The sequence below is a fragment of the Panicum virgatum genome, chromosome 9N (assembly GCF_016808335.1).
Source record: "Panicum virgatum strain AP13 chromosome 9N, P.virgatum_v5, whole genome shotgun sequence".
Classification (NCBI taxonomy): Eukaryota; Viridiplantae; Streptophyta; class Magnoliopsida; order Poales; family Poaceae; genus Panicum; species Panicum virgatum.
Genome location: NC_053153.1, coordinates 19699848 through 19771936, shown reverse-complemented (window position 1 = coordinate 19771936; position 72089 = coordinate 19699848). Strand labels below are relative to the sequence as shown.

At 44.8% G+C, this 72089-nt stretch overlaps 1 protein-coding gene across 1 annotated transcript; it reads right to left on the bottom strand.

Annotated features, from left to right (window-relative positions):
• Nucleotides 1–55396: 55396 nt before the first annotated feature.
• LOC120688826 lies at nucleotides 55397–55816 on the bottom strand. The gene has a single exon (XM_039971193.1). The coding sequence runs from the start codon at nucleotides 55814–55816 to the stop codon at nucleotides 55397–55399; it is 420 nt and encodes a 139-aa protein (XP_039827127.1).
• Between the last annotated feature and the right edge of the window lie 16273 nt (nucleotides 55817–72089).

The window sequence follows — 72089 nt, the reverse complement described above, 5'->3', positions numbered from 1 at the left end:
TTGCTCAGAGAGGTCGTCGATGCTTAGTTTGGATCCTCTACTTATGGAGGCCTTTGGAGTCGGTGTGGCAGCACGTTCACCAACGGACTTGTAGAAGGTCTAATTTGTTGTTGTTCGGAGCTGTACTCACAGTAACTATTAATTATTATTTTGCGGGCTCACTTCATATGTAGGCAGACAATTTTTTGAATTTGTAAAATGGTTTGAGGCTAAACTACTAAGTAATGCCACACTTGTTAGCATATATATGCATTCAAAAGTTTACATAAAAACAAAATATATGTACTTCATATGATGAAACTAGAAGAATAATAGAAAACAAGTTTTTCCTCTTGATTTAGTTGGCACATGATTGCCCAAAAAAGATATTTATTTAGCACATGCTTCTTAGCCTAATCGATATTGGCACTAGGATGCATTTCATCCGCTTGTCCTAAGAAATTGTTTCCCATATAACGATCAACCAATCTGGTATACAAGGAAATATGAGCACCTTATACTTTGCTTGTAACCACCCTTAGACTTAGAGGGTCACTATATCACCATATATCAATAATGCACTTAATTAGTGAGTATGGTGCTTGTTGATCTAAAACAAGAAAACAATGGGTTTCAAAGCTTCTGTGTACAAGTTTAAAAATGCAAGATGAGAAATTGCTATACAGTGATTCGAGCAATAGTAACAACTAATAGTTCTAAATCTTTTTTCTTGGTGTCTATAAAATAGAACTTTAAGCTACAGATATCTGCATCAACTACATAATATTCCTCGCATCATAAATAGTGTCGTGTCATTCAACTTCTCATCCACATCGGCACACAGATTCATATATATACGACGATATACACATTTATATAATCACCAATTACAATGCTCGGTTACAAGCGGCTGGCTACTGGCAATGAAAGCAAAGGAATGGCATCATTCATTGCCTTGATGCATGTTGTACGGCTGCAAATGTTTCAGTTATTATTCCTTATGATGATATGTACATGGGCGGATCTAGGGGGTGGAGCCCCCCCCCCCCCCAAAGCACAAATGTTGAAGAGAGAGTGCGAGAACATAAAATCGACTTCAGTGGAAATAATATGCATATATAAATCTGTTAGTTCATGAAATTATATATATATATATATATATATATATATATATATATATATATATATATATATATATATATATATATATATATATATATATATATATATATATATATATATATATATAGTGCGTAGATATGGTGGGGCAAGCTTTCATAAGGATAAAGGGTGCCTGACACCATTGTGCTATCACTCACAAGCTCCAATCAGCTTCACAGCTCTTAAACCTCATGCCCCTGGCTGCAGTGCAGCCAACAGGGGCTCAATAGTGTCCAGCTGTAGCGTCCATCGCATAGCACCAAGACACCTGCATCCTCCCGCACCCACAAGTGCAGCATGAACTCAAGGTTGTCCGCAACAACGAGGCCAAGCTTTCTGTCGTCCAACCGCAGGATCTGGACGTCCATCCAGATCACCTAAGGTGGATGCGGGATCATGGTGATCTGAAGCTCCTGCTCTCAAGTCTCAAGGTCGAATGCAAGGATATGGCATCCGGAGACCGAATGGTACATAGTGTTCCCAATGATGATGCAGGGTTTGGGCACCGCGTATGCCCACAACGGCAGGTTGTCGAAGGAGATGAGCTGGTGCTAGCTCCCAGCCTCCGATGAGTAGACGCCGACAAGCGTCCGTTCAGGAGCACCACCAGGAACGGGCTAGAGCGGCAGTCCTCGAGCCGGGTGCAGGGGGCAAAACACCCCCCCTCCCTGAGCTGGTTCATTAATGGAGGAGGAGGAGGCTTAAATATTTTTCATCATTTAGGTAGCCCCCCCTCCCCCCCCCCCCAGTTGATCTCTTAGATCAATACTTGTACAAATGAGTGCTACCTAAATCTTGAAGAGAGAGTGCGAGAAAAATGACTCGACTATAATGAATATAAGATGCATCTATAAATAATCTATGAGCTCATGAAATTATGTATATGCTTCAGGGATAAAAAAGAAGTGAGATATATAGTGCGTACCTGCGTTGGGGAAAAGAAGCTTTCATAAGCATATAAGGTGCCCGACATCAATGTGCTACCATAGAACAACTTCTTGAGCTCCATTGTGTTCAAATGAAACATAAAGCCTCCCAGCCTTGTCCACAGAAAGATGACCTTACCATACTCACAAGCCCCAATCAGCTTCATAACATTTAGACCTCCCATCCTGCTCTATTTAGCTAATTGATGTATCATCCACTAAATTTGAAGGGAATCAATGCCTTCTACCAAGATATCACCTTCGATTTAGGGCTCTAACCTAACACGAGGTAAAAAGAAAAGAATCATAGAAATTTTGACGCATTATCATAACATGGGTAGCTTTCATAACACTACTACAGGACTGGTCTCCTTATAATATATCTTGTTAGTGTTACTATTCTTGATGTTACTATGGTATAACCTATTGGAACACAACACATGTGTTCTTTTATATCTAAAACAAGTATTACAATGATTTCATTATGTAATTTTTTTTAACTCTAGTAACACTTCATATCAGGGGCGGATCCAGTGTGGGGGCTCCACCTCCCCCCCTCCACAGAGAGAGAGAGACACACACACAAACACATACTCCCTCCATACCTGAATTAGTTGTCGTTTAGAACAGGATTGTGCTTACCAAGGAGTAATTAATTAGGCAGTATTTTTCCTCCTTTGCCCCTATTAAATACGGCTGCGGGTCTTACCTTTACAGCAATCCTTTGTTGCTCGAGTGGTTAGTCCTCCGCGTCCCGAGGCTGGGCGTCGACTGCTCGAGTCCCCCTAGGCACACGCTTTTTTTTCAATGGCATTTTTCTTGCATGGCGGGGTGCGCGCCTGCGTTTTTTTTTTTTTGCTGTGTCGTGCGCGGGAATGCGTTTCGTAGCTGCGCGTGTTGCATTTCAGTTTTTCGCTCGCGCTCACGGCATTTCAGTTTTAGCTCGCGTGAGGACCGACATTTGGGCTACACCATGCCAAGGTTTAGGAATGGCGCTTCCAACCTTCATGTCGCCGGAATCCATGGCGCTTCCGACCTCCAAGGTGCCAGACTCCGTGGTGCTTCCGACCTTCATGTCGCCGGAATCCAGGGCGCCGAATTCCATGGCACGAGCAAGCAAGGAAGCGAAGCAAGTTCTGCAGCATGAAAACGAGAAAGCAAGGAAGCGAGAAAGCAAGGAAGCTAAGCAAGCAAGGATGGACTGCCTGTGCGTGGGAGATGAAGGGAGGCAAGTGTGCTGTGGGAGTTGAATGGAGGCGGGCAGCAAGGGAGCGAGAGAAACGAGGCGATGAGAGCCGGCCGGCGGCGGTGAGGAGCGAAGCGAGAAATGAGGCGACGAGAATTATTGCCGTGTCGTGCGGAACGGGCGCCGAGGCCAGGGGCAATCGCGTCCATCTGCGACCCCGTGGGCGAGTGACGACAATCTTTACGAAAACGGGCCTAGAGCCCAAAACGACAACTAATATGAGTACGGAGGGAGTACACACGCATGTCCCTCCAACTTTGGATCCCCTCCCGCTTCATATGAAATAATACAATAGAAATCGATCAGGTGAGAAGCAAATAAATAAAATACATATAATAAGGTGTCTGATATGCTTGCATCTTTTGAGCAGATCGATGCACCATGCACTGAATTTGAAGAGAATCAATGCCTTCTGCCAAGTTATTGCATAACGTATGTAAGTTTGCATAACCACCGATTACATACGAACCCAGACACAAGCATCTAGTTGCTGGCAGTGAAAAGCAATAGCATTGATTTTATGTGTGTTATATACTCCTTCCTTTCCAAAATATAGGTCGTTTTAATTTTATAGCTTCATATATTTACTATACACCTAGACATACATTATATAGAGGTATATATATATAGCAAATACTATGAATTAAAAAAAAAACTAAAATGACCTACATTTTGGAATGGAGGGAGTAGATAGCTACAGATGTTTCAGTTATTATTGGTTATGATATTTACTTGAATGTTGAGAGACCCTAGGAGCTCTCAGCTAGTCATTTATTAACTTAAAGGGGAGACTATAGTAGATAAAAGTATGACAAATTATATTTGGTAATGTAAAGTTACGAGAACAAGAGTAGCTTTCATAATCATAATTTGATGACCAAACTCATATATAGTTTCCTTCATATGAAATAATACAATTGAAATTGATTGGGTGCAACAAATAAATAAAAACACATACAATAAGAAAAAAAATTGATAGGCTTGCGTCCTTTGACTGATGCATCATTCACTGAACTGGAAGAGAATCAATGTCTTCTGCGAAGATATCACCTTCAATTTGAGGCCCTGGCCTGACATGAGGTAAAAGAAAAGAAACAAAAATATAGTTACATACTCCCAATTAGCTAGTATTCAGCTAGTATTTTCATGTAACCCTATCCCCCAGACTATATAAGGGCGGGTAGGGACCCCGGACCCCTCTAAACAATCTACAGCTAAGAAAATCCAAACGAACGCACAAGATGTAGAGTATTACACATACAGCGGCCCGAACCTGTCTACAATTTTGTGTTCCTTGTACATTCAAGTTCCTGATCTCGACGATATCTCACCTATAATCAACAATCTCAGGGGGTATCACTCAATGGCTTGGCGGCTAAACACCGACAGGGAGGTCCACTAGACATCCCAAACAACACCAAGCAGTGGGACTATCAACGAATGGATGGGAGGCAGGTGTCGATGTGATGGGAGGCGAGCGTCGATGGGACGGGGGCTGGGAAACTCTCCGCGCTGATGTGTCACTATCATAGATGGTGAGGATAGGCCGAGCGACAAATGGTTGGGGCGGCCTAGGCAGCACTCCGTGCGGCGACATCGACTCGAGGCTAGCAGGGCAGCGCTTTGGGCACACTGAGGATGGGTCTCCCTCTTTGCTCTAGCTAGAGGTGTGCCCATCCTCTACAAGACGTGTTTGTTGTCAGGAGGGAGGAGTTGCGGCGTGTGGTCGAGGAGGATGGAGGATCCGTGGTGGGTCGGCATGGTGGATGGCGGCACCACGGAGGAGCCACAACAATCACGAAGTGGGTCGCGGGAATCGCTAGGGAAGGAGGAGTTGAGAATGGAGGATCCGTAGCTGGGCGACATGGTGGCAGCTGCATCGTGGTGGGTGGCGGCACCGTGAGTGGACGCTGGATTCGTGAGGTGGAGCGGCGATAGGGCGGATCGGTGGTGCTGTGTGAGGCCTGTTAGGGCCGGTGCTGGTGGAGGAACCGGTCGGGCTGTGGGGTGTGGGAGGCGCGGATTGCATCGTGAGATGATCGAATGGCTGAGGTTTGTTGTTAGCAGAGCGACCATGAGGGAAGGATGCTAATGTCGCACCATGATTTTTCTCCCTGTTGTTCTTTTCATTATTAGAGAAAATATAATTCTAGTTTCTAGAAGGATACACCATCAGGTGATGGTTTCATTTATTTGGCTTCCAAAATGATATCATTTTTAGTTGATGGCTCTGTTTCGACCATCTGATTCTTATGGCTGTTCATGAGGAGAAGTTAGGGTGAACTGCATGAGGAAGACAAGTGATGGCACGAGGGCAAGTTAGGGCAGTGTAGGGGGGCTCAGTTTGTGAACAATGATGACTCAGCTCAGTTGTGGTGGCTTGGCTATTGCTATTCAGGTTTGAAGGCTTAAAAAACAATTGACTCGGTCAAAACCTTGCCATATAGGCAAAACCTTGGTGATGGCTAAGGGCCAGTTCCTGGCCTTGACATTGACTTTCAAGAAGCAGCACCAAACTAATGTGATATAATTTCTTCTTTGGACTCTATACCCACACTACACCAAGGAGATATGTACCTAGACACCAATACGGAAGAAACAATTCTATAGAAGGGAAATTAAGAACATGTTGTTACCATGTGCCAACTTCCACACTCTCGCACTCTTCTTTACAAAATATCTAACTCAAGGATTTTCTCTCATCCTTATCCAACCACCCAAATAATCTAACTCTAGAGAATTCTTATCTTTCTATAAAAACATGACAACCTTCTCAAGCATGCAATGTTCTTTTCAACACTTATTATGCGCATTAGTCATTAAGAAGTCTGAACATCTCACTTGGATGATGGAATTAGCCTATTAGCAAACAAAAATGTCTCCAAAGAAGATTGAAGAATTAAGTGTTTTTATGCATTTCTTGCCTATATGGTGTTTTTGTTTTTTGGCATTTGAATGGATAAATAAATAATGAAGTAATTGAGGGCTACCTAAATGTTGAAGAGAGTGCAATAACATTAAATCAACTCTAGTGGATATAAGATGCATCTATTAATCTACTAGTTTATGAAACATAAGTATACAGTGCGTACCTGCGGTGGGTCCAAGAAGCTTTCATAAGGACAAAGAGTGTCTTGACACCATTGTGCTATGAGTAAAGTCCATCAGCGGTCCCTAAACTTGTACTGTTGTGTCATCCCGGTCCCTGAACTTGCAAATCGACCGTTTAGATCCTCAAACTTATTCATCTGGGTTACCTCGATCCTCAAACTTGTTCGCTTGTGTCATCCCGGTCCCTAAATTTGATTTTGAGTCTCATCTAGTTTCAAACAATACGATCTAAAAACTCTATATAAAAAATAATTCATATTTTTTATATAAACTCGAATGAAGACAAACTTTATATCAAAATTGTAGCTCCTGACGCGATCCATAACTTTGTAGTTGAAATTTTTCTGAATTAGAACTGTTTAGGGTCCCAAAATATTTCTATAAGTCTATGGATTTTGAAATTTAAAATTTAAAATTAAATTTGGGGACACCAAACGACTTCAAATAAAAAACTTTTCAACTATAAAGTTGTAGATCGTGTTGAAGGCTATACTTTTGACATAAAGTTATAAATCAACTATTTTTTAATATAGGGTTTTTAGATCACTCTGTTTTGACCCAAATGAGACTCAAAATCAAATTCAGGGAGCGGGATGACACAACTGAACAAGTTTGAGGACCTAAACGGGTAATTTCTAAGTTTAGGGACCGGGATGACACATCTGAACAAATATGGGGATTTAAACGGTCGATTTGCAAGTTTAGTGACCGGGATGATACAGTGGAACAAGTTTAGGGACCGGTGACAGACTTTACTCTTGTGCTATCATAGGACAACTTCTTGAGCTCCATTGTGTCCAGATGAACCCTAAAGTCTCCCAACATTGTTTGTACCCTAAAGTCTCCCAACATTGTTTGTAGAAAGGATATTACCATACTCACAAGCTTCAATCAGCTTCACACCTCCTCCGCCACCGCAACTCGGTACGAGGTCCCCACCAATGCCGCAATTGTGTCTTCCCATGGTGTGTGTGCATTCTCATCCGCTACCACCTCTGCAGCTGGAGCCAAGGGTCCCACCAACCCCGCTGCGGGATCCGAGGACGAGGCTCCCGGCGTGTGCTATATCATGTAAGCCTTGTGTCCTACCCCTTTTGCGTATCTTTGGGCAGTCCCGTTAGTTTCTACCTTGTTTTTCTGTACAACAATTGTTCTACTGTTGTGTGGTATAAAGTTTGGTTAGTTATTGGCCCTGTTTGATGGGAGCATTTTCTTGTCTAATTTGTGCCTGTGATTTGATTCGGTGGCGTGGGATGGGTCGTTCCACTGATGGTACTCAGTCATGAATGCTGAATGAACTCAGTCACTTTATTTAAGTAGTTGTTATCATTGAGAGTATGTTGTTACATTGAACCACATGCTTTTTTAGTATGGATGCAGATCATCTCGTGTTATACTAATGCAGTTGAAAATCGGCTTGTGTTTTTTGCACCTCCTGATCTTAGTCTGACATTGGCGATAGTTTGTTTTGCGCTATGCAGTTTGTTTACCTTGATTTCTCTTTCCTATATTTATTAGTTTGATGTCCGCCAAGACTGTTGATGGTGCATGAGTGGACATAGGGGGATTAATTGAGTTGGGTGAAGGCAAGGGCAGTATAGTCAATTTGTGAGGGTTTCATTAGGGTATATTGTCCCACAGCTAATTACTACTTGTAGCCAAGTCAGTTTTTGTAGTGTCCATTCACTTTTGAAGAGTGGTCCTACAGCCAAATTTCTCTTGTGAATTCGTTTTGTATATGATGAACTTATAAGTGAACGATTATACATCTGATTTCAATTTTTACTTAAATTTTGTACCTCTAAAAGAAGCTATGAGGAAGACACCGACATTTGATCCAGTCCCAAAGGATCGCTTGATTGAAGTGGTTAATGCTATGTGCACAACCTTCACATCAGAGTTTGGGAAGGACTGGACGAGGTCAGGTTATCTCACTGCCTTCTTTGAAAAGAAGCTGGAATGGAATGTAAAGGGGGCATTTGTTGATGGCAATGTTGGTATCATACCTGGGTTGAATGTAATTGCATTTCTTAACCTGGAAATCACCACCAACAGCACTGCAAGCAGCACCAACCCTACTATTCCTGAGAAGTATTGTAGGGAAACGGGTAGGCTACGCTAGCATCACTACCGCATAAACCCAAGATACTTGCGAGTAGAAGATCATAGATCGTTACCACTAAACGCGCAGCGCAGCGGAAGAAGTCGCGCGTCGATGTAGAGGAAGTAGTCGATCACGTCCCACGAACCGAGCTCCTCGTACTTGATCCCAGCAGCCGATCAGCGCAGCAGTCGCAGCAGCGCCTCCACGGAGTCCACACGTACGGGGATGAAACGCCGGGCGTCGGTGTGCTAGCACCGCACGCACGGCAAGGGCGGCGGCCGAGAGAGAGGGAGGGGCGGCGGCTAGGGAGGTGGCGCGGCTCAGGTCATCGCCCCCCTAGCCCCTCCCTCATATATATAGGGCGTACTAATGGGCTTCTATCTCATAGGCCCATTAGTAACCCTAATCCCTCTTGGATCAATATCCACTTGGGCCTTTAAACCGTATTGTGATGATGGGCTCTTGGGCATATCACCAACAATCTTCCACTTGCACTAGAGACAATCATACATGCAAGCTTTCCAACATTCCAAACCCCTAAAGTGTGTGACCCATTAGGTTCATGTGTAGGTGGTCGTGATCGGAAATCATTTCCGAATCACAAGTCAATAGCGGCACCTAGCAGGGCATAGTGACTCACAAATACACATAAAGATCATATCGGCCGAACCATAGATATACTCATACACCGATCCCTTTGCCACACGATACCAGTCAAGCTCAAAGCGAGATGCGTGCCACCTTTGTGATAGCTCGACCATTCTCTCGATCTAATAGTGGATTCTATTCATAACTAACCTTTAGTCATCATGATTAACTCTTTAATCACTTTGGCATGGCCATGCACTTTCAAATCCAACTATCTCGAGGGGCCCAGAGATATCTCTCTCGTTATCTAGGAGGGGCAAATTCCATCTTGATCCGCTCACATCCCATTCCATGTTTCATGACATACCTGTAAGCTGCTTTTGTAACTACCCAGTCACGGAGTAGCGTTTAGTAGCCCCAAGATGCACCACTACACACAGTGAGAAACAATGGCGATCTCAGGTCTAAGGATTCAGTAGGTATAACACTCAAGAACAACTGATGGCACATACAAAATAACAATCCCAACATTGTCTTGGAGTGGGTCAATCCAACACCATGTTCACCAACATGTGTCCACATCATTAATCCGATATCTCCATATCCATGATCCGTGAAACATGATCATCAATTAATGCATGTGCTAGTCTCAACGTCGTTGTTGTCCCACACAACGACATAAACTAGGGATAATTTAGAATCATATCATTTTCAACAAAGAGTTTCACGAACAAGTCACATACTTGATAATCAATGTAAAATAATCATCCATGGAACAAATAACAATTATTTATCATTACATAAACATACTCATGACACAAAATCTCCCACGCACACTAGAATCACTGATGTAAGTATCTAATACCCATAGATCTCATGTGCGCCTCATGCTTTGGTTGTGGGAGAGGCTTCGTCAACGGATCACCAACGTTTGAATCCGTGTGCACCTTGCAAACCTTCACATCACCTCTCTCAACAAAGTTACGGATGAGGTGATACTTTCGCAGTATATGTCTGGACTTTTTAGTTGTTCTAGGCTCCTTTGCTAGTGCAACGGCACCACTATTATCACAATAGAGGTCCACTGGACTGGACGCACTAAGAACAACACCCAAGTCAGAAACAAACTTTCTGATCCAAACAACTTCTTTTGCAGCTTCGGAAGCTGCAATATACTCGGCCTCTGTCGTCGAATCAGCCACCGTATCTTGCTTGGAACTCTTCCAGCTCACTGCCCCACCATTGAGGCAGAAAACAAAACCGGATTGCGATTTGGAGTCATCTTTGTCTGTTTGAAAACTAGCATCGGTGTAACCCTTTACAAGGAGCTCATCTTCGCCTCCAAATATTAGGAACATATCCTTAGTTCTTCTCAAGTACTTAAGGATACTCTTTACAATTGTCTAGTGAGGTTCACCGAAATCTGACTGATACCTGCTCGTAACACTTAGAGCAAAGGAAACATCTGGGCGCGTGCAAAGCATAGCATACATGATCGACCCTATGGCTGAAGCATAAGGAATCGTACTCATCCTCTTTTGCTCATCAGGTGTCGTAGCACACTAACTCTTGCTTAGAGTAATGCCATGTGACATTGGCAAGAAACCTTTCTTGGAATCTTGCATATTGAACCGATTCAATATCTTGTCAATGTACGTGTCTTGGCTCAATCCAATTAGCCTTTTTGATCTATCTCTATAGATCCTTATACCCAAAATATAAGCCGACTCTCCTAAATCCTTCATCGAAAAACTCTTTTTCAATGAGTTTTTAACGGCTTCAAGCATTGGAATATTATTTCCGATCAGTAATATGTCATCCACATATAGGACCAGAAACACAAGTGCGCTCCCACTAGCCTTTTTGTAAACACAAGGCTCATCTTTATTCTTGATGAAGCCAAACCCTTTGAGTACTTCATCAAAACGAATATTCCAACTCCGAGATGCTTGCTTCAATCCATAGATGGACCTCTGAAGCTTACATATTTTCCCAGCATTTTTAGGATCGACAAAACCTTCAGGCTGTGTCATATACACATCCTCACTTAGATGTCCATTAAGGAAAGCGGTTTTGACATCCATTTGCCATATCTCATAGTCATAATATGCGGCAATTGCTAGGAGAATCCGAACAGACTTTAGCATTACGACGGGCGAAAAGGTTTCCTCATAGTCAACACCTTGAATTTGTCGGAAACCTTTCGCCACCAATCGTGCCTTATAGATGTGAACATTTCCATCCATGTCTAATTTTTTCTTAAAAATCCACTTACAGTCGACAGGTCTCACACTGTCAATTTGATCGACCAAGTTCCAAACTTGATTATCATGCATGGATTTTAACTCGGATTCCATGGCTTCAAGCCATTTGTCGGAGTCGGGTCCCATCATTGCTTCTTTGTAGGTCAAGGGCTCATCATTTTCCATCAATAATACATGGCGCTCCTCCGTAATAAGGAGGTTGAGCTTGTCAGTTGCGCGACGTGCCCTTATAGACCTTCGTGGGGCTGATGCCTCAACTACGGGTTGTGCAACATCTTGCACATCCCGTGGATCTTCAGTGGGTGCTGAAATAGTTTTGGGTGTTTCCTGAATTTCTTCAAGTTGCACCTTGCTCCCACTAAATCCTTTTGAGAGAAACTCCTTTTCTAAGAAAACACCATTGCGAGCGATAAACACTTTGCCTTCCGCCTTATTGTAAAAATAATATCCTTTGGTTTCCCTAGGATACCCCACAAAGAAACATTTGTCTGACTTTGGAGTGAGCTTATCTGACATCAAACGTTTGACATAAGCCTCACATCCCCAAACTTTGAGAAAAGATAATCCGGGACGCTTCCCAGTCCATATCTCATATGGTGTCTTCTCAACAGACTTACTTGGAACCCTATTCAGTGTGAACGCAGCAGTTTCAAGAGCATAACCCCAAAATGACAATGGAAGATCAGCTTGGCTCATCATGGACCTAACCATGTCCAACAAGGTTCGGTTCCTCCGTTCGGATACCCCATTCCATTGAGGCGTTCCGGGCGGAGTTAGCTGCGGAATAATTCCACATTGCTTCAAATGATCACCAAATTCAAGGCTCAAATATTCTCCTCCACGATCAGATCGCAGAAATTTAATTGTCTTGCCTAATTGATTTTGTACTTCATTCTGAAATTCTTTGAACTTTTCAAACGATTCAGACTTGTGCCTCATTAAGTAGATATAGCCATATCTACTAAAGTCATCAGTGAAAGTAATGAAGTACTGAAAACCACCTCTGGCTATTGAGCTCATTGGTCCACATACATCGGTATGTACAAGTCCCAACAAGTCACTCGCCCTCTCACTCTGACCAGTGAAAGGCGCTTTGGTCATCTTTCCAAGCAAACAAGACTCACATGTGTCAAATGATTCAAAATCAAATGAGCTTAACAATCCATCTTTATGGAGTTGTTCAATGCGCTTCTCATTTATATGACCTAAGCGACAATGCCAAATAAAAGTGGGATTCAAATCATTTGGTCTAAGCCTCTTAGTATTAATGTTACAGACAGATTTATCCTCAAGATCAAGAACATATAATCCATTCACCAATGGACAATGAGCATAAAAAATACCATTGCAAAAGATAGAACAACGTTTGTTCTCAATTACAATCTTAAAATCACCAACTTCTTCCAAACATGAAGAAGAAATAATGTTCTTGCTCAAAGCAGGAATGCAATAACAATTATTTAATTTCAAAACTAATCCGGAGGGTAGAGACAAGTGGTAGGTGCCGACCGCCAACACCGCAACCTTTGCGCCATTGCCGACCCGAACGTCCAACTCGCCTCTTGCAAATCTTCTAGTCTCACTTAGACCCTGCAACGATTTGCAAGTGTGAATCATCGATCCAGTATCAAATACCCATGATTCACTAGAAGATAATGCAATATTTATTTCTATAACATTTATACCTGAAGTGGAAGTCTCACTTCCCTTCTTCTTCTTCTTTTCTTCCAAGTACTTCTTGCAGTTCCTAGACCAATGTCCCTTTTCATGACAGTGGAAGCATTCATCTTCAGAAGTAGGGCCAGATTTGGCCTTAGGTGCTGGCTTTAGCTTAGAGCCCGAGGACTCACCACCGGAACTCTTTTCCTTGCCTTTACCTTTGGGATTAGGAGGCGTCCAACGCTTCCTCTTTTTGTTCCCCTTCTGAATCATCATCACATGATTGGGATTCTTCTTAATGCTCTCCTCTGCTGTTTTTAGCATCCTATGCAACTCACTCAATGTTTTATCCAAGCCATTCATCTGAAAGTTCATGATAAAAGGCTCATAGCTCGCCGGGAGCGACTGGAGAATAACATCAGTAGCCAAGTCTTGGTGAAGTTCAGAACCAAGTCTATCCAAAGTCTCAATGTAACCAATCATTTTGATCACATGAGGACTGACTGGGCTACCTTCTGCCAGCTTGCACGCAAACAAGGACTTTGAGATATTGAACCTCTCAGTCCTGGCTTGGTTCTGAAACATCCCACGCAGCCCCTCGATCATGGTATGAGCATCCGCATGCTCATACTGCTTCTGCAGATCAGGGGACATGGTGGCAAGCATCAGACAGCTGACATCAAGTGAGTCATTGCAGTGCTTCTCATAAGCTCTGCGATCAGCAGCAGTTGCATTGTCAGGGAGATCATCAGGATATGGCTGCTCAAGAACATACTCCTTTTTCTCTTGCCTGAGAACAATTCTCAGGTTGCGGTACCAATCAATAAAGTTTGTTCCATTCAACTTTTCTTTCTCAAGAACAGAACGCAAATTGAAAGCGGAATTGTTACTGGCAGACATGATCTACAACATTAAAGTAAAGCAAGATTTCAGCACTAAGTTTATGTAAAGACTTTCATTAACTGATTTAACAAAAGACAACCTACTATATCAAAGTCATCTTCCCTCTAATGACATATAGTGGTTCAAGATCCATAATCACTAAAATTCTAGTGAGCTTTAGCATCACGGCTAGAAAAGTAGTGATACAGGTAAGTAACAAATTACTAATCACATCTCTATGCGACTCTTGTTTGTTGGGTGGCATCCAATGCCCCGGCCCCAACCCTATGCCTTAAAGCCCAAAACTGTTTTGATAACTTTGCTGAGTAAACCAATACTATGCTTGTGAATGTCCGACATCCACCCTATACAAAAGTGATAGCTGAGGGTACTCTACTTTGGTAAACCTACCACACAACGATCAAAATTTATAGGTGCAGCTATTGGTAAAAGGCATCAAAAACTCAAACTTTTCTGAGGGAAGCTATTCTATCATGATTAAAGCATCCACCATATGTAAAAGCATGAAAGAATAGTATGACAGGAAAATAAATATCATAGGCATATAATCATATTATATTGTGAATAGTATGGCCTCTTGCATCACAATGGGCTCCATCGCCATGGCTCCAAGGTGACCTCCATTGCCATCCGTCCTGTCTTGTGGTGATCATCATCGCCATCATGATTGAAACCTCCATGAAAAGATACTAAGCTACTACATCTAATAGCTAGTGAAATAATTACATGAGGATTCAAACATCACAAGTCGACACGCAGGTCGTTATACAATAATGGTGCAACCTCAACCCGGTTGTGTTAACTTGCGACACGTAGGCCGCACAAATCATCACATACATCATCACATGACATTGAGGCCATACCATTCACATCACACCCTGCAAAAACAAGTTAGGCGTACGACGTGTTCTACCAAAGTAGCGCTTGGGAAGCCGCTACAGCGAGAAAGCATCTATGGAATCCCTATGAAAATCTCATCAAAGTGATCGCATCACCTCAAATCCAAGCCATTCATAATGCCTCAATTTTCACTAGGTCAATCACCTTGACCGTGCAAACTTTGCACTTGAGAAGACTGCATCTACACATGACCTTGATCTGTTGGTTCAATATACTGACTATGCACACAGTTAGTCCCGATGGTGATTCCAGCCGGTAGGGACATGTCGTATGCATAACAGAGAAAGAACACAAACTAATCTTTTGTCACATGCCGCGCAGTCAACTCGCTCCAGTTTTAACCCCTTATGACCAATTGATCTAATCAAACCGTGCAAAAGTAATAGATCCAATCTACTACAACAACATATCACCTATATGCAAAAGATCCAGACCAAAAACTACGCAAGATGGCTCTGATACCACTGTAGGGAAACGGGTAGGCTACGCTAGCATCACTACCGCATAAACCCAAGATACTTGCGAGTAGAAGATCATAGATCGTTACCACTAAACGCGCAGCGCAGCGGAAAAAGTCGCGCGTCGATGTAGAGGAAGTAGTCGATCACGTCCCACGAACCGAGCTCCTCGTACTTGATCCCAGCAGCCGATCAGCGCAGCAGTCGCAGCAGCGCCTCCACGGAGTCCACACGTACGGGGATGAAACGCCGGGCGTCGGTGTGCTAGCACCGCACGCACGGCAAGGGCGGCGGCCGAGAGAGAGGGAGGGGTGGCGGCTAGGGAGGTGGCGCGGCTCAGGTCATCGCCCCCCTAGCCCCTCCCTCATATATATAGGGCGTACTAATGGGCTTCTATCTCATAGGCCCATTAGTAACCCTAATCCCTCTTGGATCAATATCCACTTGGGCCTTTAAACCGTATTGTGATGATGGGCTCTTGGGCATATCACCAACAAGTATCCCATGTCTTACTCAGGATTCATGGACTTCTTAACTGACCAGATCTCTGAAGTGTGTGGCACATCTTTTGGGATGCTCCCTCAGGGAATGCAGGAGTTAATGAAGTGTACAAGAGATCCTGATGTACCTGACCACATGATCATCTATCATCCAGAGTTTCTTTCTCTTGAAGGGATTGCAGCACTGTATCTGCAGGGATGGAGAGTCATAAGGAGGGAAATGCCAGCTCTTGATGAAGATATGGAATCCCATGATGCAATACTTCAGCTTCATAGGATGCTCAGTTCGAATTACTTTTATACATGCCTTAATGATGATATTGTCAAGAGCTGGCTGGGAATACACAAACTAAAATCTATTACTGTCCCTGGATTGCTTGGCCTGCCAACTGCGGGCTCGTCAATGAACTCTAAGGCCCTTACCAAAGGCGAGTGAGGTCAGTTGAAGAGTTTATTTAAGAAGTTGTATGTTGCTGGCGGTTTTCAGGCAAGCAATGCAAATTCTCCAACATACACCACTTCTGCAGGCATTGTGATCCCCAAGAATCCTAATAAGGAAGCTGGAGTCTTGGATGTGCATCGCTATTGCACATCTCATCCCATTGAGGACGAGTCAGTTGAGGTAAAGAAGAGGCTTATGACAAGAAGGGTGATCATTAGAAGAGCTTCGCGAACAAGGAAATGGAGTGGCAGGACTATATCCAACTGATGTTGCATAAGTTCTCCAACTTTCCCCACTGCTTGGCGCAAGTATTTGAGGACTGCTGCATCTGGAAGAGGCTAGACATGGAATCTAAGTTACCTATACCAAAGGTCTATCATTTGCCCTCTTTAGATGCAAAGTGATTTGGATGTGTAGCAGTGCTACTGCTAGTGCTACTATCAGTTGTATTTAATTTCTTGCTGCAGTTGCTTCCAATCCGTGGTCACTCTCGTATCATGCTTAGATCACTTGTTTAAAAGTCAGAGAGTTTCACAATTTAAACCTATGCTGAGGTCACATTTCCTAACAGAACATGTGGCTCCCTCTTCCAAATCAGGTGAGCCATGCTGTACTGCTTGCTGTTGTGATCGCTTTGTGATCGCTGCATTGAAGGTGGCCACCCGTCATAGTTGACAGACTGCAGGGAGCCATAAATGAAAGCTGAAATGACTACATGATTTTGTGTACTGTGTGTCTGTCACCCTGATCGTCATCAACTGACCTGAGATGATATTTGAGCGCCCATAGTTTTAGCACAAAACTACTTGTAAGTCTGTAAAAAAAATTTAACTTCCTCAGCGCTGCATTATTAATAACTGAAACCTCATCGTTTCCATCAGGAAGAGAATGACCAGATGATAGTGAACTCATATCAAGACCTCAGCGATCAAATAATAGCTTTAGACATAATACCAAACATTTAAAATGTCATATCAAGGTCTTACCTATTAATTGTTAGGTCCCTGCGCTATGCATCTTCTTTGGCAGTGCCAATCTCCTGCAAGTTGAAACATGGTATAAGGCATGCAGCCATAAACAGGTTGTAAAATACTGCCAATAAATCGTAGAGTGAGAAGGGGTTCTAAAGGTAAAGAGATAAATCTGAAAAATGAGAAGATTACAATTATTGAGCTACCAAAAAAATACATAGCTGTTGTAGTTGAGTCAACATCTTGTTTGGTAGTTCTAATAATACTGCCGTTCACATTCCCCCAAAAAATAATACAGACACACCCGCACCTAAAAAGACATGTCAATACACGGGGAAATGTTTGGGGTAATCATAACAATAAAATGAGTACGTATCACAATAATACAAATAATTCAGATATGTATTGTGTGCACGGATGCCAATAAAATGAGTATGTAAAGGGATGCTAGACAAGTACGCACCATGGTAGGAATACGACTGCTTTCAGAATATTTTTCAGACCTCAAGTTAACAAAATCCACTAAATTATCAAAGACAAATATCCTAGCAGTTTCCAGGTGCTTCGATTGATCAGTATTGCTGCAGAAAATTAACAAACTTCATCATTAAAGCTACTTAAACACTTATAATAGATAGTCATGGTATCTGATTGGCGCTGTGCCCTTTTGACCAAACAAGTGTAAGGTAGTAAAAGTAAAAACAATTCAGCGGTTCAACCGACGACAAGAAAATTCATCCGCACCGGTTCAACCGAGGACACGACGGCGGTTCAACCGACAGCCATCGGATAAACCTATGCCCAAGCATCGGTTCAATATTGCTGGGTAGATGGAATCAAGTCAGAAATCATTGCATCACCGGTTTAACTGATTCTACCAAAACAAGCATCGGTACAACGACCGTATGGTTATCCAGAGAGCATGTTTTTGGAGAAATGAAACACAGCTTCAGCACCGGTTTAACCGATGGTCCTAAGGTAAGCACCAGCACAAGCACCGTACTATTGCCCAGAGAGCCTGTTTTGGTATAACCAAAACCTCCTACAGCACCGGTTTAACCGATGCACATCAGAGCAAGCATCGGTGCAATGACGCAAGCCTGCATAGTGTGTCAGTTTTTCAACGGCTACTGTTTTCACTAAGTGTGTCCGATTTAACCGATGCCACTCACCGGTTTAACCGATGCTTACGAGTTTTGTGCCAAGGGTTCAAACTTGACAAGATAGATTTAAATTTTTGCAATGCATTTTGCTTGTCATATAGCGTGCATTCATATTCAAATTCTTGTCTTGCATAGCATTGCATCACGTTAGGGGCATCACAAAGGAGTAAATCACCATTAGAGAATGATATTCATGCTCAATATGAAATGACAACTCAACAAGTGTGATAAGATAAATATTGCGCTTTCATGCCTATTGAACCATGTCCTAACGAACTTAAAGTTTCAATCTCTATGTTCTTAGGCCATATGGTTCATACATTTCTTGGATCTTGTGTTTATCCCCGCTTTGTTTTTTTTTGCATATGTTATGTAAAAGCTTGCGAGCATCTATTAGTATTAGTGGTTGAGGGGTGAGGATGTCTATCAAAAATGGTCCAAATTATGTGGTTTTGGCTTTGGTTCGTGAAAATTTGGATCAGAAGTAGAGTTGGTAGTTCAGCAAAGCAATTTCCTTACCACCGGTTAAACCTATGGTGTGCTTCTGAATGCATAGGTTCATCCGATGCGGATACCCTGGCAGCACAGTGAACACATCATCTCTGAGTAATGCACAGTTGCTTACTCCGAAGGCCATCGGTCTAACCGATGCGTACCTTTTGTACCGATGCCTTTGCTACAGTTCTTCCAGTGCTGGTACATGGAGATCTACCAGGAACATCATCTCTGGATAATACCCTGGCGATTGCACTGATGCTTATCGGTTAAAGAGTTGTGTTGTCAGCGGTTCAACCGGTGACTCTGTATGGACTGATTTCAAATCATTCAGATCTAGTCGACGTAGCACCAGATCTTTACACCAATGATCTGCTTCTTGACCATCGGTTCACCTGGTGACGATCTTGCGGGCCTGTGCATCTGTTTACTCTTTTCCTCCCGCGGGACTCACTTGTCAGTCGTCATGTCGCCACCCGCTTGTTTTCTTTCTCACCGCCGTGCCATCGTCCGCTCGTCACCTCCGCCGCCGCCCGCTCATCTCTGCCTCCGCGCCGCTCTTCGACACCGCCGCCGTCGCCGCGCTCCTAGCCGCCACCGTCACGCCGTTCCATGCCACCGCACCCTGGTCCTAGCCGCCGCCGCGCCCTAGCACTGCCGCCACCGCAACCCTCGCCGCTGCGCTTCTCTCACCCACGCCGCACACGGCCGCCCTGCTTCCACGCGTGCTAAACCGAGCCCGAGGCTCCTCCTCCTCCATCACTTTCCCGGCCGCCCTAAGATAAATTTTGTTGATTTCTTCACGATTCTCTCTCTGATCTGCAGGGGTAAGTTCTCAATCTTCTCTAGCATGTGTCATACCCTCCTTTTCTCACTTTGTGCACACATGTCTTCACATTCATATGTTTTTGCCCTACACTATTCACTTCACACGCACACACTCGTACTTTCCTTTCAAAATAAAAAACAGTGTGCTATCATGTTAGTTCATCCACTAGAGTTACTCTGCTAGGCACATATCTATCCATGTTTTGCTTAGGAATTTCTCACCTCTAGTGTATGATCTTGTACTATTGTAATTTCCTATCTTAATTCTATTATCTTCCACCAAATTTCTATGATAGATGGCAGGGGATAGAAAGGGAAAGGGCAAGGTAGTTGAAAAGACAAAGAAGAATCGTACTCGTGAGGAACGCAAATGGGACCGAGCCATAGCTGCAGCAGATGCTTCTGATCAGCCACAGCGATCTATTCGGATCAGAGGATTCCAGGCAGAGGGTCAAGGGGAGCCAGAGTACACTCCACCGCTACACCGCTCAGGGCATACGTGTGGTTCTGAGACAGCACAGCCTTCACCACCTGCTCTTTCTGGTCCTCGGACCCAAGGTGGTGCTACTTAGAGGCCAGGAGCTCGTGTTCAGTAGCAGCAGACAGGCAGTGACAGTGGTGCAGAGGATCAGTCCGAAGATGACACACCAGCAGAGCCTCCTATTGTGCACCTTCTTGATGTGAGAGGGATACCAGGGCCCAAGGTCAAGAGACTTCGGTATGTGTCCTAGGAGACATGGCTTCCAGAGTCGAGGGATGCCATAGTGGATCGTTGTTGACGGTCCTTAAGTGCTAAAAATGACCGTCAACTCTTGCAGAGATCTGTGCCAAAACAAACACCAAACTAGAATTAGGACCTTGATACTAATCATTTCCACAAGTTTTGGTGAATCGTTGTTTACAGGAAGCCATGTCTGCATTCGGGTGAAAACCGTGCTCAAACAAAGGGAAAAGTACACATCAGAAGCGTTCTACGCGAGCACGAGAATTAGAGGGCCTACATCTTGAAGCAAATTAGCCCAAGCCCAAGAGAAAAGACACTTCCGATGAACACAGCAGCACACACAAGGATCCTAGGGCCCAAATGACATGCCTAACCCACATATCTACATGAATGCACGCCGCGATCCCCACGAGGAGCCCACAAGGAATACACCGACCGAAGATGAGCCCAAAAGGCCACAAAAAGGGTTCGGCCGACCCCTTGTTGGGCCCGTTCAGGCCTAGCTTTCTCCAACAGTCTCCCACGGCTCCCCTACATCCATCCCGGACGTGCATAGTACCACCTCGCAAGTCTAACCGGGGATCCACCCTTGGAGAGGCTATATAAGGAGGAGGAGAGCCCCCCTATTCAACACATAATCACAATACCATATACATTTTGGTGGGGAAAAGATGTAGATTAGGATAGGGAGTATGTGAGGAGAAGTGGGGAGGAATGCCGGGCTTGTCGGCATCCTTCTTCGGCTTGTACCTCGACAGGTGCGAATCATTTGAGTAAGTACCTGAGTTTATCTTTTGGTTATGTTCTTGGTAATGTTATTCTCTGTTGTTATTCGTTTGTGGGTTCATCGTCCGTTCTTGTGACGGATACTCTAGTAGAGGGCCTCTGATAAAGACGGGTAAACCCTGATCGCCGCTAGAGTAGTAATCGAAGGATTAGACGTGGTGTCTAGGCCCTAGATTACTTTTATTTGTCTCGAGCTCAGCTGGCATTGTGGGGTAGATGGCAGGTGGTGACAGCCCTGTCCGTCCACTACGGAGACAGTCTGCGTGCTTAGTGCACTCCCCCCGCCTGGGTTCGACATAGAGCGATACCGGATATTCCTTGACAGACCAGGGTCAAACCGGTGCCCGAAGTAAATGAATAGCAGCAGAGCGTAGCCTACCTTGATCCTTTTCCTTAGATAAACCATGCTTCCTAGTCTATCCTACCTCTTGTTCTCCTGGGTGAACTAGCTCAAAGACCGTTACACCTCCGTTCCTCGTGGAAAATACGATACCCTGAATACTCCATGGTGAAGTGCTACAACGATATTTCCGTGCGCTTGCGGACTTCTCTATAAGAGTTAAGAAATACCAACAAGCATTTCTGGCGCCGTTGCCGGGGAACGGTTGCTGTAGTTGTCTTCGAACCTAGTTCGCCCTTGTATCTTAAAAAAACATCTTTTCATTTCCTTTACCTCTTCCTTCACCCCCGCTACCAAATTACCCTCGTCTCCTTTTTCTTTTCTTATCTCTACCTTTACCCCTGCTATCCCAGAAAGGTTATCCTTGTACAAACCTTTCAACCCTTCAGGGTGAATCTTTAGAGCCATCATTTCAGGAACTCTTTCCTCATCCGGTTACGAGATTCATCCCACTCTCATAGAGCTAGTTCAGGAAAATTCCTTTTCAGGGATTAAGCTATGAGAACCCTCACGAGGAGGAATCGTTAGGCATAACATGAGCTTGGTCATGCTTGCCTACGGCTTGATGCTCTCTCCGAAGGCTTGTTTTTGCTTAAAGATCTGACTTGAGGGAAGGAACTCTTGGATCTTATCTGAGAAACTACTCCCTCGTCAATCGGCATAACGATGCCCCGTTAGGAGGAAAGTGCATTGAGCAACCGAGGATTATCACCAGTAGAATTCGAGCTTTCATCTCGATCTGCTGAGGATACCTCTCCTGAACAGTAGGAATCTTTGGGCAAAAGTACCTCATGTAAGTCCAACCGCCCAGATTCCCTTTTAGTGCCTTCTTTCTAATTCTTCCTCGAAACCATGTCTCGAGGGTAGTTGGAATAAGACGATCATAACGCATCTGCTTCAACCAAAAATTTCAGGGAAGAGGCACTATGAAAAAAAGGAACGGAATAAACCCAAAAAAACAAAAAAAAAGGAACCCCATCATGTTCCTTTGTCGAGGTAACATCCGAGGTGTTTCCACCAAGGAATATGCCTCGACATTGACCACCGTGTCAAAGTCCGTAGGACTCATCTTTTGGTCAAGGGATCATAGGGGTTGTGCCGATCGAATCGGGTGAAACTAAACTCGCTTGCTTATCCTCGATTATCGATCGATGCCCATCGAATCAAGTGATTCAAAATTCACATCTTACTCCTTGATTTTGATTGATGCCCGATAGAAGTTACAATCATTCTTCATTTCAATTGAACTTCTATTGGAAGCTTAGGATGGTTGCTTTGCCATGCAAAGTTTCTCTCCTAAGGAAGGGATGAGTTGAAACTTATTTTCCTCGGGACCCGAACTCAGAATCGTTCATATGGCCCACAGAGTTACACATTCTCTTTCATTTATGGGGCCATGAACGTTATCGCTTTGTTCGGAGTTCCCTTGTGAATTCAAGGAGAAACTTTTTGAAAATTTAGAAAATACCTCGAATTATCCCTGCCAGAACAAGCCACCAGTTCCAGAGATCCCTCCCGACCTTAGTACTTCCAGAAAGAAACCTCGAGGGGTTTAATGGCCATTTGGTGCAAAGAGTGGTCAAAAGATGGGGAGTTTTTCTTCTGAAAAAATTCAGATTCGCACCCATTCTTAAACCACTCAATGCCGCATTCAAGGAACTGAAGTAGATGTTTTGAATGATCTCGTTGCTGGTGCTAGTCCTCGCCCATACCTTTTGCTTTCACCTTCTTATGTGAGGAGTTTTTAGCACCAGCTAAACCTTCTTCAGCAATTTCAGAATGGATCGAGATCATGTGTCACCACAATCTTAACCAAAATTCCTGATGGTGACACCACGAGGAGGTGATGTCCTTGAACCCACCGTCGTTCCCCCAAGCTGCCATCACCTCCTTCATCAACGCCTAAGCAATGTTCCTCTGGCCCTCAAACTCCTTTCTTGATGTTCTCATGGGCCATGAACATCTTGAGTGATCGAATCTGGAGTCCCATAAAGACGAGATCCTTTTTCATGAGCATGAGAGTTCCGCTATTCAGAAATCCCAAGGCCACTCTCATGAATCTCCAGATTCATCACCCCCTTGTGTTAGGGAAGTGCAACAAGTTTACATCCTTTTTAGAAATCTATGTTATTATGGTTGGATGTAATTGATTATGGTTATCAAAAATATTGCACATCTTGTTGCGCTTTGGCACTAACCTTGCAGCTAGAATCGATGGAACGACAATCGGTGGTGTAGCTGGGGTTTACATCACCTATCATGGCTGCAACAGGGAAACCCCCATGGTCGAGCTTGTGACCATAAACAAGCACTGCCGGGAGATAGCCCAGACTCTTAAAAAAATCTCTTCTACTAAACAAATAAAAGCAAGAAAATGTTGTCGGTTTCTATGCACCCTCAGGTATTCTTTGTCACTAACCATTTTCAGGACGAGGGCATGCGAAGCATGAGGACATGAGAACTGCACCAACTGCACATTTAGTACCTCCAGTTGGCAGAATACACTTGGAGATACCGACATCACACACTTGGCTTTTGGTGTCGTAAGGCACAAAAGTCCAAGTGTGGGGGGGGGGATCGGTGAGCACCCCGCAACAGGTTCATTCCGTACTAAGGATGGTGCTGGTTCTTCCTTGCTAAAAAGAAAAGAACAAAAAAGAGCGAAGAAAAAAAATGATGAAGAAAAGAGAGAAAAAAAGAGAGAAAAAATATATGAGTGAAAATAAAAAAATAAGAGAGGAGAGAGAGAGAGAGAGAGCAGAAAATGAGAGTGAGCTAGCAGGCTCGACATGGACTATGGGCCGCATTATGTGTGTGCCTCTAGGTCATAGCATTGCACGCTAATAGACATCATCCCGCCATCTAGCTCCACATCCTTGCTCCCACCTTGCTTGCAAAGCGTTAGCATAATTCTCATCCAGTTCAAGCTTTGCATAGCCTCGCTCTAGCAGCCCTTGCGCGCATTCAAGCAAGAGGAATTGCTCCTCTTCCGCTTCTAGGCCTTCGCTGCTCCATTCCAATTGGCACTTGCTGGTATACTTTGCATCCCCAATCTTGGAGCATTGTGCCCACGAACATGATACCAAGGCCCATGATCTACTACAAACTTCTCGTGCGTAAGATCTGGCCTTCTTGTCCACCTGAGTCGGCATGGTCTACATGCCTTCCTCCACTTCAACCTACATCAACATGGAGGAATAATTGACAACCATTTGTGACCACGCCACCGCTGCAGCAACATCAATACTCCTATCACATATGCCTGCCGGTAAGAACACTCAGGTACATGCAAAGGTAAGAAAATGTTCACCTGTTCGTTCACTCATGTTTATCTCTTCATAAGCTTAGCTTGGTCTTATAAGTGCATGCTTCCTTTGTTCTTTTTTTTGTATGCTCTGGTTTGGATGTATCTGCACGTGAGGCATCCATAGGCTTTTTAAATTAAGCATGGTGCTTAGGTTAAAAGGTCTTCTTTGATCAAATAAGACATGGTGTCGAGTTTGATTAATGAACCATCAGAGTTAATACGATCATAGACTTTGGAGGTATATCTTTTGCGGACTAACCCCTACAGGAAGATTTCAAATCAAATGGGTAAGTCCTCAAGCTAAATTCATACTAGAGATGACACAAGGCCCGGGATGCACTTCGAAAAAAAAGGGTTGCAAAAAATGCAAAGGATGTACAAATCACCCTTCAGATCATAGTGAGTATTCGTCAAAATGGTCCTTTGTGATGTCTATGCAACTTTAACTCAGCCTTGTTGGAGCTTTTCTAAAAAATGGTGAGCAGTAAAAAAAATCCCTCTTCCAAAGTTTCTCTCTCGAAATAAAATAAAATGATGGCAAGCATTTTGGGATCCATGCCAACTAAATCTTTTGAATTTGAATTCTCGCTAAAGCATAGATGTGAACAACAAATCCAAAAATAAAGTCTTGTATGCATCTCTCGAGTATTTGTTGTCCACTAACCTTTTGCAAGAATGAAAAAAAGGAAATACAAGGAGCAGCGTACATAACTCCAACACAACGCTCCTTGGTCCAATAGGGAGGCAAATGCACAAGGAACCAAGCTGAACAAATGCAAAGCTTTGCTTCATGTAAATAAAGCTTCACTCTTGCATCTTTGTTCATTGCTTGGCGAGTTCTTCCAGGTAAGTATCCCACACACCTCGTGCATCATTGTCTCATGTATCCACCCTGCTAAGTTACCCATAATGTTTAGCTTGCCATGAAAAAAAATACATAATAAAAGAAAAAAATAATAAAATAAAAAAGGGATTTATAATGTATAAAAAAACTTAGCATGAAAGCATTCTTTCATTTAATAAAGTTAGACTCCCCGGTGTTCAACCCCGGCGAGTCCCTTCTTGTTTCCACTCTTGTTTTTCTTTTGAACAATGCAGGTACAAGAATAAGTGTGGGGGAGATCTCTCCAAATCACCAATTGCAAACCTGTTCGAGATCTCTCCCCCAAATATGGTGCACAATATCGACGATCCAACACGCTGAAGAACAGGACGGAAGGAATCCAGGGAGGGACAGCCGAACCCTTGGTTCGACCAAGCCCCCGCTGACTCCCTTCGTTTCGCACTTCTTCCTCCTTCAACGATGGTATGTGCAACTCACACCTCCCTCAAACTCCCTAAGTTCTTGAGTTTAAATAATTTCTTTGCCGATCATAAAAACTAAACTCAATGAACCTTGCTAATCCTCCCTATGCACTCCATGCACTTCCATGAATAATCTTGCATACTCTTTATTCCTCGCTTTCCTTCTAGTTCTTGTGAGCAAATATCTTCATAGGGAATCCATGCTATCTAGGTAATTGACTAATGTGATATGATTGGATGAAGGGAACCATGTTTTTCCTTGCAAAGAAATTGAGATTTATTTCCAAAAAAAAATCAGCAATAGCTTGTCTCCTCAAATTAATATAAAATCCTACCAGAACCAAAGTTTGAGCATCATGAAAAACCTTTTGCAGCTTGCCTTTTGCTTTGAGCTTTGTCAAATTCTACGACCCATGTTAGAAACTTTTCATACTCCCATGATCAAGATCACATACACGTCCACTCATATGCTATACTTCTACACTGGAAGATAGCAAGCATTTCCATCCACCACAAAATAAAACTCCAAGTCACACCATGACTCCCTCTCTCTAAAGTTACCATCAATGATGTGGGCTATACAAAAAGAAATAAAAGATGCATACCTGAAGAAGGTATGGCACATGCCCACAAGGCATGACAATAAAAAAAAAGAGAGAAGATGCATACCCAAAGAAGGTATGCCACATGCCCACAAGGCATGTCAAAGAAAAAAAAGATAGCCCACATCCAAAAGAAATAAAGGAGAGAGAGATGGTTCATGAAAAGGAGTTCATACACTATCCACCCAAAAAGAAAAAATATATATATATCACCACACACTTGCACATCTTGATTAAGGTTTATGACCTGTTTCTTTTGGATCTAGACTTTGACTTAGCAACACAAGCAAAGCAAGCATGCCTCTTTACTCCTATCCTAAGCTCCACATAAGCCTGATTAAATGATAGGAGAAAAGAAGGCAACAACATTGCCTTGGTGAGGATCCGAAACAAAAAGAGTGATTTGAGAGAATAATTTGAGGAGCAAGACTATTCTTTCTTTTCAAAAATAAAAACCCAAGTTTCTAAGTAGGAAGACCTAGGAACCTGAATTCTATGTTGTTCCATTCTTCAATTACCCAAGATATCATGGTAGCCACTCAAAAGTTTCACAAGGATTGGAAGAAGTTTGGAATAACTTGTATGCAGGTAACATTCAAAGGAGTTGCATCCACCTTAGTCCTTCAACCTTTACTCGAGGATGAGCAAAGGGCTAAGTGTGGGGGTCTTGTTGACGGTCATTAAGTGCTAAAAATGACCATCAACTCTTGCAAAGATCTATGCCAAAACAAACACCAAACTAGAATTAGGACCTTGATACTAATCATTTCCACAAGTTTTGGTGAATCGTTGTTTACAGGAAGACATGTCTGCATTCAGGTGAAAACCGTGCTCAAACAAAGGGAAAAGTACACATCATAAGCGTTGTACACGAGCACGAGAATTAGAGGGCCTACATCCTGAAGCAAATTAGCCCAAGCCCAAGAGAAAAGACACTTCCGATGAACACAGCAGTGCACACAAGGATCCTAGTGCCCAAATGGCATGCCAAACCCACATATCTACAGGAATGCACCCCGCAATCCCCACGAGGAGCCCACAAGGAATACATCGACCGAAGATGAGCCCAAAAGGCCACAAAAAGGGTTCGGCCGACCCCTTGTTGGGCCCGTTCAGGCCTAGATTTCTCCAACAATCTCCCATGGCTCCCTTACATCCATCCCGGATGTGCATAGTACCACCTCGCAAGTCTAACCGGGGATCCACCCTTAGAGAGGCTATATAAGGAGGAGGAGAGCCCCCCCCCCATTCAACTCATCATCACAATACCAGATACACTTTGGTGGGGAAAAGATGTAGATTAGGATAGAGAGTATGTGAGGAGAAGTGGGGAGGAATGCCGGGCTTGTCGGCATCCTTCTTCGGCTTGTACCTCGACAGGTGCGAATCATTTGAGTAAGTACCTGAGTTTATCTTTTGGTTATGTTCTTGGTAATGTTATTCTCTGTTGTTATTCGTTTGTGGGTTCATCGTCCGTTCTTGTGACGGATACTCTAGTAGAGGGCCTCTGATAAAGACGGGTAAACCCTGATCGCCGCTAGAGTAGTAATCGAAGGATTAGACGTGGTGTCTAGGCCCTAGATTACTTTTATTTGTCTCGAGCTCAGCTGGCATTGTGGGGTAGATGGCAGGTGGTGAGAGCCCTGTCCGTCCGCTACGGAGACAGTCTGTGTGGTTAGTGCACTCCCCCCCCCCCTGACTGGGTTCGACATAGAGCGATACCGGATATTCCTTGGCAGACCAGGGTCAAACCGGTGCCCGAAGTAAACGAATAGCAGCAGAGCGTAGCTTACCTTGATCCTTTTCCTTAGATAAACCATGCTTCCTAGGCTATCCTACCTCTTGTTCTCCTGGATGAACTAGCTCAAAGACCCTGAATACTCCGGGGTGAAGTGGTACAATGGTATTTCTGTGCGCTTGCGGACTTCTCTGTAAGAGTTAAGATATACCAACAATCGTCACTTCTACACTATCATGCATGCGTCCTTCTACCACGCGTACCGTCAGCTCGATGTCAGGATCAGCGAGCACCGCCTACTTCACTGGGGTGCTCTCCGTGTGGCTATAGGGGGAGTTCCAATACTCCTGTACTTTGAGAGGTATCCCGGTGTGGTTCCTCTGCTCAGTGAGAGGGCTCGGTACGTTCGAGAGTGGGTCCGGATCTTCTATGCCACCCTATTCATTAGAGATGACAAGATGTTTATTGAATTTATGTTCCAGGAGAGACGATGGATGTTGGATCATCAAAGGTTGGCCACGTACCTAGGAGTGACACTTTATGCTGAGCCACACTTTCTCCACTACATGCCCTATGGTGATACCGAGCCACCTCATCGCCCTCACGAGTCACACTTTCCTTCCGACGAGGATGTGAGTCTTCTGTTTCAGTAGCCTTTCCCACCAGGCACTCCTAGGACCCTAGAGAGGCTCACTCCAGTTGCCCACGTCATCCACCTTGCTTTAAGGAGGAGTTTGCTCTTCAGACATGCGTACAACAAGGGAATCATGGCCTTGCAGCAGTGGCTTTTGCTTCACATCTTGACAAGCCAGGATTTTGACATTATTGATTTATTCATATACGAAATTGAGGATATCATCATGGATGAGATGACCATACACCGCCAGCAGTCCTTTGCTCACTGGATCAGTTGGATCCTTGCTTAGCTTGGACAGAATGCACATATGGATCAGCTGGAGCAGTCGAGGACGCGCTTCAAGGAGTATTCACCTACAGCTCCTCGTGACGGTCGTCTTAGCCCGAGAGGGCAGCGCAGAGCATGGCAGATACTTCAAGAGAGGGCTCTGGATGAGGGTGTGGCAGCAAAGGACCCTATGGCAGCTGAGGATGCATCTCTTGCAGCAGCAGAGGCTCGTCTTCCAGCTTACCTTGCCATAGACTCAGAGGACTCGGAGGATGATGAGGACTTCATTCCCACTATTTCTGTCCGCCGAGCCACTCATGATGATGAGGCTGGACCATCGGGGGCCGACACATAGCGTCATGTTCCTATTCCTCCGACTCCACCTCCCGTCACCGCTGCTCAGGTCACCGTTCCTGACATGCTTGCTGCAATACTTCAGACTCTTACAGACCAGCAGTGCAGCTATGTAGAGCAGCAGCGTCGTCACGAGGAGACACAGACTTGGATTCTAGCTGAGCAGGCTCGTCAGCAGGAGGCATAGGTGCTCATGTTTCAGGAGCTTCTCCAGCAACAGGAGGCAGTGAGACTCCAGCTTCTCCAGCAATAGTAGATGTTCACTTTCTTCTCTGGCTATTTTGGAGCACTCTACCGTCACGCTGGACTGCCTGAGCCTTAGCTTCCTACTCCTCACGCATGGTGGCGGGCCCGGATCCGACCTCCTCGGCAGCGGATCCGGCGACAGCGCACGGTGGCGGCGCATGGAGGTAGGTCCGCCGCGGCCGAGTACCGGCGCCCCCATCGTGGGCTGCGGGGGACCCGAGACTGACAAGCAGGGCGGGCTCCGCGGGCTGGTCTGGCACGAAACAGGCCCGTGGGCCCATGTCTGGGCCGTTGGCACAGCTCGTGGGCTAACCTGGCACGGCCCGCTTAGGAATAGGGTCGGGCCAGGCACGACCACGGCCCGGAGGTGGCCGGGCTAGGGCGGGCCTAGGCTCGGGTGGGACCGAGCGGCCCAAATGGACATATATAGGTGTGAGCCGTCTCTGGGACACGGAGTAGGATCGGATCTCAGTGTGGGAGTCATGCAGCACTGGCAAGTCATCAAGCTCGGCCGCCGAGGCCTGCTTGAGGGGCTCATGATGTCGCTCATGGTGGATGGATGATCGATTAGGGTTTGTATGTGCTTGAGTGATCAATGAAGACCGCCACCTAGGGGATGTGAGTTTTATGCTGCAAGTTTGCAACGGGGGTTTGACCTCGAATGGTTGGCATCTACTCCTAGTTACCAAAAATGGAAATCTGTGGTGGTATTGGATGAGATGTAAATGTGAAGCCTGCTCCCATTTCTCCGGCATCTTCCATGATTAACGGGCAAAAATTATTACTGGTAAAAATTATTACCGTCGCCATGAGGCCTGGGCCGGTGTCCAAAGGGAAAGCCAGACATGGATAGAGCATCTCAATATTGGACTCCGGTTGGACCACAATCCAACAATATAGACTGTTTCATACTACTTCTTTTCTTTTTCAATTTTGAAATGAAGAATACCGTTTCAGATTGTTTTGGATTTGAATGGAAGAACTAACTGCAACTACCACTACACGTATAGGAATGAATTTTCATGCAAGGGAACAGGAGGGGTGATAATAGATCATGGCTCTAGTGGTCTTTTCACAATCCAACTTAACCCATATATATTTATACCTTAAAATTGTATAAAATTAGGATCCAACCTTTAGATTATTTAAATCAAATAATCTAAATCAAATTATAAGGCTCTTTATCACCCCTATATAACTAGAAGGTTCTTAGGAATCATTCATTCCCACCACCTCCGGCTAGTTTCAGGTAACTGTTCTTCTATCTTTTCGTTTCTTTTAACATTTCTTAGGATAGGATATTTTTTTCGATTACATCCACGCTTAGGAACACAGATTACTCCAAGATGATTGAAATGTAAAAGAACAAAAAATACCGATGTATGTGTAATCCACATATTAGTAACGTATAGAATACTTGCAAAAACACAACGGCAAAAACGAAGGTATGTGTAAACTTTTTTACAAAATATTTTCACATTTAGATTCTTGAAGAAACAAATTACAATTTTGAACCCATAGGGCTGGCGCCACGACTCATGGCGCCGAGGTAACACATTTCGGCACCATGAGTCATGGCGGCGAGGTGATAGACCATGTGGTGAGCTAGCGTTGATGTGTTAGACCAATACGAAGCAAAATATGGCCCAAATATATCACAGAAGAGGAAACGTGCCGCTCGATCGTTGTTTTCGATCCAATCCGCAGACCGCAGCGCGATCGTTTCCGCTTCCGGACTTCACCGGCACTCGTAGGCTGCAGCGACCGAGCATGCTCGTGCACTAGACTACTAGGGCACCAGTTCATAGTTTCATACAGGACCTTCGGATTTGCCAATACGGCTCTATGGGATACCTTTTCGTGCTAAAATTATTTTTCCCTTTTACCATTGGCAGCACTTGGACTGTGTAGCTTCAGAATATGTAAAAATATGTGTGTGTACACACACACTATACAAACTACAAAATCCTCAGAATGGCTTGGGCTAGTTTGGAACAGTACTCAGCTCATTTAATAGGTTTGACCTGCGGCCATAGGCAGGAATTTGGAAATGGTGGACAGGCCAGTGCCAGGCGCAGCAGGAGCAGATCTTTTGACGCCGACTGCATGCAGGAATTAGACCTTGTAGTTTTTTAAAAAATTTTACAAAATTCCACATCACATAAATTTTTGAACGCATGCATAAAATCCGTGGACCGATTTTATCTAGGCTTACTTATTACTAAACGTTCCACATCACATAAATTTTTGTACTTTAAGCTGTGTACCATACTAAACGTTCTTTATTCTTTGCATATACAGCCCGGGGAGCGCGGAGACTATACGTCGCCCGCCCAACAAATTGCCATTTTGTCGTCTGCGTGTGTGAGCCAGGCTGCTAGGCTTCCGTGGACCGATTTTATCTAGGCTTACTTATTACTTACACACAGCCCAACAATGATGTACAACTTCTTTCTCAATTCTTATTGCTTACCAGATTAGGCTAAGGTAGTTTTCTTTTTTTTCTAGCTTCCTTTTTATTCTCTTTTTTAAGTTTTCGTTTCATTTTCTAAAAAGGATATTTTTTTAGTATTCTTGTGATTACTTTTTGTTGTTCGGTCTATGTCAGACCCGGAGCAGCGGGACTGCTTACAGGCATACAAAGTTCTAAAGTAAGGGACAGCTCATGGATGTACCTTACCTCTTTTATAACTATCCGGTTAGGCGTAGAACTAGCTGCAGTACAAAGAAAACTATCCGATTGTGTTGTATTAGGACTCCAACTGTACTCAGTTAGGACTTTCCATGTAACCCTGTCTCCCCGGATATATAAGGGCGGGCAGGGACCCCCTCCAAATCATCAACACCTAAGGCAATAAAAACCACCACACAGGACGTAGGGTATTACGCAACTCGCGGCCCGAACCTGTCTAAATCTTTGTATTCCTTGCACCATCGAGTTCCAGAGCCGTTGATCCCTATCTACAAACCTTACTGCTAAGGGTATCCCTGAACAGGCTTGGCGGTAAACACCGACAGCTGGCGCGCCAGGTAGGGGACTCGGCGAGTTCATCGGCTAGCTCGATGGCCACCTTTGCTTTCAGCACCATGACGCCTCCTCAAGGCGCCACCTTCGTCTTCGGCTCGTGGGTCTGCGTCGCCAACGGTTCGGGCGGTTTCAACAGCCACCTAACCGACTCACCCGCATTGAAGATCATCACGTCGGAAGACTCCAACAAACTCGCCGGATCTTACTATCACGGCGTTATGTTGCTTCCTGACCTAGCCAAGGAGATCGAGGCGAAACTCGAAGATAACTCGAGTTCCACTCGGACTCAGATTGATCTCAAACTGAAATATACTCGGATTGGGACTTCTTTTGCGCAACCCGTCTTCGGCTTGCGTAATTCTTCATCCGCTTACAAACAGATGAATAGATCCATCTATGAAAATAGCTTGGATCATCTACTCCACGTCGAAAACCAATCAGTCACCGCCTGCCGGGAGGCACCCGTTTTCGACGTATACCCAGATCCAGTCGAGTCACCTAAAGACAGCTTGGATTTCATCACCAATGCGCTGGCAAAGATGCAATTCAAATCTTGCCAAAGCCGTACTCTCGCGGAACTACTCGACAATCTTCGGGAAGTTGCCAGCATTGATGATCTTCTGTTTCAATACGGTACTCCCTTCACAACTGAGAGGAAAACTGGGTCCGGAGAAACTGTCCTAGCTGATTACGAATCAGACCTGGAAAGCTTCTCTCACGAACGTTTGGTTCCGGTGATCATCCAACAACCCGGAGGTGCCCCCAGCGAGCACGATCCAAACGAAACCTTGGAGCAGATTTCAGCAGACAACCTGACCCAAGACGCTCCACAAGACGAAGATGAAGCCACTCGCACTACTCGCAGGGCAAGAAATCAAAGTAAGGAGCAGCGCAGAGTTCAGGCGGCTCAACGTGCTCGCATTCCACCGCGCAACCTCAACAATGAATTCAACAATGTCACGGATCCTGTCTTCAGGACACCAATTGCTACGATGACAGAAGCAACACTGCGACTCATGACAATGCCTCAGAATCCAGAGATTGAACGAGTTATAAATCTCGCCAAGAATGTTGTTGAACAACTCGAGAGGCAGAACCCGCTGTCCTCACTCCACGGTATGCGATCAAGGGCTACTGCAACAGTCGTACCTCAGGTAAGCCGTACCCCCGGAGGCCACCAGCGTCAACAACAATAGGAGCAACAAAACTAAAGAAATCAAGAGGATCAAGAAGTCGTGAGCAACCATCGCACCAGGGGTGGCCAACCACCAGTAAACCAAGCCCCTGGGCCTCAGCCAAACCGCAACAACAACCGTGGGCACAACAGGGAAGAAGTAACCGATTCGATCGTGGACGCACGGGACATCATCAACACAAGACGTAGAGCACAACTTGCGGATAATTCCGACCGCTTCCAAGCCCTGAGCAGGGCTTTTGACAACATTGAGTACCCGAAGGATTTCAAGCCTACGAACATCCAAAAGTACGACAGTAAGCAAGATCCTGCTCAATGGTTATATTTATACTCGACCGCTATTAGTGTTGCAGGAGGAGATACTAACACCAAGGTCCTCTACCTCCCGATGGCCCTGGAACCGGCACCCCTCACGTGGCTCGAAAGCTTGGCGCGCGAGTCAATCCACTCGTGGGAGGACCTCAAGAAGGTGTTCATTGACAACTTCCAAGGGTCGCTACACCGAGTAGCTACTCGCCACGCCCTATCTATGATCAAGCAGGAGCAAGGCGAGTCGATCAGATCCTACATCAAGCGCTTCTTCTACACAAGAGCCACCATCCCCAACATCGCCGACGACGACATCATCGACTACTTCCAGAGCGGCATCACCGTCCAATCCCTGTACCGCGATTTCGGGCGTAACCGCCCCAAAATGGTGGTAGATTTACGGGACATGATGCAGCGCTGGGCAGATGAAGAGGAGCAAGAACACAGTCGCTTTCCCCACCGCAACAACGACAACAACGGGAAGTGCCACAATGATCGCGGAGGGCCCAGTAACTAGCGGGATCCTGCGCGCAAGCGTGAGCCTGACGATACAGTCGGCACTATGGATCGCACACCGCGTGGTAAGAAGGGCGACAAGCCGCATGACCAGTTCGACATGATTCTCCACAACAAGAGATGTCCAATCAACCCCAAGAGCAATCACTCGATGTGGGAGTGCACGATCCTGTGCAAATCCTTCCAGTTGGCACCGGCCGCCGCTCCTAAGAAAGAACAAGACAAGGATGATGAAGACGACAAGAAAGACCATGATGGTTTCTAACAGCAACAAAACATCGTCAACGTCATATTTGGAGGAGATTCTAGCTTCTCCAAAAGAGCTCAGAAGCTCCTACTCAGAGAGACCCTATCAGTCGAACCAGCAATTCAGAGGCCACTCAAATACAGCGAGGTCCCTATTACCTTCGGTAGGGAAGATCAATGGACCAGCTTCTATGAACCTGGAAAGTTCCCGCTAGTACTCGATCCAGTCGTCCAGGGCTCCAAGCTTACTCGAGTACTCATCGATGGCGGAAGTGGGCTCAACCTGATCTTTGCAAGCACATTGGTAAAGATGGGCCTCAACTACATGAGTCTGCTTACTCCAAGCAAGGCTCCTTTCTACGGCATCATCCCCGGAAATTCCTCTACTCCAATTGGCTCGGTCACTCTCCCAGTCACATTTGGTATATAACAAAATTTCCGGACATACTACATCAAATTCGAAGTAGCCGACTTCGAATCTTCCTACCATGCTATCCTGGGGAGAACTGCACTAGCCAAATTTATGGCGGTACCACAGTATGTTTACCTGCTCCTCAAGATGCCAGGCAACACAGGAGTTTTGTCACTACGTGGAGACCTCCTTAAGTCTTTCAAGTGCGACAAAGGAAGCAATTGATCATGCTGCCACAATCCGGGTCCCTAGCACTATCTGCGAAATATTTGCATCTGCTAAGGAACTCTCACTCAAGGAGTCGATGCCTTCCAAGAAGCCAAACCAATCATTGGTTAAACCAACCAGTGATGTGGGCACCAAGACTATCCAGTTACAAGAGGGAGACGACTCCAAAACATCCATCATTGGAGCAGGACTGGGTGACAAATAGGAATTCGAGCTCGTCAACTTCCTTAGGGCCAACCGAGACATATTCGCGTGGAAACCAGCAGATATGCCAGGGGTGCTCAAGGAGTTGATCGAGCATGCCTTGAAGGTCGACCCTAAAGCCATACCAAAAAAGCAACAGTTACGGCGGTTTTCACTCGACAAGCAAGAAGCCATCAAGAAAGAGCTGGCAAAACTACTCACAGCAGGGTTCATCTAGGAAGTCTACCATCCTGATTGGTTGGCCAACCCTGTGCTCGTCCAGAAGAAGAACAACAACGAGTGGAGGATGTGCATCGACTACACTGATCTAAACAAGCACTGCCCAAAGGATCCCTTCGGGCTATCATGTATTAATCAAGTAATCGACTCGACAGCAGGATGTGTCATGTTATCCTTCCTCGATTGCTACTCAGGGTATCATCAGATCGCCCTGAAAGAGGAAGACCAAATCAAGACAGCCTTCATCACCCCTTACGGGGCATACGCCTACAAGACCATGTCCTTCGGGTTGAAGAATGCTGGCGCTACCTACTAGCGTGCGATACAGCTATGCTTCTCTGATCAGCTACATCACAATGTTGAACCCTATGTTGACGACGTCGTTGTCAAAGCTAAGACCCAGGATCAATTCATTACTGACCTGGAAGAGACCTTAACATCCTCCAAAAATTCCGCTGGAAGCTCAACCCAACCAAGTGCGTTTTGGTGTACCCTCTGGAAAACTATTCGGATTCATCATCATTAATCGAGGAATTGAGGCTAATCCAGAGAAGATCAATGCCATCATGGCCATGGATGCTCCAGCTACCATCAAGGACATCCAGAAGCTTACAGGCTGCATGGCAGCCTTGAATCGGTTCTTGTCCAGGCTTGGCGAACGGGGATTACCCTTCTTCAAACTCCTAAAGCGACAAGATAAATTCGAGTGGACTACAGAAGCCGCGGAAGCACTCGAGAATCTCAAGCATCATCTCCAGTCACCGCCGATTCTAACAGCTCCAATACCCGGTGAGGAATTATTCCTCTACATCGCTGCGACTACCCATGTAGTCAGTACGGCGATAGTAGTCGAGCGCCCGGAGAAAGGCCACGCTTATGGCATTCAGAGACCAGTCTACTTCATCAGCGAAGTACTATCTGAATCAAAGGTTAGATATCCATCAATTCAGAAACTTTTGTATGGAATTCTAATCACCTCCAGGAAGCTCTGGCATTGCTTCGACGAATACAAGATCTCAGTCATAACTAGCTTCCCATTGGGGGATATACTCCACAATCGGGATGCCACTGGATGAATCTCAAAGTGGGCAGTTGAACTGGAGCCTTGGAAATCAACTTCAGGCCAAGAATAGCAATCAAGTCACAGGCACTAGTCGACTTCTTGGCTAAATGGCGGGAAAACCAAATTCCAGCACCTCAGAACGTTCCAAAGCATTGGGTGATGTACTTCGATGGCTCACTTAAGCTCGACGGAGGTGGCACGGGAGTTTTGTTCATCTCCCCCAAGGGAGAACAATTGAAGTATGTATTCCAAATCTTGTTCAAGGTCTCCAACAATGAAGCTGAATACGAGGAATTGCTACATGGTCTTCGACTAGCAGTATCTCTCGGCATCAAGCGACTACTTGTCTACGGCGACTCTCTACTCGTCGTTCAACAAGTCAATAAAGAATGGGATATCAACAAGGATACAATGGACGCATACGTTGAAGAAATCAGAAAGCTCTAAAACAACTTCTTAGGATTGGAAATCCACCACGTCGATCGCGACAACAACGTGGGAGCCGATGTCCTCTCCAAACTTGGATCTACTCGAGCAGCTGTTCCACTAGGAGTTTTTGTCCATGAACTTCATCATCCATCAGTCAAGGTACAAACCAACAAGCAACTAACACGGAGGCCCCGGCCACAGTCAGAGAAGTGCTGATGATCGATGAAGATTGGCGGACTCAATTTATCGACTTCATCAAGGAGTTCAAACTTCCACCACATGTCGATCCTAAAAGCGCTGAAGCCGCCCGCATCATCAGGCGTAACAAGGGTTTCATCCTGGTTGGCGACAACCTATACAAGCACTCTGCTTCAGGTATCCTCATGAAGTGTGTTACCCTTGAAGAAGCTGTTGACGCAAAAATCAACACACTGGAATCCGAGGGCAAGTGTTCGTCGAGTCACGGAAAGTCAACCAAGCGTGCCAGTCAATTTGACCTGAAATTGACAAGGGAGAAAACAAAGTCAAATTCGAGAGCGTATCGGCTGGGATTCCGAATATCTCTCAGATGGGCGTATCGGCAAGCTTTGCCGATACTATAGACGACAAAAAGATATTAAATGCAAGCGCGTAGTAAAGGAGCGCATTGGCAAGATCAGCCGATACACTAGACAACAAAACCGGCTTTTGGACAGCCGATCGTGTGTGTATGACAAGATCTAAGTTACGAATGTGTAACTTAGATGATGCAAAGCTAAAAATAGATCTAAAACAGCTCTTGAGATAACAAAAGTGTCACTCCAAAACCTAAAGCCGATCTAGTATGTTTTAAGATGTGATAATGGCCAAAAAGCATAGGAAAACCTACAAATCTAGCCGATATTAATAATTGGCGAATAAATCTAGACGAGACGACAGCGATGCGCCCGGAAGTCAAAGCCTAGATGAACTCGATAACTTTTGAATAGATTTGAATGAAGCCACAGCGATGCGCCCGGTAGCTAAAGCTCAAATATACTCGGTAAAACGAAAACTCACCAGCAAATCAAGTCGCTCGAATGTGAGACGTCCTTGATCAACTTGAAATAACTCATCGAAAAAAGAAGAGAAAAGGCGAAGTCGCCGAAAAAGTGCAAAGAAGTCGTAAAGTTTGTTGTATTGGATGTGTATCAAGTTTTTCTAATCCCTTACAACTGATATATATAGCCTAGCGCTAATAAGTACTAGCCGATTACGGCGAATATTACTTAACTTAAAAGAAAAGACTATCTAAAGATAAACTACTTTAAATACTACAACCGAATCATCAAGATCCTCGCAGAGTCCGGATCCTCTCCTCCTTCCTTGACTTCATCGGCAACTCTCCATCGGCCGAGTATCAGAGCGGACTAATCAGCATCTTCACAGAATATTCTCATGGTCCATCGGACGAATTCCCATTGGCCGATCCCAACTCTGTGCTTCTTTTGGTTTTTTTTGAATCGGCCACCTTTCCTTCACCGAAATCACCTTCCTTGACACGTGTCAAAAAACGGTGTCAACACATGCCCCCCAATTTCGGAGTAAAAATGTCCTTTTTACTTTGAAATTAAACCTTTGTCATGATTATGCTGCCGAACGGTCTTTTCACTTACTGCAGCTTCGCTTCCCGTGCGGGTGGCGAGTGAAAATCTCTCCTTTGCCCTCAACCCTTCATCTTCTCGTCCGCACAACGGGAATCTGTCGATTCACCTTTCGTCTTTTTACCCCCGCGTCCCTCGATTAGATCCAAGAGTAAAGGCTATGCTGGGGCACGCAACCGATTCACCTTCCCTGCCTTGGGCTATAAATCACCCCATCGGCATTGTATTCTCTTCATCGACCAAAGCTTTCTTTGCCTTCTTCTTCTTCTAGCCCAAAAAACCCTAGCCTCCTCTCCTTCCTCAAGACAGATGGCCAACAACAAACGCATCGGTGAGGGCTCCTCCGATGCTCCCCCGCCGCTCTGCCCCTGTCTGGGGTAAGTCATTGTTTTCTTCTCTGTCAATGCTGCATCTCTAATATGCTTTTGACCATCTGCACATCTCTGTAGATACGCCGCCATGGAACTCCCCCCAAACTTCCGGATCCTGGACGCAGGCACCCAGGGGTACATCCGCGACCTCCTCCGCCAGCTCAACAAGGTCCGTAGCAACCTCGACCGGGCACGGACAGACCAGGTCATCATCCGCGGCCAACTCACTAGCGCCGACACCAAGGACGCAAGTAAGTTTTGGAACCATGTCTTCTTTAACGACCTTCAGATTTTCCACTCTAATCCCTTCTTCTTTCTTAGAGCTGGAGTCACAAGTCCAGTCTCTACTGGATGCCGCCCGAGTCGCCATCAACTCGGTGAATGCGAGGGGGGACACCATCGCCGCGCGCCTCCAGAACATTTCAGCCCGCGTCACTGAGGTTGCCGAGTACGGGGCTCACGAGGGCGCCGCCAGAGCCATCGCCGTCGTCTCCACCATGTCCAGAGCGGACTACCGGCAATGGGCGCCGGTCTTCCCTGAGCCAGGACTACGACGTGATGCCTTCGAGGAGCTTGTTGAGGACCTCTACTACCCTGCTGATGCCGTTGCCGTGACGTCAGCTCGGAGGGCGTCATTAGCAACCTCTTCGGGGAAGAGTCAAACTAGGTTGTAGCATGTAATAGCCTATTCTGGCTTTTGTAAATATAATCAATGAATGGCTCCCCTTGTTGGCTCTTGTCTTATGTCTTTACTGTATTTTGCATTAATTTCTGTCTTGCAATCACTCCAAATATACCAATACCTTCTTGCGATCACAATCGAACCAGAAAACCAAATTAAACTTAAAACATGTCATATCGGCCACGAAAACACTTGAACGCATTATGATACGATCAAGCCTTTTCTTATTTTCGTGCTAAAGGTGATACACTCTCTGCATTGGCTATCTTGAATTCAACCGATTTTTTTACTTAATCGGCTATGCGTCTACCCAAACGCTTGGGTAATATTTCTTCAGATACTTCCCATTAAGAGCTCTAGAATACTTTTCCCCTTCGAGTGTATCTAAAATATAGGCATTGCCAGGAACATATCTGTTTACTCTGAATGGTCCTTCCCACGTTGGCGACCATTTGCCGAATTTTGAACTTTTTGTTCCTATCGGCAGTATCAACTTCCAAACTAATTCCCCTTTCTCAAAGGTCTTGGCTTTTACTTTTTTATCATACTATCGGCCAACTCTGGCTTTATTTGCCTTAACATTTATAAGGGCCTTCAGCTGATGACCAGCCAAATCCTCTAATTCATCTTTCATAAGAGCAGAATACTCATCAGCCGTCAATTGATTCTGAAACATGACACGCCGTGAATCAAGTTTCAACTCCCATGGAAGAACAGCTTCATGTCCGTATACCAAATGATATGGACACACCTTTGTAGCACAGTATGCCACTTTCTAGGATACTCATCAATTTTTCTTTTGATCAATTTGATGACTCCTTTATTAGATGCTTCTGTCTGACCATTAGCTTGGGCATAATATGAAGAAGAATTCAGCAATTTAATGCCATTCCAATGGCAAATTCCTCAAATTCATCTGACGTAAACATAGTACCCTGATCGGTAGTAATGGTTTGTGGAATACCAAACCGATAGATATTATGTTCTCTAACGAATTCAATCATCTCTTTCGACGTAACATTCTTCAGAGGAATTGCTTCAACCCACTTGGTGAAATAATCAGTGGCCACCAAGATAAACTTATGATTTTTACTGGATGGAGGATATATCTGGCCGATCAAATCAATTCCCCATCCTCTAAATGGCCATGGCTTGATTATGGGATTCATGGCTGACGCAGGAACTCTTTGCACGCTTCCAAACTTCTGACATTCTTGGCAACCTCTGTAATATGTGAAGCAATCTTCCAACATCGTCGACCAAAAATATCCGTTCCTCCTGATCACCCATTTCATCTTATAAGCCGATTGATGGGATCCACATACCCCTTCATGAATTTCACCCATTAATACCTTAGCTTCTTCTTTATCGATGCATTTGAGCAAAACTCCATCAGTCGTCCGATAATATAAATCTTTCTCCAACAATACATACTTGATTGCCTAAAATCTGATTTTTCTATTCACTTTTTTGGATGGATCTTTCAAATAATCAATAATCTCTTTCCTCCAGTCATCGGCTGTTAACTCCGAGGCCATTATTCTTTCCATCGGCCGATACCCTGAAGCATGCTGAGCCAGCCGATTTGCATTACTGTTATGAAATTTGGGAACATGCTCGATGGTTACCTTCGTGAATTCTTTCAGCGGCCGGAGACACTCTTCATGATATAATTGTAAAATATCATCTTTGCATTCATACTCCCCAACTAACTGATTAATCACCAGCATAGAATCTCCAAAAATCTCAACAGCATCGGCTTTGATCTCTCAAAGTAATTGAATTCCCTTGAGAATAGCACGATACTCAGCTTGATTATTGGTTGCAGAGGCTTCAATCCGAAATGAGAACTCAAAATTTGCCCCCCGAGGGGAAATCAGCACCACACCAATTCCAGAACCATTCCCACATGAAGATCCATCAAAGAATAAAGTACAAGGAACAAGATCTACCATGTTTAGCTCTGGTCCACAATGTTGCACAATAAAATCGGCTATGGCTTGACCCTTAACTGCTTTAGCCGATTCATATCTCAAATCAAATTCTAACCATGCCAAAATCCATTTCCTTATTCTCCCTTTTTAAAATCGGCAATGAGAGCATATATCTAATAACGTCATCTTTGCTCACAACAACACATTCAGCCGATAATAAATAATGTCTAAGCTTGGTACAGGAGAAGTATAAGAAAAGATATAATCTCTCGACAGGAGAATACCTGGTTTCAGCATCCTGCAACCTTCTGCTCACAAAATAAATAGCTCTTTCTTTTCCTTCAAATTCTTGAATAAGGGCCGATCCGATAGCACGTTCATCAGCCGATAAATACAATTTAAACGGCTTGTGTTTTTGGGGAGAAACCAACACCGGAGGATTTACCAGATAATGTTTGATTTCATCCAATGCCTTCTGATGTTCCTCTCTCCATACAAATTCCTGGTTGGCCTTCAACTTCAGTAAAGAACTGAACGGCTGAATTTTTCCCAACAGATTAGATATAAATCTTCGAATAAAATTAATCTTGCCGATCAATGACTGAAGTTCAACCTTCGTTGTAGGGGCTTCAACTTTGTCGATAGCTGATATAGTCTTCTGACAAATTTCAATTCCTCGTTCATGTACCATAAAATCCAAGAATTGTCCAGCTGATACGCCAAAAGCACACTTGTTCGGATTCATCTTCAAACCATGTCTCCTGGTGCATTCCAGAGCTCTACGCAGATCGACCAAATGTTCTTGGTGCCCCTTTGACTTTACAACCACGTCATCAATGTATATCTCCACAATTTTGCCGATGAGTTCATGAAAGATATAATTCATGGCTCTCTAGTACGTAGCACCGGCATTTTTTAATCCGAAGGTCATGACTACCCACTCGAATAAACTGAGATGTCCTGGACATCTAAACGCAGTCTTGTGGATGTCTTCTTCTGCCATAAAAATCTGATTGTATCCAGCATTGCCATCAATAAAACTGATCACTTTGTGCCCAGCAGCATCATCTACCAATATATCAGCTATTGGCATAGGGTAACCATCCATCGGCGTAGCTTTGTTGAGATCCCTGAAATCAATGCACACTCATAGTTTGCCATTCTTCTTGTAAACAAGAACCACATTAGAAATCCATTCGGCATAACGACACTGCCGAATAAAATTAGTTTCAATTAACCGCATAATCTCGGCCTTTATATCTGGCAAAATCTTAGGATTACATCGCATCGCTCCTTGTTGATATGGCCGATATCCCGGTTTTATAGGCAAACGATGTTCCACAATAGATCTATCCAAGCCAGGCATCTCATAATATTCCCAAGCAAAGCAATCTTTGTACTCTCTTAATAAACTTTTCAGTTCCTGCTTGTATTTGGGATCCAAGTTGGCACTAATAAACGTCGGCCTCGGTCTATCACCATCTCTGATGTCAATTTCCTCTAGTAAATCGGCCGACATAAACCCATGCCCCAACTTCCCTTCTTCCTCTAGGAACTCATCCATCAGGAACTTTCTATAGAACCGATTGCTTGGATCGGTGTGGAACTATTACTGGCCGATTCACCATCGGCCTTAGCCTTGACACGCCAGACTTGTGATTTGACTCCTTTCTTGTCCAGAGTCTGTTCTTGCTCTTCTTCAATGATCTCCAGCTGGCGTAACCTCAGAACACGTCGCTTCTGAGACCTGGTCAAACCTCCTGGGCACCATTGAGATTGATCCGTGCGATCAGGCTCACGTTCTGGATCTCTCCGCATCGGCTGATCATCTTGTACTCTGTCATCGGCCACCTTTTCTAGCCAATCGTGTACAGGCACTCTTCTCCCAGCAGGATCACGTAGCATTGTCCTGCCCCCTAGTCGATCATGCACCGATACTCTTTTTCCTAGCCGATCATGCACAGGAGTGCGCTCACACCGATAGGGCTCATGACGCGACTTTTCATATGATCGGCTGCCTTGACCATTGCATTCGAGACAATCATATGCCGATGGCAATGTCAACCCTTCTTCCCAGCAGTAGACAAAGAAAGGACACCTCCAATGATCTTGCTCGCGTCGCTCCTCTTCTTCTCTATGCTGCCGCCTTTCATGATCACGCTGAAACTTGTGCAACAACATTTGAGACGTTACACATCTACGTGGTGCCGATGAACGTTCAGCATCCCTCATCGAACCCTTTCCTTTGACCTCATCGGCCGCTATCTGCGCTTTAGGATCAACAGCTCCAGATTTCTTGGCCGATGATGACGTCAGAATCTTAGCTTGAGAAGAACCTTCATCTCTGGCCACATCAACCATGTTCGTGGCGAAAGGATGTCCGTCGATCTTCATCGTCTTCTTGGGAGCCTCAAACTTCAATCTCTCTTGTTCGAAAGCCCATCTAAATTTGCTGTCGAAAGACCTTGCACTCATTTGTGTCATGTGACGTGGCGTTGTGCCACTTGTAGTACTTTATATTCTTGAGCTCATCCTCTGATAGAATTTTGTGATATGGCTTCAACTTGATCAACCCTTCCGACAATAACAAGTCAAAGATCTTGTCGGCTTTGGTGATGTCGAACCCATACGACTCAGGCTCTTTCTTTCCAAATGGACACGTCACCGGCTTCTTGTTGTCCCGTATCCACTCAGCCGATGCGACTGTTTCTTGCTCCTCTTCAGACTCATCATTAGCAGTATATTCCACATAGGTGATCTTCTTCTGAAAAGGCTTCATGGACTCATAGGATCGAGTCTCTCCTATCATCCGACTTGCGATCTGGCTAATACTTTCAAACTCCTGCGATGCATATTTATCTTTAATGTGCGGCAAGAGCCCGTTAAATGCTGCATCGGCCAACTGCTGATCGGACAGAACCAAACTGTAACATCGGTTCTTGACATCTCTGAACCTTTGGATAAACGCAGCAACCGATTCATCATTTCTTTGTCTCAAGCTGGTCAAATCGGTCAATTTTAACTCAGTAATCCCAGAGAAGAAGAACTGATAAAATTGTCTCTCTAGATCGGCCCAATATAATATGGAGTTTGCTGGCAAAGTGGTGAACCAAGCAAAGGCCGATCCAGACAAAGATAAGGAGAACAAACGGACTCTGAGTGTATCCTAGTTGCCCGCTTCTCCCAACTGTAGAATAAACCTATTAACATGTTCCATCGTTGAAACTTCTCCCTGTCCTGAGAACTTTGTGAAGTCAGGCATCTTGTACTTGTGGGGGAGAGGAATCTGATCATAAGTCGGAGGATAGAGAGTCTTGTACATGACGGATTGTTGCTTTAGCCTCAAACCAAACTGCTCCCTCATCACTTCAACTATATTTGTGCTCCAATCAACTTGCGGTTCAACTATTGGCATTTGCCGAGGGGAAACCGTGCTCGCTGCATTGATCATCATCGTAAGTTGCTGAGCTACATGGTTCATCGGCTGTCCAGCCGATTGCATCTGATGTGTTTGCTGTACTATCCGATTGGGTGTTTGCTGAGTCATCGTCGGCTGTGTAGCTGATGGGTTAGCCGATTGTTGACCAGTAATATCCATGTACGGCACATTGACATACCGTATCTGTCCAGTTGCTTGATTGTGGAATACCCAGTTGATTCCCTTTTGATGCGGAGATTGCGACAATAACACTTCTGAAGGAGACTGGGGTTGGAGAAGGATAGCAAGACGCTACTGTGGGGTCATCGGCGGTGGCGCCGATGCATTAGCTTGTGCCATCTGTTGTGGACTCCATGCGCCTTGTGCATTCGGCTGTGTTGCCAATGCATCCTGCAGTGCACCCATCGGCTGAACGGCCAATGGATCAGGCTGAGAGGCTATCGGCTGAGAAGCCGATGCATTAAACTGCATCTTGGGTGGCGTAGAAAAGAAATCCGGATGCATACCATACCCAGTAGGAGGATCCCATCCTTTAGGAAATACGGACGCAGATCCACCTTGCATAGTTGTAGCAATCGGCGGTGTGGTTGAGTAGATAGGATCTGTCGTACCTGCCGATGCTGCAGAAGTCATCTGGGGTGGAGTTTGACTGTTGCTTGTTCCTGTCTGGCTATCTTGAGCCGACAGGGCTGCTGCCATAGACATCTCCAAGGGAGTATATTGCATCTGATCTGGTTGTATATAGTAAGGACCCATGCACCCTGGTAACGTGCCTTCAACAAAAGTCTTGACCACTGCATTGTGCACCGTGTTGCCCATTACTGTTGCACTCTTGATGAAGGCTTGTGCCACAGCCTGGCCAACAGCGTCTATCATCTTGCTTTCACGTTGAGCCTCTGTCAATGGCTGGAAATATGGAAGATTAAACTTCTTGATCACCTCACCAGATCTGTTAACGTTGTACGACTTCAGGCATTCACGTTTGAATTTCTCCACCAGCTCTTCATATTCCTTCTTTTGTTCTTCTTTGAGCTTATCTTCAGGAACAGGAATATGGTTTTCTTCACTAACTGCAGATTTATCTGTGAGTTCCACCATGTTGAAGCTTTCGTGTCCCACCGGGCGTGCCAAAAAATGTGTTGACGCAAAAATCAACACACTGAAATCTGAGGGCAAGTGTTCGCCGAGTCACGGAAAGTCAATCAAACGTGCCAGTCAATTTGACCTGAAATTGACAAGGGAGAAAACAAAGTCAAATTCGAGAGCATATCGGCTGGGATTCCGAATATCTCTCAGATGGGCGTATCGGCAAGCTTTGCCGATACTATAGACGACAAAAAGATATTAAATGCAAGCGCATAGTAAAGCAGCGCATCGGCAAGATCAGCCGATACACTAGATGACAAAACTGGCTTTGGGACAGCCGATCATGTGTGTATGATAAGATCTAAGCTACGAATGTGTAACTTAGATGATGCAAAGCTAAAAACATATCTAAAACGGCTCTAGAGATAACAAAAGTGTCACTCCAAAACCTAAAGCCGATCTATTATGTTTTTAGATGTGATAATGGCCAAAAAGCATAGGAAAACCTAAAAGTCTAGCCAATATTGATAATTGGTGGATAAATCTAGATGAGACGACAGCGATGCGCCCGAAAGTCAAAGCCTAGATGAACTCGATAACTTTTGAATAGATTTGAACGAAGCCACAGGGATGCGCCCGGTAGCTAAAGCTCAAATATACTCGGTAAAATAAAAACTCACCAGCAAATCAAATCGCTCGAATGTGAGACGTCCTTAATCAACTTGAAAGAACTCGTCGAAAAAAGAAGAGAAAAGGTGAAGTCGCCGAAAAAGTGCAAAGGAATCATAAAGTTTGTTGTATTGGATGTGTATCAAGTTTTTCCGATCCCTTACAACTGATATATATAGCCTAGCGCTATCAAGTCCTAGCCGATTATGGCGAATATTACTTAACTTAAAAGAAAAGACTATGTAAAGATAAACTACTTTAAATACTACAACCTAATCATCAAGATCCTCGCAGAGTCCGGATCCTCTCCTCCTTCCTTGACTTCATCGGCAACTCTCCATCGGCCGAGTATCAGAGCGGACTAATCAGCATCTTCACAGAATATTCTTCTGGTCCATCGGACGAACTCCCATCGGCCAATCCCAACTCTGTGCATCTTTTGATTTCTTTTGAATCGGCCACCTTTCCTTCACCGAAATCACCTTCCTTGACACGTGTCAAAAAACGGTGTCAACAGAAGGCAAAGTCATCCTCAAATAAATACATTAAGGAGTTTGCGGCAACCACGCTGCATCAAGGACACTAGTCAGCAAGGCATATAGGTCAGGATTCTTTTGGCCAACAGCTGTTTCAGACACAGAAGACCTGGTCAGATGGTGCCCTGGCTGCCAATTTTTCAGCAAGAAGACTCACGTCCCAGCACACAATCTGATAACAATCCCTCAATCATGGTCGTTCGCCTGTTGGAATTTGGACATGATCGGACCATTAGCCATCGCTCCAGGAGGATTCAATCATGTGGTGGTAGCAATCGACAAGTTCACTAAGTGAATCGAGTACAAGCCCATTGTCAAGATCTCATCAGAAAGAGCAGTGGATTTCATCTCTGACATTATCCACAGATTCGGCTTTCCGCATACTATCATTACAGATCTTGGCTCTAACTTCACGTCACAATCTTTTTGGGATTTCTATGACAACTCCTGCATTGAGGTCAAATATGCTTCAGTAGCCCATCCTCGGGCTAACGGTCAAGTTGAGCGCATCAATGCTTTAGTACTCGATGGCTTGAAGAAAAGACTCTACGACGCCAATACCAAGAAAGGTGGCAAGTGGATTCAGGAGCTTCCTCACATAGTCTGGGGGTTGCAAACCCAACCTAGCAAAGCAACTGGACAATCTTCTTTTTTTCCTTACCTATGGGTCAAAGGCTATACTGCCCGCTGATATCATCTGGAAATCTCCAAGAGTAGAAGCTTATCAAGAAGGAGAAGCAGATGAAGCTCGATAACTTGAGTTAGATTCAGTCGAAGAAGCTAGAGTCAACGCTTTAACTCAATCGGCTAGATATCTTCAAGGAGTCAGACGCTATCATGACCGCAACATCCAGCAAAGATCCTTCAGCATTGGAGATCTAGTTCTACGAAGGATCCAGGATGAGACAGGACTGCACAACCTAAATTCCAGATGGGAAGGACCATTCATCGTAACCAAGGTTACAAGACCAGGATCATACAGAATCACTGATGCAGAAGGCAACGAGGTACCGAATTCCTGGAATATTGAGCACTTGCGCAAGTTCTATCCTTGATCCAAGCAATATGGTGATGTCAGTTGGTTCTTTTAATAAAGTAAGGGTCCTTACCGGCATATCGACTACATTAAAGGCAATTTCTATATCTGATAGCATCACCAGTTCAGGATAGCTTACACAGTTTTCCATCAGGATAACTAAACAAGCAGCATCCTTGCCCTTAATATAAGGGCATAACCTACTCGCCTAGCTCGAGAAGGTGTCTGGATACCTTTATTAGCTGTCCATCTTGGGTAACTCGACGGAGTTCATCCTAACAGGTCAACTATAAGGAACTCCAGCCTTGTTGTAAAAGCAAAACTACTCGCTTGCTCGAGTATGTTATGGATACTACTACATTTTGTCCATCTTGGGCAACCCGACAGGGTTCGCCCTAACATGTCAATCTTAGTAGTTACTCCAGTCTACAAGTTAGACACCTTACTCACCTCGCTCGAGTAAGTTTTGGATATCTTTCTGGCATTTACGTCTTGGATAGCCCGACGGGGCTCATACCTAATAGTTTTGCCTTAAGGATTATTCTAGTCCTTGATTAAAGGACACCTTACTCGCCTTGCTCGAGTAATTTTTGGATATCCCTTTGACATTTACGTCTTGGGCAACCCGACGGGGTTCGTACATAACAGTTTTGTCTTACGGGTTACTCCAGTCCTTGGTTGGGATACACTACTCGCTTGCTCGAGTAGTTTATGGATACCTCTGCAAGTTTTTCTACTTGGGTAGTCTGACGGGACTCACCCTAAATGATTAACTTTAAGGGTTACTCCTTTCGAGTATTCTACTTGCTTGATCAATTAGCTCATACTTAACCTACGGTTTCAGATCATGCTTCTGAAGACACACCAACAGGATACAAATTATGAACAATGACAAGAACCCAATGAAGATTACAAGAGTTGTTACAAGCAGTCTACTCTGCCATGTTCTTCAGAATCTCCTCAGCAATCACTTCTGATTCCTTACAATAGTCCCGAAATTTTTCATCGGAACAAGTGGGAGATATTCCCTTAGCTATGGGAGCTAAGTTGAAGTGAGGCAAGTAAGATTTGACAACTCCTATCATGTGGGTTAGATAATTCTTGGAAGTAGCCGTTATGACATCAAAAAAATTTTGGGGAGCTTCTTCCAAATGCTCCACCAAGGCCTTGCCATTTGACGACCCTTCTTCAGTATCAACCACATCCACATGAGCTTGAGCTGCTGCAACTAGTCGAGTATGATCTTATGGAGGACCTGATGAAAGGATATTTCAGTAATCATTATTGACAAAGCAAAATCAAGGCAAAAGATTGAATATTTACAGCCTTGGACAGTCTGCAATTGCTTTTGAAGTCTGGAGATTTCCTCTTGAAGCTTTAATTTTTCTTCTTCAAGGCTCCTGATCTGGCGCTTCATGTCACAAACCTTCAGATGATGCTGTTGAATTGCTTCTTAAAGTTTATTCCGAGTAGCAAGGGCTTCATCTAGCCGTTTGGCAATCATGGCTTTCTGCTCTTCCAAGATCTTTTGGTTGTCTACAGTCTTATACAGAGCATGAGACTTTAGGAAAGATTGATTGGCTACATCCTGTAACATACAAGGCAAGTCTGATCAGACATCGATTACTACTCGACGATGACAAGTTGCGTCAGAAGACTCACCTTGGTAAATTTAAAGCTCCATTGCATACAATCTGCGAGCTTCTTCATATTGTCTACAGTCAACAAAGGATCATCGAACAATTCTTTTCCCAACTCTTCCTAGGTTGACTGAGGCATAGACTGGAAGGGTACCAGTCGAACGGAAGGACCTTTCGACCCTTCAGCCCCACTACTTCTAGGCTCACAAGCATTGGAGGCTCCTTCAGCAGTCGCAGGAGTATGATCATGTGCTTTAGGGTTTGGTTCGCTTGGTTTTCCAGCTGTGCCTGTATTTGGCAAACTGGCAGCTGGAGTCTCGATTAACCCTATTACAGGTGACTCGGGGGCCGATCGACTAGTTCCCTCCGAACCACCCGACACCCAGTTGCGGAAGTCTTGAACTTGATCTTTTTCATGTGCCGAAAGATATTGGATTCTAGCCAAGCAAGATTCTGAATAAGAAAGCTGAGGCAAACAGGATAAAATCAACAGTATATTAGGTACTTACTGGCCGGCATCAAGACGAGGAAATTTTCTCTGTAACAAAGATCCGGGAGTCGCCTTTGGCTTCTTGCTGTCATCAGAATCAGCATCTACAGAAGTTGGAGGCATACAATACCAGGACTTATAATTTTTCTGCAGAAAGAAGCCAAGAATTAGTCAGAAGATCAAAAATGGTTAACTACAAGTATTCGACATGGTTTTCAACACCTACCCATACATTCTCGGGAGGATTTTGTGCCCAGAAGAGCATTGGAAGCGTCAAAGACTTGTCGAAGTTGTCGAGTACTTTGCAGCATCTCTTGATTACTTCGGACTAAGACATTGGTTCTGGAGACATCTAGTGGGGTCCTGCTTGCCTTCATATCTAAAGGCAAGATGCTTTCGGAGCTGGAGAGGTTGGACTTGACGACTAACAAAGGAATATACCACATGATCTCCAGTGACTCCTTTGCTCTTGATAGTGGCAATAACACGCAGAATGATTCCAACTTGCCTGCCACCAAGTCCTTTACTCGACCAGCTTTCCTGGACCTGGGGGGCGCCAGCAACCCTTTCTGGAAGCGGGGATTCAAAGTTCCCAATATGGAACCATAACTTCTTCCATTCGGCTCCTTTACCCACTGGATCATAAGACAAGTACTCGCCTCGGGTCTCAGGACGGAGTACTAATTCACATCCCCCAATGACGGCAGGATTGGTGGCATCAGGGACTGGAACAAGGAAGAAGAAATGTTGAAAAAGGTGGAAATAGGGAAGAATCCCAAGGAATGCCTCACAGAAATGAGTAAAAATGGAAATATGTAAGATGGATTGGGGAGTGAGATGGTGTAATTGGATTCCCCAAAACTGAAGCAATCTATAAAAAAACTCTTACAGGAAGAGTGAGACCACGTTCCACAAAATCACGGAACATAACGATATCAAGGGTACCTTCCATAGGGTAATCTTTTCCTTCACCAGCGCGCCATTGGCTCACGCACTGCTCTTGGAGGAGACCCATATTCTCCAATTCTTGAACCAATAATTCAGACATCTTGCTTTTATGCCAGCCCGTAGACATATTGGCGATGGTTTCCTCTTCAACCTTGGATTTGTTCTTCTTGGGAGTCATCTCAAAGTCACGAGTTTTGGCTCGGGGGTTACGGGAGGGGCTTTTGGAATTTGACTGAGAAGAGGCAAATATGAATCTGAGTTTGACAGCAAACAAGAGTTTAAAGGGGTAAAACCCTCGGAAGTTTTCAACGGGCTTTATACGGTATCTAATGGCAATTTTCTGAATATTTGGAGGCCAATGGATTCTTTCCTTTTCAGGGAAGTTTTCATTCTTGCCACGAGTTTACACTGATTCTTAAATCTAAATGGAGAGATTTAAATTCAAGACTCGGGGGCTGCGGGATATATGTATTAGAGATTTATTTTTCAAGATTTTTGAAAAATAAAAGAAGAGAAAAAGATTGAAATGATCCTCAGCTTGATTCTGCGATTCAACCTAAGGCTCGGGGGCTACTCCATATGAAGCGCGAGTACTTCACGCACCATATATGATTAAGATTTCGGGGATTGAGCACCTCATAGCCTCAAAGCAGCCGGAAGTACTTGGAAGACCACTCGATGCACTTGTTTGAAGACTCAGAAAGAAGTTCAGAGCACCCGAAGCACTCGAAGACGCCTTCAAAAGTACTCGACTCCTGCAGGACTCGACTACGAAGAGCTCGGGGCTTGTCAAACCCGGAGCAGCGGGACTGCTTACAGGCATAGAAAGTTCTAAAGGGATAGCTCATGGATGTACCTTACCTCTTTTGTAACTACCCGGTTAGGCGTAGAACTAGCTGCAATACAAAGGAAACTACCCGATTGTGTTGTAGTAGGACTCCAACTGTACTCAGCTAGAACTTTTCAGGTAACCCTATCTCCCCGGATATATAAGGGCGGGCAAGGACCCCTCCAAATCATCAACACCTAAGGCAATACAAACCACCACACATGACGTAGGGTATTACGCAACTCGCGGCCCGAACCTGTCTAAATCTTTGTGTTCCTTGCACCATCGAGTTCCAGAGCCGTTGATCCCTACCTACAAACCTTACTGTTAAGGGTATCCCTGAGCAGGCTTGGCGGTAAACACCGGCAGTCTATCAATTAATTTTTAATAGATAGTAATATTTTATTCTGTGTTCACAATTTGATTATTTTAGGTGTATAACTTATTTATTTGTTTGTTAGATTAAATTGTTCGGTCATATTGACTTATTTATTATTGATATCTTTTTCTATTATTTATTCTATACAATGAAGTGTTCGCGATATTTAACGTTTTATTGTTCGGTGTACATTACTATTTATTCATTATGTCTACTTTTTTTGTTCGTAAAAATAATTATTTGTTCGTGTTGTTAAATCATTTGTTCCCAGTACTCGAAAATAATTATTTAATATTAAAAAAAATAGTATAAATATTGTGCAAACATAGATTAGTGTGGTCTTGTTTTGAAGATCTTATCATAAGAAAGATAATGGTGCAATTCAAATATTATATGATGCTCCGTTTAATAGTTATAGTTTTTTTAGTTTTGGATTTACATGCACATGAGTGATGTCATCAATCTTGTCTACTTTTGCATGCATGCATAGATTCTCTCCAACTTACTCGTAATATGCACGCTAATGGATGGGTCTAATTTATAGCCCAAAACTACATCCGGATGCGGGGTGCTTTAAGTGGGCAGGCAATCTCTTGGTCCGCATTGTTGCGCCACCGCAGGTTGCCCCGCTCTCGTCTCCGCGCAGCTCACCTCGGATTCGAGGACCTCCTTGCGCAAGGCCAAAGCCGCCCGCTAATCCGCCACCGACGCCTGCGTACCCAGAGCCCGCAGGCACTCGCCGTCGCTGCCCCCTGCTGCTGCCGGTCGACCTCTCGTGGGTAGGGTTCAAGTTGAGTGAGGGTTTTAGGGAGACAGAGTGGCCGAGTGGGAGAACAAGGATAGGTCGGCCAGTTGACTGATTTTTAGGTTGTTCGGTCCATCTTGAAAAGGGACGTGGGCTGGTTGTGAATAGTCTGAGATGATATTTTTTATTTTTTAATACAGATACATGTATATAATTATATATACTTATTTTTTAAAAAAAGTAATAGGCATTAAATGAATACCCTTGAGTATCAGGTGGGCCCATCCCCTACCGAGCTCGGAGGTGCTTATAGTAAGAGTCAATGCGCCCAAGGGAAGACCACAATCTCAACCATCCTTGAGGTTCTGTTTGGATCGGAGGAATGAATCAGGATTCCTCCATTTTGAGTATTGTAAATGGCGTTTGGAGTAAAGGATTGAGCAAATCCTTTCCTTTGGAAAGTTTTCGCAACCTGTAAGTCAGGATGCAGATTTTTATGGGTCAACCCAATGACCCACTACCCAAAAACTAAAATTTGGTGTAATTACCCACGGGGTTGGCCCACTCAATCTTGGTGTCAAGCACTACTAAATGTTGTGGGTTATTTGGTTAACCCGATCGTCACACGAGATCTCGTCCCGAGCTCCCCTCCCCTGCAGCGGCTCCACCCATTCATCCCCAGGTGCTGGTGTTGCTGCCCATCTGCAACAGCTCCACAACACCCAACTAGTTGATTCCCCTCCCTCCTAGGCCGCCCGGCGGCTGTCGACGACTCCCTTCGTGTTTCTTCCATGGCGCACCTCCACATCCCCCCTTACAAATCCACGTCTACAGAGGCTCTTGGTCCTGAATCTTGATTGCTCCTTGATTCAGTGTTTGTCCCTGCTCGGCTCTTGATTCGGCTACAATGGGGAACTGTCACAGGCTCACAGCAGTAGCGGCGGAGGTGGACGAGAAGGAGAAGGAGAAGAAGAAGGACGAGCCAGGGTCATACGAGGCGGTGTGCTCAGCGGATCCGAAGCCGTGGACCTTCGATGCGGCGTTCCCCATGCCGCCGAGGGCGGCGGCGGCGCGGAGCTAAAGCATCGATTCGACCTCCAGCCCGTGGTGCCTGCGCATCCGGTGGTCCGCCTCGATGTTGCGCGCCGCGAACGTGACGCGGGCGTCTGCGAGGAACCGGCGCAGGATCTGCAGCACGGCTCCGCCGCCGGCCAACCTGAGCTGGTAGATGAGGCAGCGGTTGCCGACGCACAGCTGCAACGTGCCCGAGCGCGGCTCTGCGCCGGCGGGCAGCCTGCGGAAGGGCGGCGCCCACTGCACGCCCAGGCCGACGGTGAGGCCGGAGGAGGAGCAAAGGACGCGGTGCTGGAGCCATAGGGTGCCGTACACCCATCGACGCGTGATGGCCGGCCGCGCGGTCATCGTGGTTTGGACGGGGCTGCCGGCCACACGCACCATGCTCCTGGGCACAGCGGGGTTGCAGCGGCGGGCGACCATGGCGGCTGGCTGGTACCTTGTACTGGAGCGGCGACGCTCCGCTGGAATTTTGGTGGTTTGGGTTGACCCATGGGTAAATGTTGTAATGGGTCATGCTAAACCAAAACCCAGAAATAATCTTGATGGGTAGCTTGGGTCAGCCACTGGTTGACCCGATTATGATCCACTTGCATCCTGACCTGTAAGTTTTGGAGGAAATAAGACATCCACTTCAAGACAAAGGAAATTTTCCTATGATGGAAGAGAAGCAAACTCCTGCTTACGCGCTCCATGTAAAGTTCTCATCACATCGATACCAATAGGAAAAAATAGCAGAAAATTAGGGAATATTTTTCTTTTAATCCTATGCAAATACAATGGTCCTGTTTGGATACTCTAACTTGGTTAGAAATTAGAGCTAGTTTTTAGCTGTAGACTAACTCTCAACTAACTCTAACTAAAGTGGTGTTTGGATGCAAGGGTTAGAGTTAGATTAAAGGCACTTTTCCAATCATTTGACTCCTTTAAAGTCTCTTTTTATATGGATCTGGTGCGGTCAGCTCTTGTGTGGCCTCCTGCCGCTCACAAATATCACAAATAAATCATCTCCACAAATGAAGCAAGGAAAACATGATAAAAATTAATTTGTCCATATAAATGAGATGTCTCACTTAAACATACAAGTCCTCAATTATGGTAAAAAAAACTACACTCCATCAGCTCCGTCAAGAGGCGCTCGCCGGCGCTGTCGGTGTTCACGGCCAAGCCTGCTCAGGGATACCCTTAGCAGTAAGGTTTGTAGGTAGGGATCGGCGGCTCTGGAACTCGATGGTGCAAGGAACACAAAGATTTAGACAGGTTCGGGCCGCAAGTTGTGTAATACCCTACGTTCTGTGTGGTGGTTTGTATTGCCTGAGGTGTTGATTGTTTGGAGGGGGTCCCTGCCCGCCCTTATATATCCGAGGAGACAGAGTTACATGGAAAGTCCTAGCCGAGTACAGTTGGAGTCCTACTACAACATAATCGGGTAGTTTTCTTTGTACTGCAGCTAGTTCTACGCCTATTCGGGTAGTTACAAAAGAGATAAGGTACATACATGAGCTATCCCTTACTCTAGAACATTTTATGCCTATAAGCAGTCCCGCTGCCCCGGGTCTGACAAGCCCCCGAGCTCTTCGTAGCCGAGTCCTGCAAGCGTCGAGTACTTGGCTGGGCGTCTTCAAGTACTTCAAGTAGTCAGAACATCCTTCTGGTTACTTCTGGGCCTTCCTTCAGATACGTCGAGTAGTCCTCCAAGTACTTCTGGTTGCTCCGAGGCTGTGAGGTACTCAAGCCCTGAAATCTTGATCATATATGGTGCGCGAAGTACTCGTGCTCCATGTGGAGTAGCCCCCGAGCCTTAGGTTGAATCGCAGAATCAGGATGAGGGTCACTTCAGTCTTTTTCCTTCTTTATTTTCCAAAAAAATTGAAAAATAAATCTCTGATGCACATATCCCGCAGCCCCGAGCCTTAAATCAAAATCCCTTATACTGCGAGTAGCCACCGAGTGTAGATTTGGAATTAAGGATTCAAGACGTGGCATTAGATTTTACCCTTCGAATTATTTTAAGGATTCATCAGATCCGGTATCTGAAAAGACCTCTTTTTCGGGTAAAATCCCAAAAAAATGATACAATTGGATACGCCACACTGATTGCACCCAAAATAACTTCAGGAATAAAACCCAGGATGTACGGCTCTTTATTCAGCGCTCACGAGAAACGTTACTGTTTGGAGAATCTACAAAATTTCGTCTATGAATGCATTCGTGAATGCTGCCATGAATGCGTCCGTGAAACATGCACTGTTGAGTCACAGGTTCTCCTTCAATAAGCCCCCTTGTAGCTATAAAAGGTGGGAGAGAGACCTTTGCCAGAAGCATTAAAGTGTAGCAGCCATGGTTTATCCTTGGTGTTCTTACTCTCGCCCTCCTGAATTTTTCGTAGTTCCTTCCAACAAAAGATGCTAGAAGAGAACTTGCGAGTGACAAGAGAAGTCTTTGCTGCCTCCTCCTACATCCCCAATGCTCTCATCGAATCCATTTTGGACATCATGTCCTAGCATATTCCAATGAGGTAGGGTTTCAAGGGATAAGTGGAGTCTTGTTGTGTCACATCCTAGGGATTCCCAGGTTGTGAGCAACCAAGAACTGCATCTCTGGCAAGGGGCCTTAATCTTGTCACAATCGTATCCTGGGAGAAGGAGAAGTTTCTCCAGAAGACGCTACAAGAGGACTTGCGAGGTGATTACTGTAATCTGCCTCCATACTCTTGAAACTTTTCTCCCAGAATACTAGTACCATTATTCCCTTAGTGGGAATAACAAGTTTATACTTTGTCACGGCCTCAGGCTGATCTAGCTGCAGCAGGTTTCCCAGGAAGCCAAGAAGTGTGCAAGCAGACCCGAGTTGCTGTAAAGTTACATGGGAAAAAGTACTCGAGTTGTAATATCAAGTAGTTATGCTGTGTCGAGTTGCTGTAAAGTTACATGGGAAAAAGAATCGAGTAGTTGACTAGGAATGTGAGTGTTTTCTTTTTCCAGAATGTAATCTCTTAGAAAAAGGAATGTCTCAGAAAATCCCATTGTTTCCACGATTTGCAACGGACTGTTGGCCTGTCGGGTGTTTTAACCATGCTGCCACCGCCATTAAAAAATGAAACAGTAACTAGGTTTTTTTCCCACCGGCCGCCACTTGCTTTTACTGCGTTAGATCTGTCTTTGCATTCAAGCCCCCAGATCTAGAGTTCTTACTTCCCTTTCGCTCCCCATTCTCACCCTAGGGTTTCCGCCATTGTATGCGCGTGAAACGATCCGTTGATTTCCGGATGGCTCCCAAGAAGGCGACCAAGGCGAAGGGTGCGGCTACAGAGCCAACCCGTGAGGAAGGCTGGAACACAAGTGTTCCCAATCTGACCTTGAAACTTTAGTTTCGCATGGTCTTTTGGTTTCCAGATCTATTATCCAATGGCGTCCAGCCTTGGGTAAAGATCATCCGTATGAAAATACGGGTGAAATTATTGCTTTTACCTCCTTCTTGGAACGAGGATTAGGGTTTCCATGCTCGTCTTTCTTTTCTGGACTCCTGCGCTACTACAGGATCCAGCTTCATCATTTGACCCCCAATTCCTTCGTTCATATTTCTATCTTCGTGCATTTGTGCAAAGCTTTTCTGGGCATCGAGCCCCATTTCGAACTCTTCCGATTTCTTTTCCATTTGAAACCGCAACCTGACTCCTTCGTTTTAGATGTAGTAGGAGGTGCGGGTCTCCAGCTTAGGCAAAGAAAGGATAGAGAGTACATCTCTTATAGTCTTAGCAATAAAGTAATCGAGTGGAAGCTCAAATGGTTCTATGTCGAGAACCAGTTAGGACGCTTTCCACCAATTACTTCAGGCCCTCCAATCCAATGGCCTGAGTAGAATAAAAAACCAGTGGACGAGAGTCAGATCCCTGGACTTCTCGAGCGAATTGCCGTTCTGAAGCAAAATATGTTGACTGGGGAAGCAGTCGTGTTCGACTGCATGAAGAGAAGGATCCAGCCCTTACAGGCTCGGGAAACGCTTGGATTCCAGTATCAGGGAACAGCTGATTCGTCAAGATACTCGAAGGAAGAGATCTCGGATGATGTAGCATTTAGTCGAGTACAACGACTGCTGAGGAACGTAAAGAAAGTTCCAGTTGTTCCTGGTACTTTTTCCGCTGCGAATCCATCGAAGCAGGTACTTGATAAGAGTTGTCGATGTGTATAAATCGAGTACTATACCATAGTAAAAATCTGATAGGATGTTGCTTTCTGTAGGAGGATGTGGAGCACTTTAAAAGTAGTCCTTCACTGCCAGGCATTTAATCGCCCTTTTGTTCTTCCAAACTTTTCGATTTGTTGACCAAGTCCAAATATGTTCATATGAAGTCTCATACAAACAGTACTTATGTATAGTCTTGGTTGTCCAGATGAGGAGGAAGCTGGGGAAAGGAGTGATAGGGATCTCAGCCCTACTCCGAGTACCGATACCCAAACTGGGCATCCCAGCAGTACTCGATCTGTGGCGAAGAAGCGTCGCGGCTCCTCCCAAACTGCTAGCGACAAGTAAGTAGCTAGTTATTTTGGAATCGAGTACTTTTTGTTTTCGATTTGCTGATTTGTGTTTTGCTTTTTTAAGTCCGGCGGCTAAAATGCCACGAATATCGTCATCTGGGGATGATACTGTGGTGGCGCAGACTGTCTCTTCCACCACAGTGGACCCGTCAAGTGGGACCGGGGCTACTCCTTCGACGAGTTGTTCCGATGCAAATAAAGTCATTGATGCGGGGAATCAGGCCATAGTTGTGAAGCATGTTCGCAAGTTTGGCATCAAGGGTCTTGCTCTGAGAAGAGCTCCTTCGTAAGTTCCTCAAAACTTGTGGCTATAGGATATGCTTTTATGTCTAGTAGTTTTTAACTACTTTGTCTTTTCAGCGATGTAGTCCTGGAGGGAAACGTGGAGACTGAATTCTCGGTCTCCAAATCGGTGGAGGAGAAGCCCCCGAACACTCCTGATGTGAGTGCTCAAGATGCGGAGGCCATGGCCAACACTATGCTTCTGGATTCTCCCTTGCCAAATTCCGAAAGGGGCAATGAGGAGGTCCCAAAGGATGGCGGAAGCGACAAGCTTCCAGAGGAGGGAGAAGGCGTGAAGCTTCCTGAGGGAGGCAGCAAGGATCAGCCCGAGGAGACCCCTGCAGGTAAGCTTGTACCACCTTGTAAGAAAGGTATCTTTTTACTGCTCTTAATTTGATTAAGTAGCATATTTTTCCTTTAGATTCCCAAAATACAGGGAATGCTGTAGGGAAGATTGCTGATGTGCCCAAAAGGGCTATTTCTGAGGTGCTAGCGAGTACTTCCCAGGTCACATCGTGAAGTGGCTTGTCGCGTGAGAAGGTGGAGTTTGCTTTCAAGCTGCTGGAAGTAAGTAGTCGAATACTTCGAGTACTTTAGTATAGATTGAGTAGTATACTGATCTTTTTATTTTTGTAGGAGGCGCTGGGGCGAGAGGCTGGCCAAGCTTACGATGATACAGAGCTGAATGCTCTGAGAGAGAGGGTGAAAACGCTTTCGTCTGAGAAGACTGCTCTCGAGGGAAAGCTTAAGAAGCTCTCCCAATCCAAAAAGGGTTAGTCTTTAGCATATATTATGCGTTCGACTAGTTGATCTGCTTGGTGTTTATAAGATTTTCTTTCAATCAAGTACACAGCTTGTGCAAAATCTTTAAAGATTCAGGAAAGCTTGGTACTGGATCTAAAGATTCTTATGTACCGAAACGCAGATGAGATTGAAAAGCTCAAAAAAGATCAAGGAGGACTCTGACCGGGAGACCTTGACGGTTCTTCAACAGCTCAAGACCTTGTCAGAGTCTCGAGACTCGATGCAACGAGAACTTGTAGAGCTGAGAGAAGTCAGGGATGCTGCCCAAGAAATAGCCGAGGTTATGGAGATTCCTGAGGGGAATGAGGGCGAACCGCTCTCGTTGGCGGGGAAACTTCATAAAGTACCGAGGCCTTTGAAAGTTATGTCTCCACAACCACTCGTCAGTACGTGGGTCACATGCTCGGGTTGGTAAAATCTTACTAGCCGACCACTTGTCTGGACGCACTAGGGAAGAGAGCCAAAGCTGATTGTACGGACGAACAATTCCGTCAATATGTGGAAGAAACTTCCGTGGTGGCCAACCAGATTGTGGAGTCCTTGAGCAAGGCTGAGTCTCCTTGAACTTTTGTTTGTAATTGGCATGTGAGCCGGAAGTACTTTTGGACAAATATTGTGTAATATTTAAGTACTTGTTCTGTGGTAGGATTGTGAAATCCTTTGGCATGTCGAGTAGTGGTACTCGAAGGTCCTGAGTGTTGGTAGCATCGCGCCTACTCAGTTATAGTAGTCAATATGAGAAATTGTATCCGTAAGTGCCTTAAGAGGCAAAGTATTCTCGAATAAGGTCGAGTTTATATGATTCTGAATCAGAACTCTAGTGCTGACCGATTAGGAATGAATCCCGCAGGATTAACCAAGTGGGAAAAGCACTGAAAGAGTGTAAAAAGCCATAGCTTAGTGTAGATTTCCTTTTGTAAGGAAAACTTTGTTTGGGGAAGGCTCGTATGGATTTGGTTGTCCACCGGGAAAAAACTCTTGTTGAGTATTTGGAGTTGGAGATGTTCCTTGATAGATAGGTGAACAAGAGATTCTTGTTAACCTATTTTAGAGTATCAAGAATTTATTCGTACTCCTTGAGGGATTTTCGTAGTTGACCAGTCAGGATGGACCTTGCATGGTCACCCAGATAGTATACAACTATTGTGAAAATATCCCAGACTACTCGATCTCATCGAGTAGTATGTCCTATACATGGACTGGATTAATTTCTAGAATAGAACTGTTAGGATTGAACTCCGTCGAGTTAACCAAGACGTAAATATTCTAGAAATATCGTGAACTTACTCGAGCGAGGCAAGTAAGGTGTCCTACCCGAGGACTCGGAGTAACTCTTAGGGCAAGTCTGTTAGGTACGAACCCCGTCAAATTGCCCAAGACGAAAATGCCGAAAAAGTATCCAAAACCTACTCGAGCCAGCGAGTAGGGTGTCCTTTTAACCAAGGACTGGAGTAACCCTTAAGACAGAACTATTAGGTACGAACCCCGTCGGGTTGTCCAAGACGTAAATGTGGACTGGAGTAACCCTTAAGACAGAACTGTTAGGTACGAACCCCGTCGGGTTGTCCAAGACGTAAATGTCGAAAAGATATCCAAAACCTACTCGAGCCAGTGAGTAGGGTGTCCTTTTAACCAAAGACTGGAGTAACCCTTAAGACAGAACTGTTAGGTACGAACCCCGTCGGGTTGCCCAAGACGTAAATGTCGAAAAGATATCCAAAACCTACTCGAGCCAGCGAGTAGGGTGTCCTTTTAACCAAGGACTGGAGTAACCCTTAAGATAGAACTATTAGGTACGAACCCCGTCGGGTTGCTCAAGACGTAAATGTCGAAAAGATATCCAAAATCTACTCGAGTCAGCTAGTAGGGTGCCCTAAACACGGACTGGAGTAATCCTTAAGACAGAACTGTTAGGTACGAACCCCGTCGGGTTGCCCAAGACGTAAATGTCAAAAAGATATCCAAAGCTTACTCGAGCAAGGCGAGTAAGGTGTCCTTTAACCAAGGACTGGAGTAATCCTTAAGACAGAACTGTTAGGTATGAACCCCGTCGGGTTGCCCAAGACGTAAATACCGAAAAGATATCCAAAACTTACTCGAGCGAGGCGAGTAAGGTGTCCTTTAACCAAGGACTGGAGTAATCCTTAAGACAGAACTGTTAGGTACGAACCCCGTCGGGTAGCCCAAGACGTAAATGCCAAAAAGACATTCAAAACTTACTCGAGCGAGGAGAGTAAGGTGTCCTTTAACCAAGGACTGGAGTAATCCTTAAGACAGAACTGTTAGGTACGAACCCCGTCGGGTTGCCCAAGACGTAAATGTTGAAAGGATACTCAAGGGTAAACCTTGACAACTACTCGATAGCTGCCCTGATGCAGCTTTTCGGGGTAGTGCTTGAGATGGGGTATTCTGTCTTGTGAGCGAGAGCCAAGTGGTCGATTTACGGAGGGAATCAACTTTTATTTTGGATTTGTCGAGATTATAATAGTTGTAAAATGACAGACTCTGACTCTTAAGATCTACCCTTTGCTCGTTAGACGTGAGCAATGGTTTACATGAAAAAATTATTTTGAGGATAAAACTAGTCGATATGGTGGTTCGACTAGATTGTAGGTAGAGTCTCCTTTAGGAGGGGTGCCCCGAGGGCTTTGCGGAGTGAGTCGCACTCGAAGATCGTGTGAGAGCTCTTCGAGTGGATGAAGCACTTGCGCTGTAGAGTCTTGTTCACCCTGGCTCCGCCGAGAGATGTTTCTCTATGATGTGGGGTGCGCGGTTTACCCTGGGACGGGTGTTTGTCGGCTTGTACTTCTTGAAGGATGCGGGAGCCTTTGGTGGGATGCGGTAGTTGGAAGAAGGGCTATAAGCCTTGACTTCCTTGCGTTCCTTTCTCCTTGAGATGATGACGTTGCGTGCGTCACGACCAATGTTGATCACGTTGCGGAGGTCGCAGTTGGAGTAGTCGTAGTTGTCGTCTTGCTATTCCTGTTGACTGTTGGCTAGGCGCTGGCGCCTGAATGCCCTTTTCTGGTTGAGCAGGCGGTGACGCTCATAGAGATCTTCTGCTGGATGCTGCTCTTCCAGTTGCACGGTGACCGTCACCGCTGGAGAAGGTACAAGCGGATCTTGCTTGGTAGTAGCCTGGGCTTCTGTAATTGTGGGAGGAGTAGTTTCCATGTTGTCAGAAAGGTACTCGTCGAAATCATCAGAGTTGTAGTCGTCGAGGTTGAGACGCTCCATGGAATCACCCTCAAGTTCCGGAACTTCGGAGATGCGAACCACGAGGATTTCACGGCAAAGATCTTGAACTTCTTGGTCTTGTTTGCATGAGGACGGGTCTAGGGGGTGCTCTGTTGGTAAGGCAGATCCGTTGGCTGTGAGCCTGAGGCGGTGGGATCTTGTGTCTTCCTTAGGCGCACTGTCTGTCCTTGCGGCATTGCATATATGACCAAGTTAGGGAGGGAGTCCTGATCGAACTTGGAGTTCTTAGCCGAGTTGGACTCGACTTGCTTGCTGTACTAGATTAGGATCATCCAGCTCATCCTCCGAGTTGAAAGAGTACTCGGATTCAGAATCGGTTAGTCCACCGATTTTAGAGTATGTGTGCTTTGGGTGAGCGAGAAGCGGGATGCCCATCTCTACACGGAGGGCATTCTCGTTCATCCAATGTAGCCATGATTGTGTGGGAGTTAGCCCTTTAGGCTCCTTAATCCAAGGTTTGTCGAGAATTGACTTACTGGATTGTTCTGGAGCTTTGGCTTTTCCCATCTTAAGCTTAGCCAGTTCCCAAAGAGCATCAGCGTTTTCGGGTGGATTGGCCATGGCGTTCATGAATAGATCGATGTTGTGAGACCAATCTTCGAGATCATCGAATGGTTTAGAGTTGTTGAGACCGTTCATGAAGTGATCAAAATCCTGATCGAACGAGGACTCGACTGGTTCAAGGGTCCGAATGTGAGCAGGTTCTGGTGAAGGGCTCTGAGGTATCCTGGAGATAGGCGGTCCCATCTGAACAAGCCGGGGGTTTGTCTCACCAGATCCCCTGTAGATTCCTCCTCCCGATTTCTGCTCCTTGTTTTGCAGGGTGCCTTCAGCTATCTTAATGCAATCGGCGAGCTTGGAATTTACTCGATCGATCCCTGAGAGTATATCACCTGACCTTTTCTGTGGTGGGTTCAACACTTCTGGGTTCTGTTGTGATGAGCCAAGAGCAATTTCTGCAAGTTTGATGCAGCCCTCTATTGATCGTGAAACTCGGTTTACTCCATTGAGTAGTTCTGAGTTTTTGATCTTGGGGCGTTTGATCATCTTGAGATGAGTCAAGTATTTTTCGAGAGTTTCGGAAAAGTGGAGTTTTTCGGAATCAGAGTTTGTGTCGAACTCGACTAAATCGAGAGTTCGAGTTGGAGTTGCACGTTTTCTGGGTTGTCCGAGTCGAGTTCGGATAGAACTCTTTTTTTTTGTCGAGATCCGCGGGCTCGCGAATGTCGGCGAGTTGGGGAGTGGTTTTTGGTTTAGGCGAGTCAGGCATGACAAGGTGGCTGGAGAAGCCGCCCGATCTGCCAGCCATGCATGCCCAGGAACCGAAAAGGAGAGTTGTGCCCTTAGGCACGTTGTTGGCGTGGCTTGATCTGGCCATCGAATTCGCCAAAGAACTCGCCGAGACCCCTACCTGGCGCGCCAGCTGTCGGTGTTTACCGCCAAGCCTGCTCAGGGATACCCTTAGCAGTAAGGTTTGTAGGTAGGGATCGGCGGCTCTGGAACTCGATGGTGCAAGGAACACAAAGATTTAGACAGGTTTGGGCCGCGAGTTGCGTAATACCCTACGTCATGTGTGGTGATTTGTATTGCCTTAGGTGTTGATTGTTTGGAGGGGGTCCTTGCCCGCCCTTATATATCCGGGGGGACAGGGTTACATGGAAAGTTCTAGCCGAGTACAGTTGGAGTCCTACTACAACATAATTGGATAGTTTCCTTTGTACTGCAGCTAGTTCTACGCCTATTCGGGTAGTTACAAAAGAAGTAAGGTACATACATGAGCTATCCCTTACTCTAGACCATTCTATGCCTATAAGCAGGCCCGCTGCCCCGGGTCTGACAGGCGCAGACGCCGCCTCCGCGGCGACCTCCTGCCCCGCTGCGCGCCACATCACCCAGTGGGAGACCGTCCGCCTCGAGGCCGAGGCGCGCCTCTCCCTCCTCTCATCCTCGGCCGCCACGACGGTAACCTCCGCCACGGCCGCCTCCTTGTCCTCATCCACCGCCGCCGCTGAGCACGAGGCGGCGCCGAACATCTTCCTGCGCCTCTGGAACTCCGTGGTCAGCGACTCCTTCCGCTGCTCCACGCTGACACAGGGTGCAGCCGCAGCACGTGGTCCGGCGACGGCAAGCGCGGCGAAAGCTGGTGCGCTGGCGGCGCTGCCCAGCGGCGGCGGGCATCGGGGGTGGGAGGCGTGCCGGCGAACGTGCGGCGGGCTGCGGAGGGCGGAGGGCGGCGGCGGAGGGCGTCAGATCCGCCGTCGCGCCCCCTCCTAGTCGCGAGGGGTCGGGAGGGGAGGGGATGCCGAGTCGCCTGGGCACAATTGGATCTGGATTGAAAAAAAAAACATGGGGCCCATCACTCTAAACCAAATAAGCACCCTTATGGGGGATAGTTTTTTGGGGCGGGTTAGATGCATCTAAGCCACTCTAACCCACCCTGTTTGGATACTTTTGGGTTAGATGGCCCCAATCTAACTCTAACACTTGGATTCAAACAGGGCCAATGTGTGCTCTAATCAATGCTTGTTAGTTGGACTAAGCAGTCAAACAGGACATATTGTTAGTTGTTTACTAGAAGTGAGAAGCAAAAGACACCTTTAGTTTAAAGAAATGAGATTAGCATCCACTTTTCAAATTTCTTATACTCTTCTCTTTCTCCTGTGTTCCAAACACCTACTCTATAAAATGCCTATGTTTTTATTCTTCTCCTACGTTTTTTTCCCGTTTCTATGTTCTGTATTCCTTGGTTCCAGACCCTAGGAAAAGGGAAGCAAATAGCCACGTGAGAAATCATCACACCACAAATCTAAACAACCATCCTGTCCCTATACCTCTCACTCTCCTGCTTTAACTGTCTACGTGGACACACAACCGCACCGGCTCCATGTTGTGGTCAGCCGTTAATACCGGAGCTATTGATCATTGTTAACGTGTCCGATGGCCACTTCGGTGGCTATACTACACACTGTCACACTCCATCTCCATGTATTCACAGCAAGTACCACTAGCTAGGTATCCCAGCAGCCGTCACAATGGAGGTGTGTTAGAAGCGATGGCGAAACAAACGACGAAGAACAGAAAGATCAAACCGCAAGAAGACACGAGATTTAATGTGGAAAACCCCTCCAATGCACAGGGTAAAAACCACGGGCGTCAACCAGCAAGAACTTCACTATATCGGGTGAGTGTTTACAACGCCTAGCGGCGGCTTACAAGAGGAATAATAAACTGTGGAGCAAAACACTAATCTAAGGTATATGTACCGTACCGCGGGGGGCTCCGCACCCCCCCCCCCGGCGTCCCTGGCTTGGGCTTCTGCGATGGGCGCTCCGGCCCAAGCCTCCCGGCGACGGGCCTCCTCTCCGCTCCATCGGAAATTTGCCTTTTTTCTTGTACAGAATTTGGATCACAATATAATAAGGTGCAGCTGCAGCTCGTGGGTAGGGTTCGAGTCGAGTGAGTGTCTGAGGGAGACGGACAGAGAGTGGCCGATCTCGAAAAGGGAGGTGGGTTGGATGTGAAATGTTTGAGATGATATTATTTTTTTATTTTTTGATTACAGATACATGTATATGATTATATATACTTGATTTTTTTAAAAGTAATGGCATTCGATGAATACCAGGTGGGCCCACCTCCTGCCAATCTCGGAGGTGCTCATAGTCATAGCCAATGCGCCCAAGGGAAGACCACAATCTAAACCATCCTTTGAGGTTTTGCTTCGATTGGAGGAATTCCAAAGGAAAAATACAGGAATCAGAATTCCTCCATCTTGAGTACTGTTCATGGCGTTTGGAGCAAAGGATTGAGCAAATCCTTTCCTTTGGAAAATTTTCACAACCTGTACGTTTTGGAGGAAATAAAACATCCACTTGAAGCCAAAGGAAATTTTCCTGTGATTGGAGAGAAGCAAACTCCTGCTTACGCTCCATGTAAAGTTCTCATCACATCGATACCAAAAGAAAAGAAAAACAGCAGAAAATTAGGGAATCATTTTCTTTTCATCCTATGCAAATGCATTGCGATGGCCATGCCTCAATTTGAAAAATGCAATGTGTGCTCTAATTAATGCTTGTTAGTTGGACTAAGCAGTCAAACAGGACATATTGGTAGTTGTCAGGGGCGGACCCAGGGCCCGGCGACCCTGGGCACCGGCCCGGGCTCTTGTGCTGTCACTGCATGAGGCTAGTAATTCAATTCATGATCATGATCTTTGTTTGCTGAAGTGGTAAAAGAACTATCCATAGCTTAGCTCAGGCTCCATTGGATTGCTGGGTCCGCCACTGGTAGTTGTTTACTAGAAGTGAGAAGCAAAAGACACCTTTAGTTTAAAGAAATGAGATTAGCATCCACTTTTCAAATTTCTTATACTCTTCTCTTACTCCTGTGTTCCAAACACCTACTCCTACAAAATTCCTATGTTTTTCTATTCCTCTATTTTCCAACCTCATTCCTTTCTTATTCCTACATTTCTTTTCCGTTCCTATCTTTTGTATTCCTTCGTTCCAGGCCCTACTAAAAGAGAAGAAGTAGCCACGTGAGAAATCAGCACACCACAAATCTGAACAATCATATCTTGTCTCAATACCTCTCACTGTCCTGCTTTACCTCTGTCTACGTGGACATAACCCGCACCGGCTCCATGTAGCGGCAGCCATTAATACCGGAGCTATTGATCGTCGTTAACGTGTCCGATGGCCACTTCGGTGGCTATACAAACACTCCATCTCCATGTATTATGGACAGCAGGTACCACTAGCTAGGCAGCCCCAGCAGCCATCACAATGGACGTGCAGCTCCACCGGCTCCTGCTGCCCCTCCTCTTCCTCCTCTCGTGGCCCTTCTTCCTCCGCGACGGCGGCCGCCCGCTCGCGGCGCGCGACGCCTCGCCGGCGGACCTCCACCCCGTCGTGCTGCATAATTGTTAAGCATTTTGTGATCATCAGATCCCATAATTGTTGTGCGATTTTTTTTAAACAATCTCACCATGTTCCATTGTTTCTTGATATATTTCAATTTGACACTTACTATTCTACATCAGTAGAATATTTATAAAAAACATGCCCCCAGTTTTCAATATATTTACATATTTTAGAATATACAATTCTACATTTGTATATTTAAGGCTCAATATTATTTTGTTTTAGTCCTCAGACAATTCTGAACTTGCATAATTATTGAAAAATTCTATCTAGACCATCAAATTTAGAAATTAGCACCAATATAATATGGATGCTACAATTACCGCAGTAATTGTACATTATGTGATCCGCAGATCTCACATTGGTTATACAAATATTATTTTACAACAACCTTTTCATATGCTATTTATTTTATTTGTATCATTACAAATATGACACTTGATTTACATTCTACATTATGTAGTAATATGCAAAATTTAAATTAAGGTATATATATTATCTGAATTTTAGAAAAGCACACGATAATAGAGACCTAGGCATCGACTGCGATAAATTTTTTAAGAATTTATTTGCCCTGGGACCATGCTTTTAGACAGCAAATTACTTTCCCGTTACTAAAGGTCTACATCTTATGTTGATTACCTATAATGTGTATATCCAAAATATTCTATACAAATTAAATTTGTATAATAATATGACTATCAAGTCATCATTCCTGCAGGAATACAATTAAAATAGTTGCACTATTGAATTAAAATACCTTAAATTATGATTCAAGAATCATCTTGATTTCTTTATTTTGCATAAATTTTACACACATATATTATATAATTTACCTCGATAAATTAATTTACACATGATTTCTCATGTATCAAAATGGCGCATCTATTTAACAAGGATTTTACTGAAACTACAGCAGATAGTCACAACTATCCGACTTGGGCAACGGATACCAAAATAATGCTAACAGCAAAGGGTTTTATTGCTAGCATCAATGAACCTAATCCACAAGCCCATTTTTCAGATACAACCAAATATACTACATTATTTCTTGAGACATTGTATGCACCTAGATCTCAAGAACGATGTAAGAGGATCCACGTAAATTTTGAGTTGCACTCAAAATAAGCATAGGGCAATTACTCCGCCTTATGAACTTCAAATCTATCGCAGAATACAATTCTGCAGTGCCCAAGATTTGTTGCAAGCTTCAGTTTTGTTATCAAACTATAGATGATGGAGAAATACTCGAAAAGACATATATTTCCCTTTTAAATAGGTTATTGCAACAACAATACCGTCGGCACAACTATGCCAAATATTCTGATTTCATATATGACCTACCCCAAGTAGAAAAAAAATGATGAGCTCTTAACAAAGAATCATCCAATCACTATAATGATCAGAATATCAAAACAAATTTGGTGGCATGAAATTCAAATTGAATTTCAAGGGGAAATTAAGCATCATCATAAACAAGGGTCCTAACAAAGCAAAGGCACTTTTAGAAAAATATTCAATATGACAACTCTCAAATTTGTCAAAGGTGTGATTGTCATAATCCCTAAAAGAACAACAATGCCAAATATTTGGTTAATTTATATCTGAAATCTGTTAAAAAATAAGTTTTAGGGGACAAGTTTGAAACTCACTTCAACAATTGACATAGTAATATCAGTTGCTCCAAAGATATTCCTATGGAACACCATAAAGATGTTCCACAGAACATGATAATGAGGAGATCCCATTACATGTAACTACCTATTGAGCACTGTCAACATGGTCATGGAATTTCAATCCAACGACATATTTGGAGACATAACCTAATCTCCAAAATTCCCAGAAACTTGATTATCTAGCCATATTTATATTGTGTTTTAAATATTTGTTGTCAAGGATTATCCTATAGGAACAATACAAATCAAGAAAGGAATCTATTTAGTGGACATGATACCACTAATACTCAGGGAAATTAAATACATCCAAAATCTCACAAGGAGTTAAGAAAATTTCACACAAATCACATGCTGTGATATTGTGATCATTGGTTTTGGTTAAGCCACATTAATTTTTCCCTATGGGTACCCAATTAGTAATTGAGGATACACTTCTATATCCCAATTCAATTCGTACCCTATTGAGTTACAAAAATATATCCGTCACAATGGTTTCCATGTGGAAACAGATAATGACAACAATAATAAATATCAATTCATCATAAAAATTATGGATATATCAAGCAAATGCTTGAAATAATTCCTTCAACATCAACGGGTTTGTATTACACATACTCAAACCCATAGAAATGTTGCGTACAAGATAATTTTCAGAATCTTGATATACTCAAGACATGGCATTATCGCCTTAATCATCCTTGGATATGGATGACATAAAAATTATCGGCAATTCAATTGGTTACCACATAAATATTTCAAAAATTCTCCAAATCTTCAGATTTGAAGATTTGTGTGCACAACATGTGCCATGGGAAAATTAATCTTAAGAACCTCTTATCTTAAGATCAAGAGTGAACCACTAGAGTTCCTTGAATGCATTCAAGGGGACATTTGTGGTCCATTCATCCATTAGTCGGACCAAATTGGTACTTCATGGTACTTATTGATGCATAACTAGATGGTCTCGTATGTATTGTTATCCACAAGAAAACATGCTAAGCATGATTATTTGCTCAAATTATCAAATTAAAGAGCATATTATCCGAAACATACAATCAAATCCATCAGGATTAACAATGCCGCTAAATTCTCCTCAAAAGCCTTCAATTATTATTGTATGGCTCTAGACATTAATGTGGAATGTTTTTGTACATACACAAAATGGATTATCCGAATCTCTTACCAAGAGAATAAATTACTTGATAGACCATTATAA

Coding starts and splice junctions, on each gene's coding strand:
- LOC120688826 (XM_039971193.1), bottom strand. CDS start 55,816: ATGGTCGCCCGCCGCTGCAACCCCGCTGTGCCCAGGAGCATGGTGCGT.